The sequence below is a fragment of the Aquarana catesbeiana genome, linkage group LG02, assembly GCF_042186555.1.
Source record: "Aquarana catesbeiana isolate 2022-GZ linkage group LG02, ASM4218655v1, whole genome shotgun sequence".
Classification (NCBI taxonomy): domain Eukaryota; kingdom Metazoa; phylum Chordata; class Amphibia; order Anura; family Ranidae; genus Aquarana; species Aquarana catesbeiana.
Window position 1 is genome coordinate 770,484,333 of NC_133325.1, and position 61,391 is coordinate 770,545,723.

The 61,391-nt window shown below is 41.5% G+C and overlaps 1 protein-coding gene across 2 annotated transcripts; it reads right to left on the reverse strand.

Moving 5' to 3' along the window:
- Positions 1 to 18,857: 18,857 nt before the first annotated feature.
- Positions 18,858 to 56,442, reverse strand: LOC141129339 (CD226 antigen-like). 2 transcript variants are annotated; one of them, XM_073617313.1, is made up of 5 exons: positions 56,369 to 56,442; positions 38,576 to 38,636; positions 35,524 to 35,850; positions 25,797 to 26,111; positions 18,858 to 21,423 (listed from the first exon to the last, which is right to left on the reverse strand). In XM_073617313.1, exons 1-5 carry the CDS (start codon positions 56,378 to 56,380, stop codon positions 21,344 to 21,346), a joined length of 795 nt encoding a protein of 264 aa, XP_073473414.1. In that variant the 5' UTR covers positions 56,381 to 56,442; the 3' UTR covers positions 18,858 to 21,343. The 2 variants fall into 2 exon arrangements, with proteins under 2 accessions (XP_073473414.1, XP_073473415.1); XM_073617314.1 differs by lacking the exon at positions 56,369 to 56,442 and adding an exon at positions 56,201 to 56,221.
- Between the last annotated feature and the right edge of the window lie 4,949 nt (positions 56,443 to 61,391).

Below are 61,391 nucleotides of genomic sequence, written 5' to 3' on the forward strand. Positions count from 1 at the left end.
CGGTTTCTAAAAATCTAAAAATGACTATATCTACAGCTCATGATGATGCATTAGTATGATGGTCATTGGGAAGAATTCCCCCCTTAGATAACTAAAAAGATCAATGGTGTCAGTGGAAACTTATCAGTGGAAAGATATTTCTAAAAATAATTGTGAAAAAGTCAAGTATCCCCACTACATTCCTAACAAGGGATTAGACCATTGTGATATGCATGGAGATTGTATTATGTTTGGAGCGACTGGGAGTTTTTTTTGCAGCAAATGATGTATAGGATTGTATGTACACCAAAAAGGCTTCCCAAAATCTGGCAAAATGACCGGAGAAAATAAATTTAATATAATTAATATCAAATTTAATTTACTACATGTAATGGGGTGGATTTACTCATTTACTTATTTTTTACATTCTGCTATAAAACACATCTAAAAAAAAAAAAAACCTGTAAAAAATCGAATTTCTTCATCAATTTAGGCCGATATGTATTCTTCTACATATTTTTGGTAAAAAAAAATCCCAATAAGCGTATATTGATTGGTTTGCTCAAAAGTTATAGCGTCTTCAAACTATGGGATATTTTTATGGACTTTTAATTTTTTTAATTATTCTTACAAGTGGTGGCGATCAGCGATTTTTAGCGTGACTACGACATTGCGGCAGACAAATCTGACACTAAGTGACACTTTTTGGGGACCAGTGACACCAATACAGTGATCAGTGCTAAAAAAAAAAAAAAAAAAAGCACTGTCACTGTATAAATGACACTGGCAGGGAAGGGGTTAACCTCAGGGGTGATCAAAGGGTTAAGTGTGCTCCTAGTAAATACTTCCTAACTGTGGGGGGAATGCTGACACTGGAGGAAAAGAGAGATCCGGGTTTCTGCTTAGAAACACAAGATCTCCATTTTCCTCCCTCAAAGAACAGCGGTCTGCCTCGTTTACCTTGCCCCTCCTCTGAAAGATCGCGGATGGCCGGCGGCCATCGCGGCCCACCGGACCCGCTGATTGGCTCCTGCTGTGTCCAATCACAGCAGGAACGCTAGGATCGCCACCTGTCCAGGATTCACCCGGATAGTCCGGGTTTTGGATCATATGTCCAGGTTTCAGTCTGCCTGAAACCCAGACACATTATTTAAACTGGGCTGTGGCTCTGTCCACACGGAGCCGCGGACAGCTGTCTGTGGGCAGATTCGGCATCACTGGGGGGGGGAGCACTGGGTGATGATGTCAGCAAGAACAATTTGGCCACATCCACTGTTCACTACAGCGTGCATAGTGCGCCGCATTCCTATTCTCCTTGGGGCACCCAAAGGTGTAATCCTATAGTGTATACTGCAGGGAAAAAGAAGTGCCCTGTGCCGCTATGGTGTTCGGGTTTTGCTTGAAGAAAAGGTGGTAACCTTAGAGAGCATGGCTCCGGCGGTGCGTATGTGCGCCCCAGAGCCGACGAAGGTGATGACGTACTGGTATGTGATTATGCACTTAAGGGCTGCCCTGCCGCAGTACATCTACGTGGGGCGGTCCTTAACCACTTCCCACCTGGCCTATAGCAGATTGACAGCCGGGAAGTGGTTCTGTTATCCTGACTGGGCGTCATATGACGTCCAGCAGGATAACAAGCCGGTGCGCGCTCGCGGGGGTGCGCAGCACGGTGATCGCGAGTGCGGCGTGTCAGTCTGACACCCCGCATCTCCGATCGTGATAAGAAGCCTCTGTCAGAGGCTTCTTACCACGTGATCAGCTGTGACCAATCACAGCTGATCACAGCGTGAACCAGGAAGTGCCAGTAAACGCACACTGATTATCACCACAGCCCCCTCAGATGTGCAAAAAAACACTACCAATTAGTGCCCAGCATTCCCCCAATAAAAAACCCTTCAAGTGCCCACCACAGTGCCAATCAGTCCCCACCACAGTGCCAATCAGAGCCCACCACAATGCCAATCAGTACCCACCACAGTGCCAATCAGAGCCCACCACAGTGCCAATCAGTACCCACCACAGTGCCAATCAGTGCCCAGCAGTAACACCTGTAAGTAACACATCAGTACCTCATCATCCGTGCCACCTGTCAGTACCAATCAGTACCACCTATCAGTGCCAATCAGTGCCGCCTGTCAGTGCCCATCACAGCCACCTGTCAGTGCCCATCAGTGCCGCCTGTCAGTGCCCATCAGTGCCACCTATCAGTGCCCATGAGTGCTGCATATCAGTGCTGCCTATTGGTGCCCATCAGTGCTGCATATCAGTGCCCATCAATTCTACATATTAGTGCCTCCTCATCAGTGCCACCTTATCGCTGCCAACTCATCAGTGCCCATCAGTGCTGCCTCATCAGTGCCCGTCAGTGAAGGGGAAAACAAAATTTTATGACAAAAACTAAGAAAAACTTTTTTTCTCCAAAATTTTGGTCTTTTTTAGTTTGTTTATCAAAAAATAAAAAACGCAGAGGTGATCAAATACCACCAAAAGAAATTTCTATTTGTGAGAAGAAAATGATAAAAATTTAGTTTGGGTACAGCATTGCATGACCGCGCAATTGTTATTCAAAGTGTGAGAGCGCTGAAAGCTGAAAATTGTCCTGAGCAGGAAGGGGGGAAAGTGCCCGGTATTGAGGTGGTTAAAGTGGAAATTTAGTCAGGAAATGAAGTCCTGCTAGATGACCTCAGGCTGGCCCATTTTGCAGGTATAGCGATGTAATACATTAAAAATAGGTGTCTATTCTGTTTAAAATCCAGTAACACTCTGTCTCACCCTGCTCTGCACATGCTCAGTTGCTCTCCATTTTAGACATTTTTAGGCACTGCTGAGTTTGTAGAGGCCGATCTGCTGACAGCCTTAAAGCGGAATTAAATCCTCCTATCCTTTACAGTCAAAGAAGCTGCTTCTGTTTAACCACTCGCCCCCGCCATATAGCAAAATGACGTCAGCAAAGTGGTTGCGATATCCTGACCGGACGTCATGTGATGTTGCCAGGATACCAAGCCCCGGGGGCGCGCATCGCGGCGATCATTGTTGCGGTGTGTCAGTCTGACACACCACAACTCCGATCTAGGTAAAGAGTCTCTGACGGAGACTCTTTACCATATGATCAGCTGTGTCCAATCACGGCTGATCACGATGTAAACAGGAAGAGCCGGCTTTTCCTCACTCGCGTCTGACAGACAGGAGTAGAGGAGAGACGATCGGCTGCTCTCCTGACGGGGGGGGGGGTCTGTGCTGAATGTTTATCAGAGCAGCCCCCCCTCGGATGCCCGTTCAGGACCACCAGGGATGGCCACCACACTGGACCACCAGGTATGCCGGCCTAGACCACCAGGGAAATGCCAATCAGTGGCCAGGCAGCTGCCAATCAGTGCCAGAAAAAAATGCCTGCCAGTGCCACTAGTGATGCCTATCAGTGAAATCTATCAGTGCCGCCTATCGGTGCTCATCAGTGCCACCTCATCTGTGCCGCTTCATTGGTCCTGCCTTATCAGTGCCCATCAGTGCAGCTTATCAGTGCCCATCAGTGAAGGAGAAAACTTATTTACAAAATTTTATAACAAAAACAAAGAAAAACTTTTTTTTTTTCAAAATGTTCCGGCCTTTTTTTATTAGTTTAGCAAAAAATAAAAACCGCAGAGGTGATCAAATACCACCAAAAGAAAGTTCTATTTGTGGGAACAAAATTATAAAAATGTAGTTTGGGTACAGTGTAGCATGACCGCACAATTGTCATTTAATAAGTGACAGCTCTGAAAGCTGAAAATTGGCCTGGGCAGGAAGGTGCGAAAGTTTCCGGTATTGAAGTGGTTAAACTGCAACTGCCATGGTGCTGCACATGTAATCAGCCATTTGATGGTTTGACAGTTTGTTTGAGGTCACAAGCAAATATGACAATTAGCAATCCCGGCATTCCAGGAACGTAATTGTTTTTTGAAACTGTTAAATCAATAGGTTTAGTTCCACTTTATGATTTACTGCTTTTTGGTGGCTCTTGGGCTTCAGCAAAATGGCAGCCTCCAGCAAGAAGCAAGTTGTTCTGGGTAAAGTTCTGCTTTAAGGCCAATAGACTATGCAAGTGCAGTTGCTCCAGAGCTTTGTAAATGAGGTAAAGCTTCACTTTACAACGAATACCCAATCACATGAGGGATTGCACATGATTGGATGATGAAAGTTTGCAGAACTTCCCCTCATTTACTAATCTCTGGAGCGATAGCACTTGCACAGTCTGTATGCCTTTAGTAAATCAACCCCCATAATGTTATTTCTTTCAGAGTGATTACACGCAAAGGCCTTATCAGCAGCTGGTTTGGCATCAACATCAAACGTTTAAGATGGCAAATATCAAAAACATAGCCCTACGGGTCCAGCGCTATTTTTCCACGTTCCTCAACTAGCAAGGAAACCAGACAGGGGTTCTAACCTTTCCCTACTCTCTCCAAAACTTTTGGCTACTTAACTTATTTTGCAATGTATAGTATAAAATGCAGGCTAGTAGATTGGACATGACCACATTGTTGAATACAGTTTACAGATTTGGTGCTTATACAGGCATTGTCATTTCTTTCTTTTTTTTTTTTCTTTAATAGCAGATATGGTTCCAGTCACTGAATAACAGCTCCGATCTTTGTGGAATTTGGAGCAGTGAGAGGAAAAGGGTTCAGCCAAGAGTCATAGCTGGACAAGCAAGATGATGGACTTACAGCTTTCGGTGGAGTGATTTATGTACACACAGTAGCAATTGGGAGGTGTTATTTCTAGCAGACTGCACCGGCTGCACTGCCACTTCATGGGACGTTCTTCAGATAAACTCATTATTAAAAGACAAGGCCAACAAGAGCTGGACGCTGTGAACCTGCTCAGAGGTGTAAATGAGCAGTTCCTCTTCCTGGCTAAGGAAATCCTGTTCTCCGCATTGGGAAAAGGTGGGCCAACCAAACACAACCAAATACCCACACCTCTCCCTGATGAAAAACAAAGAGGCCTAAACACAAAGAGGAGAAAGGGATTGATATGTGTGAATTTCCCTGGGCCTCCCCCTTTCAGACAGTTACTAGGGGTTTTCAAACCGTACTCTCATCCGCTCGTTATCCAATAATCAATCCAGGGTGTTTGTGTTTTTTTTGGTATTCATTGGAACTTGGATGGGAGAAGGGAATAATGGGATACCCCAACTGGAACTATTTACAGATGAGGACAATTCGCCCTCACCTGTCCTCACCAGGTTGAATGTGGTAGCAGACTCTCTGCTATACCATACTGCACTTGTATGGGAGAAATAATTCCTTTGCTTGCTCTGGCAGCAGACTTGTTGTAACTGTTTTATCTGCAGGACACTCACTAGCATCCCCTTTGGTTGACACCCGTCCACTGACTCTACTAGCTGAAGGGATGACCCTCACAGGACAGGCCTCATGACACAGCTCTGTACTTACAGTAGGCAGAAACAGATCCTTCCTGGTGTGTCTCCCTTCCAGTCATCCCTGCAGGACCTCTGGGTTCAGCTTCTCTCTCTGACTTTCATGCCCTCAGGTCAACTACCCAAGGCCGCATGGCAACTTCTACAGAGGAGGGGCACCCGCCCCCTCCCTCCGGGACTCTGCTCTCCAGCCGAAGACCCTGAGTACATGTGCACTTTCCTCTGCCAATGGCTAGGGCTGTAACTATGCCTATGCTCTCACTTGTCAGGTTTCCACTCACTGTCCAATATGCCCCTCCATTGGACCAGGGTGACCATGAGCAGACCCTATCAATGGAACCCTGCTCCCTGGTAGGCAGAGAGCACCTAAATTTACCTGGCAGCCTTCCTGGTAAGCAGAAAGCAGACCCAAAAACTATACTCTATTCCAGCACCCACCTAGTAGGGTTCTACATAGGAAAGGTATGAAAACATTAGAGATACAATTACGAAAAAGAGAAAGAATCCTTACTTCTAGCACTCACTAACTAGAGGGTGCTACACGAGTCTTTCCAGGAACAGGTAAAAGCACTCTCTTGTGATTCATCTCCTTAAAGCAGAGCTCCACCCAAAAGAGGAAGCTCCGCTTGTCCCCCCCCCCCCTTCCCTCCACTGACACATTTTTGGGGGGGAAGGGGGAGTGGGTACCTGGTTTTGACAGGTGCCTGCTCCCACTTCTGGGTAAAATCGTCCATCTACGACATTTTCAGCCCTTTCTCCTTCCCATCGCTGCCTTTTGGGACACACAGAGCTCCCAGAAGACAGCAGGACCATTCAGAAAGTGCAGCGCTACTTGCACATGCACAGTAGGAAACAGGCTGTGAAGCTGCAAGGCTTCACTTCCTGTTTCCCTTACTACAGATGTACCCGAAGTCGATGGATGAATCAGCTTGGGGTGCCGACATTGCGGGATCCCTGGACAGATAAGTGTCCTTATAGTAAAAGTCAGCCGCTACAATATTTGTAGCGGCTGACTTTTAATTGTTTTTTACAGACTGGAGCTCCTCTTTAACCACTTCCCTTGAAACGACGTACCTGTACGAAGCTGCAGGCTTCATCCCAGTACCATTTTTTTAGAGCTGCTTCTCGGCTTTCTGGTGATAACAACCGAAGCGGCTCAGTAGCGCTTCACCCATTATCACAAGGAGCGGGAGGGGACGTCCCCCCCTCCCGCCGCTCCACCCAGGTTCCCCATCCCATCAGGAGACCTGAGCCATCAGCTGGCATGTCCGCCGGCTAGCTGGAGTCCTGAACAAAGCTGGAATCGGCGTTGATCGGGTCTCCGATGTAGTAACCCGGAAAAGACATCACAACAGCCAACGGCGCCAATTTTAAAAAATACCTAGTATTCAAAAATGCCGATTTGGGCGCTTTGAATACTTTTAAGTGCAAAGGAGGGATTTGGGGTCTTCTAGAGATGGGAATGAGGGACCTACCAGCAAATGTATGTAGGCAAAGGAAACGCCCCCTGCCACACCCCCTTAGAAGAAGAATTAACCAAAAAAAAAGGTTATTAAATCCACAAATGTTTTTTTTTTTACCTCTACTATTCCTTTATATCAGCTTTTAAAATGTACAAATGCAGCAGATTAGAATTTGGATGAAAGGTTTAGCTCTGAGAAACAATTTTTGAAAGATAAAAAGTGCATTTTATATACAACTATATGGATCAGACCAAAATGAGGGACAAATGAGGGGGAAAGAGGGACAGAGGGACATTGCTCCAAATCAGGGACAGTCCCTCAAAATCAGGGACAGTTGGGAGCTATGACTTAGCAACCGCCCACCCGCAATGAACTGTGGACAAGTGGCCGCTGTAGGTAAAGCGATGTACATATTTCGCTGCCTACTTCCTGGTTTAGGGCACTCCTCCCGCAAACACCCACTGTGATAGTACACAGTGGGAGCCTGCCAGCAGGTCCCTGCCAATGATTCACTGCCCGGACCTGCTGATCAGCTGTGTAAATTCACAACACAGAGCCCTGTATAGAGAGAACAATCTTTGTTACAGGGATGAGAAACTTAGAGATCAATTAGTAAAAGCAGCACACATTACACACATTGCACATAGTTGGGCACATATTTAAACCCTTGATCGCCTGGGGTGCTGGGGTGCTGACATCGCTGTTTTCCAGGACAGGTATCCAATGGCGACCCTAGGGGGGGGCCAGAGGGGGCCCTGACCCCCCTAACATTATGCTGTGCCCCACCATGTGCCCCCCCCCCCCAAAAAAAAATTTTTTTTTTTTTTTTACAAAAAAGGCAATGTCTAAGAGGGAGAGCGTCCCCAGTCAGCTCCTGCGGGTGATTCCTCCCCCCTCCCTCTGCTCGCTGACACTGCATAATGCGAGCGCTCACACAACAACGGCTGCCCGATCTGCTCCTTCCCCTGCATCCTCATTGGCAGGGAGAAGAGTTGTGGGAAGGACTCCACCAGGACTCTCAGTTACTGAAAAAACAGACTGATTTCTCCCGTCCTTAGGACAGGAGGACCAGCCTGTAAATTCCAAGAGATGCCAGACCAGCGCTGTCAATAGCAGGGGCAGGACAGCAAGAGGAGGCTGGGGAACCCCACAATGGCAGAACACCAGGGCCCGGTGGCAAGACAACATTTGCAACCCTGATAGTTCTCCCACTGCTTTGGACCCTTATATTTTCTTGGTATGCTGGTGACATATATCTCTTGTTTTCTGCCACCCTGGGGGCCCCAATACATTAGGAATGGAGCTCACTGCAGAACATGTGAAAGGGCCGTTGTGGGATCGTAGTAAAGGGCCCCAGGATATATATAATTGCATTTTATAGTTGCCCCCCTACTTTTGTCCCTGTCCCCCCATGTGCCCCCCCTAAATATGAAAGCTGGAGACGCCACTGCAGGTATCTGTCCTAATAATAAAAGCAGCTACAGTATGTGTCATTTTTCTGTGTGTGTGTGTGGGGGGGGGGGGGGGGGGGGGCTGGAGCACCGCTTTAACCCCTTCTCAACCAGTGTCAATAGTACAGTGACAGTGTATATCATCACTGTCACTGGCGATGTCAGTGGCAGTTAAGTCCGTTAAGTCCCCCCCCAGCTTCAGTTAGTGTAAGATTTCCCACCGCACTATCGTAGTCCCATTATAAGTCATTGATCGCCGCCATTAGTAGTATAAAAAAAAATAGAATAATTTAAATTCCAGTATATACAGTGTACCATAGTTTGTAGATGCTAAACCAATCAAGATACACTTTGGGATATATTGGGATTTTGTTTTGTTATCAAAGACATGTAGCAGAATACATTTTGGCCAAAACTTATGAAGAAATTCGATTTTACATTTTTTTTATTGGAAAGTAAAAAATATTGGTTTTTTTCCCAAAATTTTCTGTCTTTTCCGTTTATATTGCAAAAAAATAAAAAACCCAGTGGTGATCAAATACATAGCTCCCAACTGTCCGTGATTTCGAGAGACTGTCCCTGATTTAGAATAAAGTCCCTCTGTCCCTCTTTCCTCCTCATTTGTCCCTCATTTTGGTCTGATCTATATAGCTGTATAAAAAATGCACTATTTATCTTTCAAAACGTGTTTCCCAGTGCTAAACCTTTCATCAAGTTTCAAAATTTCTGCATTGGTCGATTTCAAAAGCCAGTATAAAGGAATAGCAGTGGTAAAAAAAAAGCACTTATGGGTTTAACTAATAATTTTTTTTGTTATAATTCTCCTTTCACCATTCTTTTCCTTGTGGAGTTTTTTTATTCTAATCTGGGACCACCAAGTGGTTTTCAACACAGTTACTCAACTGATGAATTAACAATTTATTTTTCTCCTCCAGCGTTTTGGAGCTTCGAGCTACAGAAAACACTGAGGTGTGAATGGGGCCTCAGGCAGTTTATAGATTATGCAATTTTCTTTCCTTCCACCACAGGTGGAATTAGAAAGTGGATAGAAAGGAGATCTCGGTATCCAGTAAATGGGAATTTAAAAAGACGTTTCATTGAGGGTAGCAACAAGTAAAATCAAACCAACACGTTTCGGGGGAACAGAGCTTCCCCCTTCTTCTTTTCAAACGTCTTTTCAAACTCACATTTACTGGATACCGGGCGCTCCTTTCTACCCACTTTCAGGGTCACATGTGGAATCGACCATAAGGCCGTACCTTGAGGCTGCAGCCCAGACCCCGATAGGGCTCACCACCACCTCCTTTCAATTTGGGGCAAATCTTTGGAAGGGAATTCTTCCTACCTGCCCGCATCTTCACCTACCTACAAACAGTGACTAATCGAGTCAGTCCTACACAATCTCCATCCCCAAAGAACCACAGGTGGAAAGAAGTAAAATGTCTTGATTCCCCCATCACCACAGTCAGTGTTGATGGAGGAATCCTTCCGCAGCGCTATTGTATTCAGCCGGCGGGAAGACTTCCCCGCTGGCAGAACGCAATGATTATTGTTGCCGGCGATAGCCGACGGTACTAATCATTCAGGAAAAACCCGACAGGCTGGTTGTACACAAGTTAATCAATAGGTTGACTTGTGTACAACTAGGGTGCCCATACATGGATCGAAATTTGTCCGGTCCCTAATGAACCGGCCATATTTTGATCCATGTATGGGCGACCTAAGACAGTCATTCTCAACTAGGGTTCTAAGAAACCCTAAGTTTCATCAAGAAGTTGCAAGGTTTTCCTTCCTTTGATTGTGTCTACATAATTTCAAATCCAATGCCACTTGGCAAAGCCACCAATATGACGATTATCTTTTTTAGCTGTCTGTAAGGGTGGCATCCTGACCACCACTGTAAAGGTTGCATTATTGCTATAATTTACTAAAACCGGAGAATGCAAAATCTGGTGCAGCTCTGCCTAGAAACCAATCGTCTTCCATTTTTTTTTTTGTCAAAGCTTAACCACTTCCGGACCGCCCACCGCACATATACTGTGGCAGGACGGCCTGACTGCGCAAAACGACGTACCTGTCGCACGATACTGCACGCCCGCTGCATGCCAGGGGAGCGCGCGTGCGGGTCCCACAGACTCAATGTCCGCTGGCCACCCGCGATCGCTCCACAGAGAGGCAGAATGGGGACCTGCCTATGTAAACAAGGCGGATCCCCATTCTGACAGGGAAGTACACTGAGATCTGCTGTTCCAAGTAATCAGGATTAGCGATCTCTGTGCAGTCCCAGTGAGCCCATCCCCCACACAGTTAGAACACACACACAGGGAACACCATTAACCCTTTGATCGCCCCCTAATGTTAACTCCTCCCTTGCCAATGTCATTTATACATTGATCAGTGCATTTTTTTAGCACTGATCACTGTATTGGTGTCACTGGTCCCCAAAAAGTGTCGATTAGGGTCAGATTTGTCTGCCGCAATCCCGCTAAAAATCGCAGATCGGCACCATTACCAGTAAACACAATAAAAAAAAAAGAAAAGTCCCTAAATCTATCCCGTAGTTTGTAGACGCGATAACTTTTGCACAAACCAATCAATATACGCTTATTGGTATTTTGTTTACCAAAAATATATAGCAGAATACATATTGCCCTAAACTGATGAATAAATTAGTTTTTTTTTCCATTTTTTTGGATATGTATTATAGCAAAAAGTTAAAAAAATTGTTTTTTTTTTTCAAAATTGTTGCTCTTTTTTTGTTTATAGCGCAAAAAATAAAAAGCGCAGAGGTGATCAAATACCACCAAAAGAAACCTCTATTTGTTGGAAAAAAAGCACATCAATTTTGTTTCGGTTCACATGGCACGACCGCGCAATTGTCAGTTAAAGTAACGCAGTGCCGTATAGCAAAAAATGGCCTGGTCATTAAGGGGGCAAAACCTTCCGGGGATGAAGTGGTTAATTAAACACGCTGAAGTGAGAAGCTGATTGGCTACCATCCACAGCTGCACCAGATTTTGCACTCACCAGTTTTAGTAAATCAACCCACTCAAGTCAAACACTTTTTTCTTAGTTTTGGATACAGTGGGGATGGATTATAACTGAAGTTGGGAATTTATTGCAGTCTGGGAGTCTGTTAGAGAGATTTACCCTCACTTCCTGTCCTACTGACAACAGTTTCACCAGACAGGAAGTGAGGGAAAAATCTGTAACGAGGACATAGATATAAAAATATGTGCTAATGCTAGTGACAGCCTGCATCATATTACGTATGCCATACATTTTACTTATAGTTCCACTTTACCAGGATAACTCCTATTGCCCAAACATTCTTATTGGGGGCAAATGAGGAACCTCATGCAGTTGGCTTTGGCTCCAATGTATGCTGTGGCAAAGGTTTTCTGATTTGACAACATCATGAGTTTTGCATTATAGATGTCATAAACATTTATAATAATGTTATACCCATATATCTATATATAGTGTTACCTGTGGGTTTATGGCAAATCCACAGGCCAATGATATAAAGGAATGGATAACTCAGCCCCCTCGGTATAAAATTGTGGGCTCACAACAAAGATTCTCCAAGTGCCACATATGTGGTCAACGGAGCAGAGGATGGGGTCAGCGAGACATCGGGGTCAGCAGGGCAGAGGATGTGTGGGCACTGATGAGGAGGCACCGATGAAGCTGCACTGATATGCAACACTGATGGGCACTAGAAGGCAGCACTGATGGGCAGTTATGTGCACTAATAGGTGGCACTAGTGGGCACTGATAGGTGGCACTGATGGGCACCAATAGGCGGCACTGAAGGGCAATGATAGGTGCAACTGAAAGGCACTAATAGACGGCACTGATAGGTGCCACTGATGGTCACTAATGGGGGCACTGATGGGCACTAATAGGCGGCACTGATGAGGCAGCACCGATTGGGAGTATTGATGGGCATGGCTTGGTAGCACTGATGGGGCACTGATTGACACTTATTGGCAGCACTGATAGACGGCACTGATTGGCACTGACAGGCAGCACTGATTGGCACTGGTTGACAGTACTGGTAGGCACTAGTTGGCAGCACTGGTGGATACTGATTGGCATCACTGGTGGGCACTATTGTGGCTCACTGATGATCAGTACCCTGAATATCAGTGCAGATGTCCCCTTTTACACTGGCCGGTTATCGGATCTTTCCTCTCCTCACGCTGTGACAGTGTGAGGAAAGGAATGTCGATACCCGGCAAGTGTATTTAGATCGTGATCAGACACAGCGGATCACATGATAAAGAGCCGCCGTGATCCGAAGGACACATCGATCACAGATTGCGCAGGGTGCACGCTGCAGCGGGTGCGCCGCGGGCACAGTTCTAGGGGGGCATTAATAGACACTCTCCCGGAACTGGACGACTGCGCTGTAGCTGTTATTTGGCTATAGAGCGGTCATCTGGGGGGCGGCTTCGCCTCCCTGAAAAATGCACCCCAACACCTTGTTTGCCTCGCGGCAGATATGACCCTGGATATAGGTATCAGTTACCTTGTTTTTAACTTTAATATGGACTAAAAGATGTATATTTTTTTTGGTCGTGTGATATAAATTTTTTGACGCCGCTCTAAAAGTTCCACGAGCATTCTTCATTTTTATAGAGGGCTCTCAAAAGTGTGGTGAAGATTGATTTTTTTTTTTCTCTTTATTTATTTTTATTTATATTTCAATGTTGGCATTGGTACATGTCCCCCATGGCATTGTCCTGCTTGCCTTTTGTTAGACAATTGCTTTGTTATTGGTCCTACAAATGCTAAAAATGTAATACCAAGATTTGCCCTCCAAAGGCTCCAATGGAGTTTGCCGTGAATTTCACAAACTTCGAGTGAGAATCACACTACTGTTCACCAAATAAGACCAGGCAGAGTCCCTCATCTCCAAGTTCTCTGGGTAACTTCTGGCCAAGATCCAGTACAAAGAATAACTCTGAGATATTACATTCCCTTCACTTCATTTCCCACCATTCTCTCAGCTCAATTGAAGACTGCCTTCCATTTTTCCTAAACTTATGTCATGTTTAAAATAATATACTCCTTATTTTCTACAAAAGTGACAATGACAAATGTTTTTCTCCCAAGTGGAAGAAAGTTAACTATCAAAGACAGGAAAATCTCTGGCCCGGGACCAATATCTATAAAGGGCAGTGTAGGAGTTCCTTCCTGTTGCTCAGGAATATGAAGAATCGGGAAGATAAAGATGACCTATCCCTGTGCAGCTCAGTGAGAGTCCCGGATGATTATTACTCAGTCCATGAGACATAAAAGAAATAGTATATTAGAGAAAAGGCAGTTCTGAATCATAACTAGGAGTGTTCACTAATTTTTAGGGAAAGTACCGTTATTTATTTATTTTTGGCCCTTGAAAAGTCCTTATGATAAGCACTGCTTCACAATGACTTTATAAAACACTCAATGGAAAAAAATGCTGACTTAATTCTGTACTGTGGTGGCTCTTGATTGTTCTGCCTATATTTAAAAATGAGTTTTCAAAAAATGATCTTTAAAAATAAAGTTGTAGTACATTTTAATATTAAAGATCGTTTTTCTAGTTTTGTAGCAGGTGGCAATTGTATATTATGGGTTTTTTTTTGTTTTTTTCTACATGTATTGCCAGGTATATACATGGAGGGCACCCAATGCGTTCTTTCCCAATGCTCCATTCAGTATTTAAAGTGGAACTGCAGTTGAACATATTTAGAAAATATATATATATATATATTCTTTAAAATATTGAAGAAAAATATTTTGAAATAGAGGTAGTTTCATTTGCCTGAAATCTATCAAAGTGTAACTATAGGCAACATTTTTTGTATTATTAAATACTAGTTTTCTGAACAGTTTCCAATAGACCCATTGTTTTTCCACTTCCTGCAACGGGCCAAGCTGTCCAGCGAAAGTTTCCGTTACAGGGCTGGGAGGAACCATATTACACTGTCAGGGTCCTTTCTATGGTCAGCGTCTATTCATATAGTTACAAAGTAGATAAGAATGAAAAAAAGAGGTCCAACAAAATGTAAAAAAATTAATACATATATATATATATATATATATATATATATATATATATATATATATATATATTTACACACATTTAATATTATTCTGTTGTCCTATCATGTCTCTGTTGTCCAGATGCAAAAGGGCAACAAGTGGGTGTTGTCACCCTAGGACAGGAAGTGTGTTGCTGGCAGGATTACCAGGTGAAAATAGCCTCAAAAAAGGTAACTAATGCAGCCACCACGTCTAAGGGCTAGTAATCTGAAACATATTATGTTTTTGTAATATGGTTTAGATGTACTTTAAAAGAAAAAAAAAAAAAAAAAAAAATATATATATATATATATATATATATATATATATATATATATATATATATATATATTCAAATTGATGTATTATATCTGTTTATTATTATTTCTAGATATATATTTAACCACTTGAACTCCAGAAGGTTTTACCCCCTTCATGACCAGGCCATTATTAGCTATTCAGTACTGCGCTACTTTAACTGGTAATTGTGCGGCCATGCAACACTATAAGCAAATTACATTTGTATCATTTTTTTCACACAAATAGAGATTTCTTTTGGTGTATTTGATCACCACTGGGTTTTTTTTATTTTATAAATGAAAAAATACTGAAAATTTTGAAAAAAACCCAATATTTTCTACTTTCTGTTATAAAAAAATATACACTAAAATAAAAATTCTTCACAAATTTAAGCCAACATGTATTCTGCTACATCTCTTTGGTAAAAACAAAAATCCCAATAAGTTTATATTAATTGGTTTGTGTGAAAGATCATCAGATCATTTCTGATGTACTGATGTTAAAATGCCACAACAGTAAAAAATTCCCCCCAAATGACCCCTTTTTGGAAAGTAGACAGTCCAAGGTATTTAGTAAGAGGCATGTCAGTTTTTTTTTGTCTCAATTTTTGGGAAAATATATACTTAAAAGAAAAGTATATATATATATATATATATATATATATATATATATATATATATATATATAATATACAGTATTATTTATTTATTTTTCAAATTGATGCATTATATCTGTTTATTATTATTTATAGATATATATTTAACCACTTGAACTCCAAAAGGTTTTACCCCCTTCATGACCAGGCCATTTTTAGCAATTCTGTACTGTGCTACTTTAACTGGTAATTGTGCGGTCATACTTGTTCAAACTTGTATAATTTTTTTCACACAAATAGAGATTTTTTTTTAGGTGTAATTTAATCACCACTGGGTTTTTTTTATATTTTTTATTACATAAATGAAAATACTGAAAATTTTGGGGAAAAAACCCCCCAATATTTTCTACTTTCTGTTATAAAAAAATATACACTAAAATCAAAATTCTTCACAAATTTAGGCCAACATGTATTCTGCTACATCTCTTTGGTAAAAACAAAAATCCCAATAAGTTTATATTAATTGGTTTGTGTGAAAGATCATCAGATCATTTCTGATGTACTGATGTTAAAATGCCACAACAGTAAAAAATTCCCCCCAAATGACCCCTTTTTGGAAAGTAGACAGTCCAAGGTATTTAGTAAGAGGCATGTCAGTTTTTTTTTGTCTCAATTTTTGGGAAAATATATACTTAAAAGAAAAGTATATATATATATATATATATATATATATATATATATATATATATATATATATAATATACAGTATTATTTATTTATTTTTCAAATTGATGCATTATATCTGTTTATTATTATTTATAGATATATATTTAACCACTTGAACTCCAAAAGGTTTTACCCCCTTCATGACCAGGCCATTTTTAGCAATTCTGTACTGTGCTACTTTAACTGGTAATTGTGCGGTCATACTTGTTCAAACTTGTATAATTTTTTTCACACAAATAGAGATTTTTTTTTAGGTGTAATTTAATCACCACTGGGTTTTTTTTATATTTTTTATTACATAAATGAAAATACTGAAAATTTTGGGGAAAAAACCCCCCAATATTTTCTACTTTCTGTTATAAAAAAATATACACTAAAATCAAAATTCTTCACAAATTTAGGCCAACATGTATTCTGCTACATCTCTTTGGTAAAAACAAAAATCCCAATAAGTTTATATTAATTGGTTTGTGTGAAAGATCATCAGATCATTTCTGATGTACTGATGTTAAAATGCCACGACAGTAAAAAATTCCCCCCAAATGACCCCTTTTTGGAAAGTAGACAGTCCAAGGTATTTAGTAAGAGGCATGGCACGTTTTTTTTTGTCTCAATTTTTGGGAAAATATATACTTTAAAGAAAAGTATATATATTATATATACAGTATTATATATATATATATATATATATTTATTTATTTTTCAAATTGATGCATTATATCTGTTTATTATTTATTGATATATTTTTAACCACTTGAACTCCAAAAGGTTTTACCCCCTTCATGACCAGGCCATTTTTAGCAATTCTGTACTGTGCTACTTTAACTGGTAATTGTGCGGTCATACTTGTTCAAACTTGTATAATTTTTTTTCACACAAATAGAGATTTTTTTTAGGTGTAATTTAATCACCACTGGGTTTTTTTTATATTTTTTATTACATAAATGAAAAAAATACTGAAAATTTTGGGGAAAAAACCCCCCAATATTTTCTACTTTCTGTTATAAAAAATATCCACTAAAATCAAATTTCTTCGCAAATTTATGCCAAATGTATTCTGCTACCTGTCTTTGGTAAAAAAAAAAAAAAAAATCACAAGTGTAATGAGCAGTGAAACCACGAGCAGTAGAGTCACGTTTGTCCTGGTAACAGAAAGTAAAGGGAAATCCAAAATGTTGTCCCAAGAGCAAAAATTGAGGGAAAATCCACCAAAGGGGACACCTGCTCCTATGGCAACTCTCTAAAATGAAAATTCCTTTCATTCTGGAGAGATCTCCTAATTTTTTTTTTTTTATGGGTTTAAACCTTTTTCCTACTTTACCTTCAACTAAAAAAGTTTTTGGTTTTAAATACACTTTTACTTGTTGCATACTTGCTCTAGGCTCTCACTCACCTGTGTAAGTAACAACCAAAAAATATATACAGAAGGTCCGGCAATACTGGTATGGGGAGGTCTTCTAGGACCCCTAGGCTCTGGGCAGCCACCTAAATCACCCCATTTGGGATGAACTACTGGTTACCTTAAATGTCTTATTAACAAGGGTCGATATTTGACTGTTATGCCGCGTACACACGATCGGACTTTCTGACGGGAAATGTTGGATGTAAACTTGTGGTCGGAAAGTCCGACCGCGTGTACGCTCCATCGAACATTTGCTGTCGGACTTTCCGCACACAAATGTTTGGGAGCAGGTTCTCAAATTTTCCGACAACAAAACTTGTTGTCGGAAAGTCTGATCGTGTGTACACAAGTCCATCGCACAAAAGTTCACGCATGCTCGGAATCAAGCAGAAGGAGCTGCACTGGCTATTGAGCTTCCTTTTTCTCGGCTCATCTTACGTGTTGTACGTCACCGCGTTCCCATGTTTGGAATTTTGGGCCAACATTTGTGCGACCGTGCATATGCAAGACAAGTTTGAGCCAACATCCACGGTTTTGTTGTCGGAAAGTCCGATCGTGTGTACGGGGCATAACACTTTCCATATATTTTATTCAATTCCGATTTCTATTTAGTTTACTCTATAAGTTTACTTCATTACCCCACAGCAGTTTGAATGTGTGTATCAAAGAACAGGCAATTACGCTTTTTTGCTAATCTTTTATTGAAAATAAATACTTCAGTACAGTGTTTAAAAAAAAAAAAGCAGTATTCAAAGAGGTTTGGTACAAGTTTACATTTTATTTCCTAACTGTAAAAAAATGTATTATTTTTTTTTTCACGTAAATGTGAAATATTGCATTTGAAGAATTTTTTTTTCTCATTTCCAGCCAGTAGGTGGAGCTCTAGGCTTCCCCTGTTTACCTCCACACAGAATTGAAAATACATTGTAGCGCGAACTCCACAGATCATATTTAGCACAAATGTATTCTGTGAAAGGACATATCCATCTCTTCTGTTTTGTAATCAGAAAATAGATTTGTGAGAACAAATTGTATTGCATGACACAAAATCAGTTTTACTGAGCAAAAAATACAGCATGTAGTGATGCACTTTAAAGGGAATGTTTAGGTATGCACCAAATATATATGATGTACTACATTCAGTACTAAAAAAAAAAAAAATGTTTTAATCAGCTAAATATTAAATATTCCATATTATTTGTTCAAATTTACCACCTGTAGCAAGCAATAAGTGAGCTGTATGCAGGTGTGATTACAGAAGCTTCTTCTTCTAGCTGTTATACTAAAAACAGACCTGGATTACCCCGTCCCTCTCTCCGAACAGAGGCAGGTGATCACGTCAAACGCAATTTTCTGACCTGCGTTTGACAGGAACACCCTGTTAAATTTTATTTTTCATTTCATTTTAATTTACTTTTAATTGAAAAAAGACATTTTTAAATGTTGAGAGAGAGGGAGAGAGAGAGAGAGAGAGAGAGAGAGAGAGAGAGAGAGAGAGAGAGAGAGAGAGAGAGAGAGAGAGAGGCTGAAAGTAAACACATTCTGCTGTGCTGTCTATTTAAAAACACACAGTGCTCTGTGAATTAACTGTCATGAGTGACAAGTCAAAACATTTTTTCTTTTTTTGGATCGAGTAAGGAAGAGCTATAACCCCTTTGTTTTTTGCCATCTGTGTCCCATTATAGAGATTTATCTTCACTTCCGATAGCCAAAACAGGAAATGAGAAAAACTCATCCAATTAGTGAGGGTCCCTGGTTGTTACCAGAAGTAGTGTCCCCATTAGAAGATTTTCCCTGTATTCCTGTTCTGGTGATAACCCAAAATTTTGGATTCTTTCACTCTTATGCCCTGTACACACGGTCGGATTTTCTGACGGAAAAAGTGCGATCAGATTGTGTTGTCGGAAATTCCGATCGTGTGTGGGCTCCATCAGACTTTTTCCATCGGAATTTCCGACACACAAAGTTTGAGAGCAGGCTATAAAATTTTCCGACAACAAAATCCGATCGGTTAAATTCCGATCGTGTGTACACAAATCCGACGCACAAAGTGCCACGCATGCTCAGAATAAATTAAGAGACAAAAGCTATTGGCTACTGCCCCGTTTATAGTCTCGACGTACGTGTTTTACGTCATCGCGTTCAGTACGATCGGATTTTCCCACAACTTTGTGCGACCGTGTGTATGCAAGACAAGTTTGAGCCAACATCCTTCGGAAAAAATCCATGGATTTTGTTGTTGGAATGTCCGATCAATGTCCGACCGTGTGTACAGGGCATAATGATCACCAGGACAAACAGAGAAAAAAACTCTCCCAAACGGGAGGGTGTTGCCAGGAGGACAAATAGCAATAAAAATCTGACAGGTGTTCTAAACCCTCTCCACACTATCCACAATTTAAAAAAAAAAAAAAACACTTTCTTCCATTTGCGAATAATTGTCCCAACAGCTGTCTCCTCACCAAGCTTCTTGCTGATGGTCTTGTAGCCCATTCCAGCCTTGTGCAGGTCTACAATCTTGTCCCTGACAGCCTTTGGCAGGTCTTTGGTCTTGCCCATGATGGTGATGTTTGAATGTAAGAAAGAGATTCTGTGGACAGGTGTCTTTTACAGGCAGTCCCCGAGTTACGAATGGGCTAGGGACTGTAGGTTTGTTCTTAAGTCGAATACGTTCGTAAGTCGGAACAGCATGGGCAGAACGGCAGATATGTCGTTTTCTGATGTTCCGTCGAATGTGGCCGCTGTCGAAAAAGGTTCCGTCGAATGTGGCCAACATCGAAAAGGTTCCGTCGAATGTGGCCAACATCAAAAAAGGTTCCGTCGAATGTGCCCGCCGTCCCATTCGTAAGTAGGAGTCGTTCGCAAGTCGGATGTATGTAACTCGTATACACAGAATACTGTATACACAGAACAAACTGTCGTTAGGAGCAATTTCTTACATTGACAGGACTAATCTGTGTACCACATGACCACATACTGTAGCCACAGTCTTTGGGAGCCAAAATGATTGATGGTTGGTAGGGAATCAAATACGTATCTTACTTACTGAACTGCAACTCAATTTATAACATTTGTATCATGTGGTTTTTTTTTTTCTGGATTTTTGGTTGATATCCTGTGTTTCTCATATAAAATACACCCATGATAAAAATGATAGACCCTTCATTTCTTTGTAAGTGGGCAAACTTATAAAATCTGCAGGGGATCAAAAAATGATTATCCCCACTGTATATATACTACCCTTGGGATAATGCACTGGTTGGTGCGCTTTCTGTATGTTTTTTTGCAGAGTTTGTCCCCCCATGGGAGGGAAGGGGGGGGGAGAGATTGGTGCTCATGTGGTCACTGTGATTGGCTTTTACAGTGGTTAAATGATTCGGAGTCGTTCTTGGCGGATACCGAAAACTGTCTTTCATAGCTCGATCACTGTGCTGTCCATTTTTGTGTGGCGTGTGAGCATTGAAGCCCACCCTTTTGCTGCCACACATATGTGGTACGTTGGTGGTAACGTTAAGTTAGATAAAGATAAGATTACATACATAATTTATAATAAACATTTACATTTTTAAGGCATTCTAAATCGAATACAATCAACAAAAAAAAACCATTACGGTTTCCCTTTTAAAGCAGATTTCCAGTGCATAGCATTTGGTTTTCAAACAATAGAAAATTTCCAAAACCACCACGCCCAATGTACGTACTACTTTATAAATGACACTCTTGGGAGGTCTAAGATAAAACACCATAGTCTCATTTCTTATTGTTATCTGCAGAATTGGGGCCATCTACTGCCGCTACTCTTTGGTAGCCCCATAGCACCTCGTCTGTCTAGCAGCATTTTCTAAGGCTATAAATGTCTCTGACGGGCAGCTTATTGGGTAATTAGTATTAGTGATTCCGCAAGCGTTTCCTCTTCACGCACAATGATGATTATCACCACCAAAGCCATAGAAGAGCCAATACAAGAGTGAGAGTCAGGGTGATGATTTCAGGCTGGAGGTGGTTTGCAAAACCTAAACAAAAGAAAGAATAGACATTTAGAGTTCGAAGAAAAGTATATTGGATTTCTTGACATTCATTCATTACCTACTGATATAACTTTGTTATGGGGACTTCACCATTAAAGCCTAACTTTAGACTTAACTTTAACTTCTTGCTGCCCAGTGTATATATACTGTATATAAGGCCTGGGCAGCAAGCAGGCATACCAGGATCATGGGCTGCATCCTTGATCCTGGTACAATTTTGTAGATAAATTTGTAAACTGGCTTTCCAGTTAACCTCCCTGGCGGTATGATTATTTCGGATTTTAGGTGCTGAAAGCGGTACCATTATTTTGCATGGAAATTTGGCGTTTTATATTGTAGGTCTGTAAATCTTAACAATAACACACTTAAATCTGTCCAAACCAGAGTCTAGTAGATATCCCGGGTATGATAAAGTTTGAAACACAAAAACATAAATTATAATATAATAAATAAAAATAAATAATTAAAAAAAATTTTAAAAAATAGTAATAAAATAAATTTCCCCACAATTCACTATCGCTCAATTCTGCAAGTGTTCTAATTTACTATCGCTGTTTTCTAGCTGGTCTAAAGCCACTTTTGACGTAAAGGGACACTTTTTGGTTGCTATGGACAATCTCCAGTTTCCAGGCAGAAAGAACAGTGTATATCATATAAAACTGCATGCAGGGCATGGGCCAGAGCACTGGGGACAAATGGGATGTGAAATCATTTCATACAGTACTGTAATCTGTAAGATTACAGTACTGTATGTGTTATGTTTTTGACTTTTTTTTTAATTTGCCGCCAGGCTCCGCCCCCGTGCGTCGCGCCGCTCGCAGGGAACGGAGCCTGGCACAGAGAGGCTTCGGAGGAGGACGGAGCCCGCAGACACAGCGGGGGACATCGCAGGATCCCGGGGACAAGGTAAGTAACGCCGCCCCAGGATCCTGCAATGCGATCCCGAGTGTGGCTTGGGGTTACCGCTAATGGTACTGAATTTTAACCCCGAGCCACACTCGAGAAAACCGCCAGGGAGGCTACAGTGCTCTAAATGGCTTTACAGTTTTTACAGCGCTCGGAAGGGCCCCAACCCAGCCGCCCCCTGCAGTTCCTGAGCTCTCCCGTTCCACTAGGGAGCCCGGCACTGCTGTGAATGGTAGGGTCAGCTGCCCACAGTGGAGATGGAGGAATTATCCACCCCCCGCTCTGCGACTATTTAAGCCAGAAGTGACGAGGATTAGTCACTTCTGGTTCCAGTGCCGTTATTCCCTGGCTGGTACACGCCGTGTTTGATCAGATGCTTTGAAAGGCAAGGTAGACATCAGGGGCCTAATAGATCTCTGATGTCTCCATAAACAGTACTGTCACTGCCCAAAGCCATCACAATGGGGGGCTTGTTAACCTCCTTGTGATAGCAATAAAGTTACATTTAAAAAAAAAATTATAATAAAAAGTGTAAAATAAATTTGAACAAAATAAATAAAAATAGTAAATAAATAAATAATGATAAAAAAAAAGTTAAAAAATAAATAAAACAAGCGCCCCTCCCGCAAACACACATGTAGGTCCTGCACACATATGTAAACAGCAACTGCACCACATATGTGAGGTATCACCTTGACTGTCACAGTGAGATTAAGAATTCTAGGGTCATCAGTCACGATTATCTCTACATTCATCAACTGTAAAGGCTTTTAAAATGTCACTTGTGAAAAATTTTAACTTGTGCACGCAATTATGAGTCTTGGCACTTTTGGCATCTATTCACTCAACGCAAACTCATCTTTTATATTTGACAAAGAATTTGGTATAATACTGTGCGTGTGTGTATTAAAGTGATTGTAAAGTCTCATTTTTTTTTTTTTTTTAATAACAAACATTTTATACTTACCTCCTCTGTGCAGTTGGTGTTGCACAGAGCAGCCCGGATCCTCCTCTTCTCGGGTCCCTCTTTGCTACTCCTGGCCCCTCCCTCCTGTCAAGCAGCTTCCTATGGGGGTTCCTGAGCCCAGTCACAGCTCTGTGTGTCCATTCATTCATAATAGTAAAAGTACACTCAACACTGTGGGACTGTGTGATCGATTTGCTGGGCCTGTGTATGTTTACAGCAGCCACAGATAGTTCACAAAGTCCATGGGGCTGATTGCTCATTCATAACAGTATAAGAACAGTCATCTTAGATGGAGGGTGGGGGGTTCAATGCTAGCTGTATCTCCCCTTACAGGAGCACCCATAAATTGGTCTCCAGACTGGGGTGGAGCTAAAGCCAGCAGAAAAGGTGCTTTTAACCTTCAACAGGGCCAATGATCAGAACATGACCAAGGGCTACAGGCTCTTGGTCCCCTAGGACAGGGGCTGGGTTGCTGCTGACTGAGCCGCACAGCTGAGGGTGTGTGGCGACCGCGGACTGCACAGGGCTGTTACAGACTGCGATTGCCGCTCACCAGCTGCTGTGCGGCCATGCCTGTGTGTCCTCTCCTGGTTCCTCCGCCCGCCTGATGATGTCATTCTATCAGCAGGGCAGGGAGCAGGAGGAGCTGCAGATCGGAATTAAGTGCTCCTCCCTCTCCCTGCCCTGCTGGGAGAGGACAAGGACTGAGCACAGCCTGGAGTCCTGTACAGGGGAGGCAGAGGTTAGAATGGGGGGAGAGGAAAGGGGGGCCAGACTGCAGGGGCAATATAAAGGGGTTCACTGAAATGTAAAGGGGGCACTGTAATATAAAGGGGTCTGCACTATAAAGGGGTACTGTAATCATGACAGTACAGTCTCTTTCATATCACAGTGTCCCCTTTACATTACAGTGCCCCCTTTACAGTGCAGTCCCCTTTACATCACAGCCCCCCCTTTACATTACAGAGCCGCCTTTACAGAGCAGTCCCTGTTACATTAATGTAAAGGGGCACTGTATTATAAAGGGGACTGCACTGTAACTGGGACACTGTAATCATTACAGTACACTCCTCTTTACATCACGGTGCCCCCTTTACAGTGCAGTCCGTTACAATAATGTAAAGGGGACTGCACTGTAAATATAAAGGGGGGCTGTGATGTGAAGGGGGGTTGTGATGTGAAGGGGGGCTGAGGACAGAGACTCAGTGAATATCCCACCACCGACCTGTACACCAAACACCAACCCCAGACCCCCACCCCCCCCCCCCCCCGATCCCTAGGGAAATTGGCTGCCATGAAACTGGGCCCTGGGGCCAGAAAGCAGGGCTGTCTTAATGCACGGGCACCCCTGGGTACTGCCCAGGGGCCCCAGGTGCATGGGGGGCCCCATGATAATCTTACATTACATCATACTTGCCAACTGTTCCAGATTTGCTGGGACAGTCACGCTTTTTAATAAGCTGTCCCGGGATGGCTGTGTCCCAGAACCTGTACTGTGCCCTTCTGCCTCCCCCCATACTATGTTCTTTGTGTTGATTAGTCTTTGCTTTATGACATGTTTTCTTATTGTTTAAAATCGATTTTATTGAAAGTACTAATAAACATATGCTTAATTCTATCAACTATTTATACTTTAATTCTTGAAAGTTGGTGTGTAAATTGGGGCAAGCTGATAGGGGGCCCCAGAGTATTACTTTGCCCAGGGATCCATGATGCTATTAAGACGGCCCTACCAGAAAGGTTGTGGAATGCTGTCCTAGGGGATTCCATTTAAACATTTTGGTTCCTTAATTGCATTTTTTTCTCATTCAATTCTTACCCCACCCTTATGCCCCGTACACACGATCAGAATTTTGGCCCGCAAAAGACAGATGAGAGTTTTTCGTCGGAAAATGCGACCGTGTGTATGCTCCATCGGACTTTTGCTGGCCGAATTCCAGCCAGCAAAAGATTGAGAGCAGGTTCTCAATTTTTCGGTCGGAAAAAGTTCCTATCCGCAAAATGCGATCATCTGTGGCAATTCCGACGCGCAAAAGTCCTACGCTATGCTTGGAAACGATTCGACGCATGCTCGGAAGCATTGAACTTTATTTTCTCGGCTTGTCGTAGTGTTGTACGTCACCGCGTTCTTGACAGTTGTAAGTTCAGCGAACGTTTGTGTGACCGTGTGTATGCAAGGCAAGCTTGAGCGGAATCCCGTCGGAAAAGCCGCCATATCTTTTTCCGACGAGAAGTCCGATCGTGTGTACACGACATTACAGATCATGTTTGCTCTTTGGATTTAGTAAATACCTTATTATAGGTGACTGGGCTAGGCTCAGAGAAAAATGTTCAAAACACACACAATTAAAAAAAAAGGACAAACTAATTCACTGAAAATGGGCTTTTCCTTTTTTTGCCACCAATCTACGTTCCTGTGCATTTCAAACTGTATATTTATCGGTTTAGTCCAGAGTTCCTCTTAAAAGGGCGTGGCTGTACTTACTGTGGACATGTAGTTTGGTTGTCCCCTGTGTGGAGCCGATTGGGAAACTGTTGAACAAACATTTGTATTCTCCTTCATCACTAACAGCGGCTTTCAATATGGTGAGGGCAGACACATGCGGAGACTCCCGACATAAATGCACTGTCTTCCGAAACTTCTCTTCAATCTTCGGTGGTCCAGCTCTGTATATCCCGATGTTCTCTTTATTCTTCTCCCAGGAAACTTGTGTGACGTTTTCTGGGCTCCGCAGGTAGCATCTCATTGTTACAGCATCACCAACCTTGACTTTATGGTTCTTTTCTATCAGAGCCTCACCTGAAAAATTAAAAAAAAATAAATAAATAAATAAAACTTAATAAATAAAAAAAAGCACATAAACTCAAAGCTGATCTACAGCTTGTGACTGGACAGTGAAAGGAGAAGCAGCACACTAAAGCATTCATCTCTCTGTCACTATGCTCCAGGGTTAATTTTCTCGACTAAAATGACTTATGCCACGTACACACGAGCGGACTTCTCCTCGGACTGAACTCCGGAGGACTTTTCGACGGAGTTCCGACGAAGCGGACTTGCCTACACATGATCCCATCAAAGTCCGATCGTTTCGAAATGTGATGACGTACGACTGGACTAGAAAAGGTAGTTCGATAGCCAGTAGCCAATAGCTGCCCTTGCGTCGTTTTCGGTCCGTCGGACTAGCATACAGACGAACGTTTTCTTTTTCGATAGGAATCGAGTCCATCGGAAAGATTTGAAACATGTTCTATTTCTAAGGTCCGTCAGATTTTTTGACAGAAAAGGTCCAATGAAGGCCCACACACGATCGGAATGTCCGACGGATTCGTTCCGTCGGACCTTTTCTGCCGGAAAAGTCCGGTCGTGTGTACGCTGCATAAAACATTTTAGTCGACTAAAATACGACTAAAACTAAAACAATTGAGATGACTAAAAATACGACTAAAACTAAAATGGCATTTTAGTCAAAAGATTAAGACTAAAACTAAATTGAAATTTGACTTCAAAATGAACACTGGTCTGTAGTGCATGTTCATACCGCAATACCATAAATAATAACATACAAGATTTTTCACTCCAGCAGTATATAATGAGTTTGGAAATTGTAGAGAAATGTTAACTAATGCATTACAATTTAATTACACCCATTAGATTTCAGACGACTAAATTGAGTTTTAGTCGACTAAAATGTACTGGAGATTTAGTTGACTAAATACGACTAAAACTAAAACAATTGCAGAAGACTAAAATGGGACTAAAACTAAAATGCCATTTTAGTCCTAAGACTAAGACTAAAACTAAATTAAAATTTGCTGCCAAAATTAACACTGCTATGCTCTCTCCTTCTATCAGCATGTTTTAGACATGTGCACTGCCAAAAAATGTGTTTGTTTTCGTTTCATTGTTTGTTTGGTTTTTTTTGGGGTTTTTTTTTCGTTTTTCTGACCATTCGTTATGATCGTAATTAGTAAATTCGTACATTCGTAAATTAAAAATTTGTATATTCGTAAATTAGAAGATTCAGAAATTTGGAAATTCGAAATTCCGAAAACTTGAAAATTAGAAAATCTGAAATAGTAACGAACTATTACATGATAGGTATTGGAATTTCCTTTCAAATTTGGCTGTTAGTGATTGTAACAAATACAAATTCATCCGAAGTTACGAATTATCCAAAAAATAACGAATGACGCATCTAAACAAATGGAACTGAACAAATTAATAATAGATAATAACAATATAACATTTTTTATTATTATTATTGTTATTTATTATTAATTCATTACGTTCCATTCGTTTGGATGCGGCATTCGTTATTTCGGATAATTCGTATTTGTTACGTTCACAAACAGCCAAATTTGAAAGGAAATTACAATACCTATAATTTAATAGTTAGTAATAGTTAAGTTATTATCAGTTAATTATTATTTCAGATTTCCGAATTTCTGAATTGACTAATTTACGAATGTACGAATTTACCAATTTTTGAATATTCAAATTACGAATATTAGGAAAAATTCGCTAAACGGGTTTTCGTTCATTTGGATATTTCCAAATTAACTAATTTTTTGAAATTCGTTAAAAAACAAATTCGGAACGAACCGAATTGCACATGTCTAGCATGCCTCAGGTCAGCACATGAACTGATCGGCTTCATGTGTTGCTTCTCCCTTCCCCTGTACAAAGGATTATAAGGCTGGTATCAGGTCATATTCAGGTATTTACACTACTTGCACTTGCAAAATGCATTTGATGATGTACAGTTATTGGTGGGCGCAACCCATTGCATTAGAGTGTGCGCCCCAGAGCACAAACACACGTGCGTGTATATCAGCAGATCAGTGGACCGTATCAATTTTTTAAAATTCGTTTTTACAATATTATTTTTATTACATTTATTTTTATTTTTTTTAGGAGCCCCGTTGGGGGGGGGCTTTTGTGAAATATCAGGGAGTCGGCACCGCACAGGTTGTTTAGGGTGTGCCCAGAACAGAACTGTATTACCTTGTGTCTTTTGTATCTCTACCTGTGTATTTATAATACCTGTGTATTACTGTGTAAAAATCTTTCTGCCTATGTATCAATTATTCAATTATATTTAAAAAAAGGAAAAAGACATATTTGTTTAACAGATTCAGGTTCTGCTTCCTTCTTTGTAATTTGTGGTGCCTCACTTCCTGTTCTGTCTATATAGACAGGAAGTACAAGAAAATCTATCAGAAGGGGTGCAAAAAAAAAAAAAAAAAAGCTTACATATTAAATACATATACAAAATAAAACTGAATACAATATATCTGTGGTCTCCAAACTGTGGTCAGTTGACCTTTATCCAGCTCTTGGGGCACTATTCCTCCAACTGATATGTGCACTATTCCTACCACTGGCACCAACAATGGGGCACTATTCCTCCTACTGACACAAGCAACGGGCCACAACATCCACAACAATGGGACACTATTCCCATACCTCCCAACATTTTGAGATGGGAATGAGGGACACCTTCTAACAAACATATGTAGGCATAGGACACGCCCCCTGCCACACCCCCTTAAAGGAGAATTAACCAAAAAAAAGGTTAATTAAATCCACAAGGGCTTTTTTTTACCACTACTATTTCTTTATATTGGCTTTTAAAATGTACAAATGCAGCAATTTACAAATCGGATGAAAGGTTTAGCTCTGGGAAACACTTTTTGACAGATAAAAAATGCGTTTTATATACAACTATATAGATCAGACCAAAATGAGGGACAAATCAGGTGGGATGAGGGACAGAGGGATATTGCTCCAAATCAGGGACAGTCCCTCTAAATCAGGGACAGTTGGGAGGTATGCTATTCCTCCTACTGACACCAATGATAGGGCGCTATTTCTTCCACTGACACCAACAATGGGGCACTATTCCTCCTACTGACACCAACAATGGGGCACTATTCCTCCTACTGACACCAACAATGGGGCACTATTCCTCCTACTGACACCAACAATGGGGCACTATTCCTCCTACTGACACCAACAATGGGGCACTATTCCTCCTACTGGCCCCAATGATGGGGCACTATTTCTACCACTGACACCAACAATGGGGCACTATTCCTCCTACTGACACCAACAATGGGGCACTATTCCTCCTACTGGCCCCAATGATGGGGCACTATTTCTACCACTGACACCAACAATGGGGCACTATTCCTCCTACTGACACCAACAATGGGGCACTATTCCTCCTACTGACACCAACAATGGGGCACTATTCCTCCTACTGACACCAACAATGGGGCACTATTCCTCCTACTGACACCAACAATGGGGCACTATTCCTCCTACTGACACCAACAATGGGGCACTATTCCTCCTACTGGCCCCAATGATGGGGCACTATTTCTACCATTGACACCAACGATGGGGCACTATTCCTCCTTCTAATGACCACCAGGTGCTATAAACATTTTTTTAAATCCAACTGACCATCAAGCCTGAGACACTGTTTAGTTTCATTGATGACGGGACATTTCCTATTCCCACTGAACACAGTCCAGCCCCACTAAAGGCTGATGGATAGTAAACTGGCCCTTTGTTTTGAAAATTTGGAGATCCCTGCAATGTGAATATGGAACATTTAATATTTATCTAGAAATAAAAAATATTTATTTTTATTTTTATCCTAATCTTATAATACAGGACTTGTTTTCTGTACTATAATATTTTGTAACTGATATCTTATTAGATGTTCTGTCATCTCAGCAGTGCCTGTGTTTGAGGCTCCATGCACACTGGAGCTGATAAACTGCAGTTTATTGGAGTTTTGGCGTTTTTTTTTAAAAGCCCATAAACTCCACTCTATGTTATCCTATGTGTCCATGCACACATGGACGTTTTTTTAGCTTTAATGAGCAGTGGAGTTTATGGGCTTTTTTCTGAACGTCAGAAATTTGCGTTCAAAGTGCCGTTTTTCCCCCGCCATAAAAACGCCAAACGCTGATAAACGCTCATAAATGCTCATAAACGCGTGTTAATTAGCGCTCGGCGTTCTATTTTTTAAATGCATTGTGGGAGTTTGGAATGCATTGTAGGATTTTTGGAGTGTCCTCTGTGTATTTTTATTAAAAACGGCCATAAACGCTAGAAAACGCTCATAAACGCTAGTACAAAACGCTGTTAAAAGCACGTTTTTCAACCAGAGTTTTCTGCCAGCAATCTGGCATCCAGAAAAAGCTTTTTTGAGCTTCAGTGTGCATGGAGCCTGAAGGCTTCTCTTGCAACCATAAAATTATACAAAAACCCCTGTGGTTCCTCTGAAGTTACTATGGTGTAAATTGGCACTAAGGACTTTGTTTACACTCACCTGCAAGGTAAATCACAACTGCTATTTCATTTACTTACCGTATATACTCGAGTATAAGCCGTGTTTTTCAGCACATTTTTTTGTGCTGAACGTGCCCCCCTCGGCTTATACTCGAGTCAAGCACTTTTCTGGTGCAAAAAATGACATTTTCGAAACCAACTTTGGGGCCTCGTATCTCGGGGCCACTTAGTGCTAGGAACCCCAAATTTGGTGTGCAAACCTCGTGGAACTAGCACTACTACAACATATCCAAAGCTAGGGTTCCTAGCACCAAGTGACCCTGAGATATGGGGCCCCAAAATCGGTTCGGAAAATGTCATTCTCTGCTGCAAAAAAAGTGCTAGACATTTTCTGAACCGAATTTGGGGCCCCGTTTCTCAGGGTCACTTTACGCTAAGAACCCCAGCTTTGGATATGTTGTAGTGCTCATTCCACTGGGTTTGCACACCATATTTGGGGTTCCTAGCACCAAGTGGCCCCGAGATACGGGGCCCCAAATCAGTCAACTGTGTCCATCTGCAGCAATGTCATTTCAGGACCCTTTGGGTTCAGAGACCCCAAATTTTGGCTGCAGCTAGGGGGCATTTAGGAACCCTTAACTACCAAGTTTGAAGTTTGGGGGACCTATGACTGCAAATGGGCACAGTGAGGCTGTAAATGGGCATTGTTGACCCTCTTTTCCACTTACACATTTCTCACCCATGGCTTATACTCGAGTCAATACGTTTTCCCAGTTTTATGTGGTAAAATTAGGTGCCTCGGCTTATATTCGGGTCGGCTTATACTCAAGTATATACGGTATTTACTATATTACATGCTTAAAACAACAAAACAGTATCTTAAAAAAAAGTGAGAAAAGATAAAGTACAGTTGCAAAAACATACAACCTTCCTTACAAAACAAAAATAATTGGTACAGTCACACGTCCTTACATACATGACAACAAATCATAGTTCATGTACAGTGGTGGTATTTCATACATTTGATATCTTCATATATGAAGCTATAGTATGAAGAAAGAGAGATTAGAAATTGTGGTGTCCTGAGAACAGTAGTGGGGTTAGGTCAGTGGTCTTCAAAATGCAGCCCGTGGGCCAGATGTGGCCCTTTGCTTGCCTTTTTCCAGCCCTTGACACCATCCACTACCACACCAATGACGGGGCACTATTCCTTCCACTGACACCAGTGTTGGGGCATTATTCCTCCCACTGACACCAACAATAGGGTACTATATCTCCTCCACTAAATACCAACAATTAGTCACTATTCCTCCCACTGATACCAACAATGGGGCACTATTCCTACCACTGATGCCAACAATAGGGCGCTATTCCTCCCACTAAAATCAATGATAGGACATTGTTTACTCCTCCTGACGTCCAGGGTGTTTTCTAATCCCACTGGCCACAGTCTGGCCCCCTGAAGGACACTTAATTGGCCCTTTGTTTACAAAGTTTGGAGACCCTTGGTGGTAAGAGTGGATTAAGTCCAAAGGCCCCAGATTTTGCAAAAGTTTTAGGGGGATCCTCCGGTAATGTAGATGAGTACAAAGGAAGAACAGAATTCATTTCTTTCTTCCATGATAGAGTTGGAGGAAGGGGTCTTTTTCGGGTCATTAAAATTATTTTTTTGGCATAGAAGTTTTGTGTCCTTAAAAGTTTCATGGTATGAAGGTTAATAGAGATATTCTTCACCAGCCCTAGTAGACATGTCTTGGAGCATTTTAAATTTGGAGGGACCAAAGCTGATTCAATAAAGCCTACACCTGGTCCAGAATGCTCGTATCTTGGGGCATAACCACATGACATAATAAAAAGTCAGCTGCGTGACCAAAGAGGTGGAAAAAAGTGGAGTGCATCTCATTTTTTATTTATATAACCTCATAGATGTTCAGTACGCTTGATGGTAGACTTTGAGTTGGATGAGTTTATCTTAGAAGGAGATGACGAGGGCATGTAGGTTTCCTCAACACCATCCTTTCTCAAGTTTATTTGAAGTGTTGCATAGTTTCGTTAGTAGCACAGCCACATTATGCATGGCTTTATTCTATATTATCTATTACTATGGATTTTTACTTGTTAATATGAAGAAAGAGAGATTAGAAATTGTGGTTTCCTGAGAACTGTATTGGGGTTAGGTGGCAAGAATGGATTGAGCCCAAAGGCCCCAGATTTTGCAAAAAAAATTTAGGGGATCCTCTGTTAGTGTAGATGAGTATAAAGGAAGAACAGAATTAATTTCCTTCTTCCATGATAAAGTTGGAGAGAGGGGTTTTTTTTCTAGGTCATTAAAATTATTTTTTTGGCATAGAAGTATTGTGTCCTTAAAAGTGTCATGGTATGGAGGTTAATAGGGAGATTCTTCACCATATTGTATGGCTTTATTTTTGCAGTCCCTGATCGCCGCCATTACTAGTAAAAAAAAAAAAAACATAAAAATTTCAATAAATCTGTCCCATAGTTTGTACACACTATAACTTTTGCGCAAACAAATCAATATATGCTTATTGGGGTTTTTTTACCACAACTAAGTAGTGGAATACATATTGGCCTAAATTGATGAATACATTTGATTTTTTTCACATTTTTTTTATTGGGTATGTTTTATAGCATGAAGTAAAAAATATTGTTTTTTTTTTTTTCAAAATTGTCGGTCTTTTTTTTTTGTTTAAAGAGCAAAAAATAAAAACCGCAGAGGTGATCAAATACCACCAGAAGAAAGCTCTATTTGTGGGAAAGAAAAGGGCATCATTTTTATTTGGGTACAGCGTCGAACGACTGTGCAATTGTCAAAGTAACGCAGTGCCGTATCGCAAAAAATGGCCTGGTCATGAAGGGGGTAAATCTTCCGGGGCTGAAGTGGTTAATTGACCAAAGGCAATTATCAAAAAGGAAAAAACGGCTGCAATACATGCTAGGTGGTCCAGTGGTGTGTATGCCACTAGCTTTCCTAAGACCTTGTAGTAATAGTATATAAAAAATAAATAAACAAATAAAATCAGAAACAGATAACAAAAAATGAAAAATAAAAATAGGTGAAAATACCTGAATGAAGGCCACACTTAACCCCTGAAATGCACTTGCTTTGTATTCATTATTATAAATAAAACTGATATTTCTTGAAGATTTATTAGCTGAACGAAAAGATCTCACAATCAAGGACAGAGATAATGTAACCAAACCAAATGACTGTAATTCAGAACTGGGTATAATAACCAATTGGGTTCTAAAATTGCAGTTGAGTTATACTATATATTCTATACTCTATATATGTATGGCGGACTGCTGACCTCACCTTCTGAAAATGCTATTTGCCTGGCCCATACATTTTAAATCACTGACCCCAAAGTATGCCAAATGAGCTCTGCTGAGCCAAGCAACTAGCATTTTCAGAAGGAGGTCAGTAATGTTAACCACTTGCCAACCAGCCGCCGTCATTATACTGCGGCAAGGTGGCACGATCCCGCAAATCGCTGTAGGTGTACGTCGGCTCGGGAACTTGCTTTTGTCAGTGCTCCCATTGGCCAGCAGGGGGAGCCAATCAGTGATCGTTCCCCTCAGTGACAGACTGGGGATCTGCCTGTGTAAACAAAGCAGATCTCCGTTCTGACAGGGGAGATCACACAGATCCATAGCTCCCAACTGTCCCGGATTTCGAGGGACTGTCCCTGATTTGGAGCAATGTCCCTCTGTTCCTCTTTCCTCCTCATTTGTCCCTCATTTTGGTCAGATCTATATAGTTGTATATAAAACGCACTTTTTATCTTTCAAAAAGAGTTTCCCAGTGCTAAACCTTTCATCTGATTCCTAAATTGCTGCATTTGTACATTTTAAAAGCCAATATGAAGGAATAGTAGTGGTAAAAAAAGTCCTTGTGGATTTAATTAACCTTTTTTTTAGTTAATTCTCCTTTAAGGGGCGTGGCAGGGGCGTGTCCTATGCCTACCTACATTTGTTAGAAGGTGTCCCTCGTTCCCATCTCAAAATGTTGGGAGGTGTGCAGATCCTGTCTCTCTGCTATGCAGGAAGATGGATCTGTGCGTTTCCCCAAGCAGCCCATCCCCCATACAGTTAGAACAAACCTGCAGGGTACACATTTAACCCTTTGATCGCCCCTGATGTTAACCCCTTCCCTGCCAGTGTCATTAGTACAATAACAGTGCATATTTTTAGCACTGATCACTGTAATAATGTCACTGGTTCCCAAAAAGTGTCAAAAATGGCAGTTAGGTGTCCAATCTGTCCGCCGCAATGTTGCAGTCCCGCCAAAAATCGCCGATCGCCGCCATTACTAGTAAAAAAAAATAAATAAATAAATAAAAATGCTATAAAACTATCCCCTATTTTGTAGACTCTATAACTTTTGCACAAACCAATCAATATACGCTTATTGGGATTTTGTTTTGCCAAAAATATGTAGCAGAATACATCGGCTAGGATTGGCCTTAAACTGAGGAAGAAATCTGTTTTTTTTACATTTTTTTTAAAATGTTTTATAGCAGAAAGTAAAAAATTATTCTTTTTTTTTTTTCAAAAATGTCGCTCTTTTTTTGTTTATAGGGCAAAAAAAAAACGCAGAGTTGATCAAATACCACCAAAAACCTCTATTTGTAGGGAAAAAAGGACGTCAATTTTGTTGACGACCATCGTCGTCAACGCATCGCACGACCGCGCAATTGTCAGCTAAAGCGGCCCAGTGCCGTATCGCAAAAACAAAATGGCCTGGTCAGGAAGGGGGTAAATCCTTCCGGGGCTGAAGTGGTTAAATGAGGCCACACCTACCAATGTAGATGGAGATGGGAAGGGCAAGGTAGAAATATGATGGATTGGATTTCTCCTGGAGTATTAATGGGTTGGGATCTCTTACCAGAAATCTTCAGACAGACGCGCCCCTCTTCGGCTCCTGTCGGGAAGATGTTGAAAACACAGACGTAGCATCCTTCGTCCTCCAAACCGGCTTTATAAATGGTGATGGCGGTCCTGTTCAGCCCCAGCATGCTGACATTCAGCCGATCGTCATACGGTTTGTCTACCTTGGCTCCTTTCTCTTTTGTGTAGGTGGCCAGTTTCGTTTCGCTGTCCTTCCCAATCCTCTTCCAAGTCACTTGGAGCACTTCATTTGATGCCTGTAAAAGGCACGTCAGCGTGGCGCTCTCCCCAAATTCTGCCCTTACATTTTCAGTCTGGACTCTCTCTGCCAAAGGCAACCAAAATGAATCAGTAAGTGAAGGGTCTTAAAGTAGAACTCAAAGGCACATTTTTTTTTTATATTTTGGATAGAGAGGTTTACAGCCACTGTCATTTTTTTTTTGTCATCTGTGTCCCATTGGGGAGATTTTCCTTCACTTCCTTTCCCATAGCCAAACAGGAAGTGAGCAGAAATCCCTCCAAAGTGAGGGAATCCCTGGTTGTCACCAGGACTAGTGTCCCCATTGGAGGATTTCCCTTTTTATTTCCCCTTTATTACTGTTCAGGGGACAACCCTAATTTGGGGATGTCCTTTCACTTTCGATGATAATGGTTAGAGAGCATTAATCTCCCTAACGGGGACACAGCAATAAAAACTGACAGGGGTTCTAATCCCTCCGCACTCTATCCTTTAGTTATACTTTAACAAACGTTGAATCACAGAGAAGATAAGCTAATTCTTAACCCATTCCTGCCTGTGTCTGCATCCCTTTAAAAGATTCTGAATACCCAGGGGGTGAGAAGGATCGGCAATCATGTGACCACAGTGTTTACATGGTCAGAAGTCAGCCCTGCCAGCTAACGATCATTAGTGGGGACTGATAGGTGGGGGGGCTTTCTCTGTCCCGTGCTCTGTCCCTGGGCGTGGGAGGGGGGGTGGTGGGGTGATGGAGGGGGGAAATCAACAGTCACGCGTCACGGGCAGGGGGGGGGGGTGTCAGCTGCCACTGCAGATTATCTTGCCCAGATCGACACTATGGATTATCTTGCCCAGATCTGTCAGCAAGATAATCCATACCAGGGGACCCTGGCAGCAGGCAAGTGCCAAGTTAAGGTACATTTCATCCCCCACCAAGGAGCATGCCAGCTGTCTGTGGATGCCTTGTGCCGACTGTAGATGGCCAGAGCTGACTATAGATAGATGCCAAGATTTGTGCATGCCCAGGGCTGACTGTGAATATATACCCTGATCTGTAATGCTGAGCTGTGTACCATGATCTGTGAGACTGAGCTATATACCCTGATCTGTGAGGCTGAGCTGTATACCCTGATCTGTGAGGCTGAGCTGTATACCCTGATCTGTGAGGCTGAGCTGTAAACCCTGATCTGTGAGGCTGAGCTGTATACCCTGATCTGTGAGGCTGAGCTGTATACCCTGATCTGTGAGGCTGAGCTGTATACCCTGATCTGTGAGGCTGAGCTATATACCCTGATCTGTGCGGCTGAGCTATATACCCTGATCTATGCTGCTGAGCTGTATACCCTGATCTGTGAGGCTGAGCTATATACCCTGATCTGTGAGGCTGAGCTGTATACCCTGATCTGTGAGGCTGAGCTGTATACCCAGATCTGTGAGGCTGAGCTATATACCCTGATCTGTGCGGCTGAGCTATATACCCTGATCTATGCTGCTGAGCTGTATACCCTGATCTGTGAGGCTGAGCTATATACCCTGATCTGTGAGGCTGAGCTATATACCCTGATCTGTGAGGCTGAGCTGTATACCCAGATCTGTGAGGCTGAGCTATATACCCTGATCTGTGCTGCTGAGCTGTATACCCTGATCTGTGAGGCTGAGCTGTATACCCTGATCTGTGCTGCTGAGCTGTATACCCTGATCTGTGAGGCTGAGCTGTATACCCTGATCTGTGAGGCTGAGCTGTATACCTTGATCTGTGAGGCTGAGCTATATACCCTGATCTGTGCGGCTGAGCTATATACCCTGATCTGTAATGCTGAGCTATATACCCTGATCTGTGAGGCTAAGCTATATACCCTGATCTGTGAGGCTGAGCTATATACCCCGATCTGTGAGGCTGAGCTGTATACCCTGATCTGTGAGGCTGAGCTGTATACCCTGATCTGTGAGGCTGAGCTGTATACCCTGATCTGTGAGGCTGAGCTATATACCCTGATCTGTGCGGCTGAGCTATATACCCTGATCTGTGCGGCTGAGCTATATACCCTGATCTGTAATGCTGAGCTATATACCCTGATCTGTGAGGCTAAGCTATATACCCTGATCTGTGAGGCTGAGCTATATACCCCGATCTGTGAGGCTGAGCTGTATACCCTGATCTGTAATGCTGAGCTACATACCCTGATCTGTAAGGAAAATTCTTCCCACTGATCACCAATGTAAGGAACATTCTAACCACTGATCACCAGTGTAAGGAACATTCTTCCCACTGACCACCAATGTAAGGGACATTCTTCCCACTGACCACCAGTGTAAGGACCATTCTTCCGACTGACCACCAGTGTAAGGAACATTCTTCCCACTGACCACCAATTTAAGGGACATTCTTCTAACTGACCACCAATGTAAGGAACATTCTTCCCACTGACCACCAATTTAAGGGACATTCTTCCTACTGATCACCAATGTAATGATCATTATTCCCACTGACCACCAATGTAAGAAGCATTCTTCATACTGATCACCAATGTAAGGGACATTCTTCTCACTGACTCCTATTCATTTATTTGAGAAAGGTTGCTCTGGATGGAAGAGCAAAAGCATCATTCAATCATATTAGTAATAGAAACCTGATCACCGTTTGGGTGTCCCCTGGACCAAAAGGTGACAGGTCTATAACTAGTGGACAGTGGTGGTTTATTCTGTACCCTGCCCCACCAACATATGTGGCATTGCCTTCATTGCCAAGCGCCCCTTGCCCAAGACTGAATTAAAGTTCCCTATATAAGATCTTAGCCCTTATAAATCTTACCATCAACTGCCGCTGTCATACAGATATAACTCAGAAAACATGCAAAGATAACACGCCCCTCCTGTAAGAGAAAACACAATGTAAAGACAGCATTACTTAAAGAAGCACTCTGATCTCAATAAATAAGCGGAATGTTCAGCTCCGGAAGATTTTACCCCCTTCGTGACCAGGCCATTTTTTGCTATTCGGCACTGCGCTATTTTAACTTGTAATTGTACGGTCATGCAACACTGGACCCAAGTAAAATTAATATAATCGTTTTCCCACAAATAGAGCTTTCTTTTGGTGGTATTTGATCACCACCAATTATTATTATTATTATTATTTTTTACTTTCTGTTATAAAATATATCCAATTAAAAAAATGTTAAAAATCAAATGTATTCATACTTTTAGGCCTTGAGTCTTGAGTAAAAAAAAATCCCAATAAGCATATATTGATTGGTTTGCATGAAAGTTATAATGTCCACAAACTATGGGATATATACTGGAATTTTTATTTATTTATTTATACTATTAATGGTGGAGATCAGCAACTTTTTAGAGGGACGGCGGGCAATCTGACACTAACTGACACTTTGTGGGAACTTCGCAGGGAAACAAAGACCGGCACATCGCCGCTGTCAGAAGAGAGCTTTGTGTTGTTTACATACACAGAGCTCTCTCCTGTCACTCAATCATTGGTCGGGAACCGGTGAACAGCATGTGCTGGAGCCAGTGTCAGCGCACCCGGGTGGGTGGGAGCGCACGCCCCCTACCCAGAGATGCAGAATCACATATACACTTTCCTGGTGCCTTCACCATAATAACTCTATAATAAAAGAGAGCGACGCCCCCCCCCCCCCACGCCCTTCGCCCCCACCCTCATTCTCATAACTAGTCAATTAAAAATTCAGTTTTCTTCAGCATTCCCTCCCTGGTAGTGAGTTATTTACTATGCGTATGCTTCCATTCCTCGTGCCTTCACGCTGCCATGAAGGCACCAGGAAAATGGAAAATTGAATACTTACCTTTCCGTAATTTTCCTTTCCTGATGTCTATCCATGGCAGCATATTACCCTCCCTTGTTCTTATTCTTGTGGCTGAATTGAGTGTAGTTACTGTACGAGAATGGGGGGCAGAGGGGGCATCACTCTCTTTTACAGAGTTATAATGGTCCTGTGGGTTGGCCAGGGGTGGAGCAACCAACCATGCATATGCTGCCAAGGATAGGCACCAGGAAAGAAAAATTACGGAAAGATAAGTATTCAATTTTCCATTATATTACCAAAAGTATTGGGACGCCTGCCTTTACACGCACATGAACTTTAATGGCATCCCAGTCTCAGTCCGTAGGATTCAATATTGAGTTGGCGCATCCATTGCAGCTATAACAGCTTCAACTTTTCTGGGAAGGCCGTCCACAAGGTTTAGGAGTGTGTCTATGGGAATGTTTGACCATTCTTCTAGAAAGGCATTTGTGAGGTCAGGCACTGATGTTGAACGAGAAGGCCTGGCTCGCAGTCTGCGCTCTAATTCATCCCAAAGTTGTTCTGTCGGGTTGAGGTCAGGACTCTGTGCAGGCCAGTCAGGTTCCTCCACTCCAAACTCGCTCATCCATGTCTTTATGGACGTTGCTTTGTGCACTGGTGTGCAGTCATGTTGGAACAGGAAGGGGTCATCCCCAAACTGTTCCCACAAAGTTGGGAGCATGAAATTGTCTAAAATGTCTTGGTATGCTGATCCCTTAATGCCCCGTACACACGGCCGGACATTGATCGGACATTCCGACAACAAAATCCATGGATTTTTTCCGACGGATGTTGGCTCAAACTTGTCTTGCATACACACGGTCACACAAAGTTGTCGGAAAATCCGATCGTTCTAAACGCGGTGACGTAAAACACGTACGTCGGGTCTATAAACGGGGCAGTGGCCAATAGCTTTCATCTCTTTATTTATTCTGAGCATGCGTGGCACTTTGTCTGTCAGATTTGTGTACACACGATCGGAAATTCCGACAACGGATTTTGTTGTCGGAAAATTTTATAGCCTGCTCTCAAACTTTGTGTGTCGGAAAATCAGATGGAAAATGTGTGATGGAGCCTACACACGGTCGGAATTTCCGACAACAAGGTCCTATCACACATTTTCCATCGGAAAATCCGACCGTGTGTACGGGGCATAAGAGTTCCCTTCACTGGAACTAAGGGGGCCAAGCCCCCTTAGTTGCAAAAACAACCCCCACACCATAATCCCCCCTCCACCAAATGATTTGGACCAGTTTTTTAGTATTAAAAAAAAAAATTCCACTATATATCTGTTTTTGTGCAAACCAATCAATATACACTCATTGGAATTTTTTGTCTACCAAAAATATGTAGCAGAATAGATATTGGCCTAAATGTATAAAGGTGTGTTTTTGTTTTATAGCCAAAAGTAAAAAAAGATATATTTTTTTTTGTTTTTTTTTGTTTTATTAATTGTCAGACTTTTTTTGTTGATAGAGAAAAAAAAAACACACAGAGTTGATCAAATACCATCTAAAGAAAGCTCTATTTGTGGGGAAAAAAAGGACATACATTTTTTGCGAAAACCAATCAATATAAGCTTATTGGAGTTTTTTTTTTTTTTTTTTTTTACAAAAATATGTAGCAGAATACATATTGGCCTAAATTTATAAAGAAATTAGATTTTTATTTGTATTATTGGATATGTTTTATAGCAGACAGTAAAAAAATTTTTTTTCCAAATTGACAGTCTTTTTTCATTTATAGCGCAAAAATAAAAAAACTCAGTGGTGATCAAATACCACTAAAAGAAAGCTCTATTTTGTAGGGAAAAAATGACATCAATTTTCAATTGTCAGTTGTCAGTTAAAGTAACGCAGTGCCGTATCGCGAAAAAAATTTCCTGGTCATATGAAAAGGGGGGGGGGGGTAAATCTTCCGGAGTCAAGTGGTTAATAAACATTTTTACTAATTTTCAGAAGCTAAAGAATAACAAGCCAATTTTACACTATTACCATTAGAACATTTTTCTGCATGTTACTGCATTTCCCAACCTCTCTACTTTGATATTATCTGTGTTTTGTTTCTCTTTAAAAAAAAAAAACCAACAGCAAAAAAAAAAAGTAAATAAAGAAATGAAATCTTAAAAAAAAAATCTTGTGATTTCCTTTCATTTCCTCAAAATAGATAAAGCTCTGATTTTCCCACGACTGCAAAATGCATAGTAAGATATTACAGTTCAGTAATAGAGAGTGTTGTGATGCGTTTGTTCCTAAAATGTCACTAATAATCTCACCAGTGGCCAGTTCACACTGGAGTGTGGTGTGGGAAAGGTACGTTCACTGCGTGTTTCCCATGCCGCATGCGAGTGCACTGCCCTTCCGAGATGCATGCAGGTGCCTTTTATTGTTAATGGCACCTAGAGCTGCACGCTTTAATCATTAAAATCGTGATCTCGATTCAACCTCCCTCGCGATCTCTATGCAGAATTTCCCGATTCATTCGTGTAACAAGTGTAGAAAGTTCTCTGCTCACTAAGCTGTCAAAAGAAAAAAAACGGGGCAGCCTGACAAGTTTTTCACAACATTGTCCACGCTGGTAGATAACTATAAACATTGTAACTTTTTGTTCTTAGATCAAAGGAATGAACTTCGGTCTGTAAATGAGGGAAGTTTAACCACTTAAAGACTAAGCCTTTTTCTGACACTTGTTTCTTACAAAGTTAAAGTCAGAATTTCTTGCTAGAAAATTACTTGGAACCGCCAAACTTTATATATATATATATATATATATATATATACTTTTTTTTTAGCGGAGACCCTAGGGAATAAAATGGCGATTGTTGCAATATGTCACACTGTATTTGCGCAGCGGTCTTTCAAACGCAATTTTTTGGCAAAAAATACATTTCAATGAATTAACTATGGTACTTGCCGACCAGCCGCCGTAGTTGTACTGTGGCAGGTTGGCACGGATGCATAAATCGCCGTCACTGTAGGTCGGCCGCTTTAAGAAGCTATAGGGGGCTGGAGCCGATGTGCATGGCCGGCGGCCGCGATGTCCGCTGGCCACCCACGATCGCTCCTCAGAGAGCCAGAACGGGGATCTGTCTATGTAAACAAAGAGACAGGGGAGGAGAGAGAGATCTGCTGTTCCTAGTGATCAGGAACAGTGATAGTCAGTCCCATCCCCCCACGGTTAGAAAGCACCTCCCAGGGAACACATCTAACCCCTTGATCGTCCCCCCCAGTGTTAACCCCTTCTCTGCCAGTGACATTTATACAGTAATCAGTGGCTATTTTTAGCTCTGATCACTGTATAAATGTCACTGGTCCCAAAAAAAGTGTCAAAAATGTCCGATCTGTCTGCTGTAATGTTGCTGTCCCGCTAAAAATCACAGATCGCCGCCATTACTAGTAAAAAAAAAAAAATATATAATAAAAATGCAATAAATCTATCCCCTATTTTGTAGACCCTATAACTTTTGCGCAAACCAATGAATATACGCTTACAGGAGGTCCCCGAGTTACGAACCTTCGACTTGCGAACGACTCCTACTTACGAACGGGAGGCGGCGTAACGTTCTGCGCATGCATGGCCACTTTTCGACGGCGGGCACATCGGAAAACACCGGAGAACGACGTCTGCGCATGCGCGGCTACTTGACAGAACATCGGAAAACTACGTCTCTGCCGTTCTGCGCATGCGCTTGCGAACAAGTCCGACTTAAGAAAAACAGGCAGTCCCTAATCCGTTCGTAACTCGGGGACTGCCTGTATTGCAATTTTTTAACCAAAAATATGTAGAAGAATACATATTGGCCTAAACTGAGGAAGAAATTTATTATAGCAAAAAGTAAAAAATATGTTTTTTTTTTTTTAAATGTTGGTCTTTTTTTGTTTATAAATAAAACCACGCAGAGGTCCGCCATAATGTCGCAGTCATGATAAAAAAATCGCTGATCGCCGCCATTACTAGTAAAAAAAAAAATTACCTATAAAAATGCCATAAAACTATTCCCTATTTTGTAAACGCTATAACTTTTGCGCAAACCAATCAATAATTGCTTATGCGATTTTTGTTTACCAAAAATATGTAGAAGAATACAATCGGCCTAAACTGAGGAAAAACATTTTTTTAAAATATTTTTTGGGGATATTTATTATAGCAAAAAGTAAAAAATAATGCGTTTTTTTTCTCAAAATTGTCGCTATTTTTTTTTGTTTATAGCGCAAAAAATAAAAAAAACGCAGAGGTGATCAAATACCACCAAAAGAAAGCTCTGTTTGTGGGAAAAAAAAGGACATCAATTTTGTTTGTGTACAACGTCGCACGACCGCGCAATTGTCAGTTAAAGCGACGCAGTGCCGTATAGCAAAAAAAATGGCCTGGTCATTAAGGGGGTAAATCCTTCATGGGCTGTAAGAGGTTAAAAAAAAAAACTAAAAAGTACAGTTAGCTCAATTTTTTTGTATAATGTGAAAGATGATGTTACGCCGTGAGAATCGTGATCTTTATTCTAAGCAAAAAAACTGTGATTCTCATTTTAGCCAGAATCGTGCCGCTCTAATGGCACCCCAATGCATCTGGCAAACACGCCCCATTTGTGATCACCAAATCGCATAGTACCGCAGTACCTTGCAGTTTGGTGCATTTTTTTGCAAAAGTGGCGCCTCCCCTATTGTTTGTGTGTTCCCATGTGATTGGCAGTCCATTGAAATTAATGGGCTGCCAAAACCGGAACCCATTCAAATGCGTGCGTTTTAGTGTGAACCGAGGGGAAAGAAGGAAGTGTGGACAGCTGGATTCTCTACAGACCTAAGAAAATATACATCAAGGCAAACCTTGTTCAAAAAGACTATCAAATGGAACCTATTTTATAGATATCAAAGGGAGATAAATAAAGGATATCCGTCACAAGTAAAAGAAAAAGAATAAATAAAAATGATACTGCGTTTATTTCTGAAAATGCTATTTAACCACTTCCATGGTGGGCCTATTCTGACACTCCTCTCCTACCTATAAAAATAATCATTTGTTTTGCTAGAAAATTACTCAGAACCCCCAAACATTTTATATATATATATATATATATATATATATATATATATATATAGCAGACGCCCTAGGGAAAAAATGGCGGTCGTTTTCATGAATTTTAAAAATTTCATGAATTTAAAAAATAACAAAACAGTAAAGTTAGCCCAATTTTATAATGTGAAAGATGATATTACTGCAAGTAAATAGATACCTAACATGTCACACTTTAAAATTGCGCACACTTGTGGAATGGCGCCAAAGGAGACGCTTTAAATTTTTTTACAGGTTACCAGTTTGTATTTACAGAGGAGGTCTGGTGCTAGAATTGTTGCTCTCGCTCTAACGCATGCGGCGATACCTCACATTAGAGCTGCGCGATTCTGGCTAAAATGAGAATCACGATTTTCTTGCTTAGAAGATAGATCACGATTCTTTCGCGATTTTCGCGGCGTAACATCATCTTTCACATTAAAACAAAAAAAAAAATTGGGCTAACTTTACTGTTTCGTTTTTTTTTTATTCATTGAAGTGTATTTTTTTTTAAAAAAATTGCGTTTGAAGGACGCACAAACACAGCGCCTATACTCCCCCGATCCTTCAATCCTCGGAAAATGACGCTCCCCCCACGACCAGCGGTGGACTGTTCCTGATGTCCTCACATCCAGAGCGGGTCTATGGGCATGATGATGTCAGGAGCAGTCCATTGCACAAAGACCACTAGACCGTAGGGGGGAGGAGCCGAAGGGAGCGGTCTTGCGCTGGGAGGATCGGAGGATTAGGTGATTATATCTCAGCTCTCCGAACCTCTAGGCCAAAACAAGCAGGTAACCCATGTAGTGCAGGCACAGTTCCACTGCATGGTAACCCCCCCCCCCCCCCCCCCCAAGTTCTGTTTTAAAGCAGGGGTCTCCAAACGAGGGCCTGTGGGCCAAATCTGGCCCACTGCAAGTTTTTATCCTGCCCTCTGATGAAAAAGGGGACTCTGATAGGGACCTTAAAGTGTTACTAAACCCACAACAGTAAAATCAGTCTGTATATGCAGTAAAGCATGCTTGTTATACTCACTGTGGAACCTAAGGAGTTAGAGAGAGAGAGAGTTTTTTTTTTTCTCTTGGGAGAGTGCATGTGATCAGAACAGGGCCAATCAGCACTGTCCAGACAGAGGGTCAGAGGACATGCAGCCTCATGGGACAATCAGGGCAGAAAGAAAATTCCTCCTACAAGCTTTAACCAGACACTGATAGAAGTCACAAGACTGCTATATGCAGCTGATGAGGAAAGGTATTTAGCAGTTTATACTTACTAAAACTATTGCATTTCCATGTTCTGTGTACTGTGGGAGAGCAGATATAGAGAATGCAGGGTCCTGGGTAGGGATGAGCTTCAAGTTACGTTTGACTCGAACATCGGCTGTTCGCCGAACAGCGAATTTTATGGGGCGGCAAATTCGAGCACCCCATAATGCACTGCAAGACCGCAGTGCATTGCTGTATGATGACTGTCCAAAGCATACACCTGACCTGCATGCTTTGGCCAATCACAGCACCCCCCTTAGCGAGAACCATAATTGGCAGGGTGCCTTTGGCCAATCATGGCTCAGGGGCACTAAGTCCACGCTTATGCAGCACCCGTAGTGGACGGAGATAGGGAGATTGAGCGAGATTAGGCAGGCAGGTTAGTGGCAGTGTATTTGATTTTATATACATATTTATATATATATATGTACATTCTCACTCTGCATTCAGTGCATTCAGTGTAGCCTATATATATATATATATATATATATATATATACAGTGCATTCAGCGGTGTACAGTTTCAAATACACTTCAGGCAGTGTACACAGTATATAATACAGTGTAGTGCAGTGTTAAAAAAAATACCCATCATGTCCGGAAGGCCTCCAAGGAGAGGCAGAAGCTCACAGGCCACTAAAAGAGGGCAAGCAGCCTCTGAAATAATATTTAACAGCTGGGACCGTTCCTGCACCCAACAAGAGTAACTGTGAGGGGTTACAGTGTTCTGGCACCACCAACACCTAAGGCCCAATTTTTCAGCAGAATATATAGTGAAAGTCCGTATAGTATATATATTGCAGTTCAGAGTATATAGTGCAGTCCGTATAGTATATATACTGCACTTCAGAGTATATAGTGCAGTCAGTGTAGTATATATAATACAGTGCAGGGTATATAGTGCAGTCTACAATATCTCATCAAGTGTATTGAAGTGGTTAGGGGGAGCCCTATGACAGAATTAAGAAAAAAACGTCCTGGGTTTCCCCTGTCCATACCAGGCCCTTTGGGTCTGGTATGGATCTTCGGCGGGACCCCCATGCCATTTTTTTTGGAGTTCACCTTAATATCCATACCAGACCCGAAGGGCCTGGTATGGACTGGGGGGGGGACCCACACTGTTTTTTTAAATGATTTTTTATGTATATTGCCGGGATCTGGCAATACATTATAGCCGTGAGCAATTTTAAATGACATTTTTTCCTTTAGAAATGTCATTTTGCTGCGGTACTTTTCTGAACATGGGAAAAATGCACCACTTTACAGGCAGACTAAGGACACCCCCCAGGCACGATATTTAAAGGAATATTTCATTTTTATTGTTTCACGTTAAGCATTATTAAAATCCTTTAAAAACTTTTGATTGCACTGATACATGTCCCCTGGGGTAGGACCCGGGTCCCCAAACACTTTTTATGGCAATAACTTGCATATAAGCCTTTAAAATTAGCACTTTTAAATTTTTCGTGTTCGTGTCCCATAGACTTTAAGGGTGTTAGCACAAATTTTTTTGTCTGTTCACAAGTTCTGGTGCGAACCAAACGGGGGGGGGGGGGGGGTTGGTGTTCGGCCCATCCCTATTCCTGGGTTTAGTAACACTTTAACGCAAGAAGGGACTCTGATGTAAAGGGGACTTTGATTTAAGGAGGACTTTGATGGAGACTTGGATGTATTATGAGGGTCAAATTTCTTTACTTTGTTTTACTGAAGCTTTTTCTGTCGTTCTAAATCATATGTACTATGACACTGTGATATATGTGACTAATTTATAATCAAAAACCAACAGATTAAGCTAAAACTTTAATTAATGTAAGCAGTGAGGTGTGGTGTGTCCTTGGTGAGAGACTCCCTTTAGTTAGGGTAGAAAATATCTCATAAATTTAAAAAAATCAAAAAAAAATCATATAGTAGACAAAATAGTCAATAGGGGCCGAGGTTTACTCCAGCTGTTAATAGTTAATGAATTTCCTGCAGGAAACAGGTCATTGTAAGCGAGTTCCCTGACTTCTCTACGGCTCCGTCGCATTTTATATTGTGTTCAGAAATTATATACGAGGATATTTCTTTTACTATATACAGATTCTGTAGCTCTTCCTTACATGAATATCCTACAATCTTGTAGGAAGGAAGAAGAGGTATGGCTATTATTATACCAGCCGAGCTCCTCATACAACAATCCAAATACAGCATGTTGGAAAATTTATTGTGAACAGTTCAGCTCTGTAGTTATTGTTAATAATAATAATAATGATTTATTGTTTATTATTGTTGTTGTTAATAATAATTTATTGGTTGTTGTTGTTAATAATAAAAATAATAATACTAATTTATTGTGTATTGTTGTTAATAATAAATAATTTATTGGTTGTTGCCATTGTTAATAATAATAATAATAATAATTATAATAATAATTTATTGGTTGTTGTTGTTAATAATAATAATAATTTATTATAAGAGGTTAAAGAGCCCCAAAAGACAGCACGAGAGACAGATCACAGCTGTTTAAAGTGCTTTATGCTCCAACCTGAAAAAGTGGCCAGTGTAGTGCCACGAAACGCGTTGTATGGTGCTTTATATTATTCCGTGAGCAATAAAGTCAAATCAATAAGGAAACTGTTCGTCAGCTTCTCCTTCACATTCGGGTGCCTCTGCTCACACCATTGTTATTATTAATAATAATAGTAATAATAATAATTTATTGGTTGCTGTTATTTATTTTTTATATAATAATAATAATAATAATTTATTGGTTGTTGCTGCTAATAATAATTCATTGTAAGAGGTTAAGATGCCCCAAAAGACAGCACGAGAGACAGATCACAGCTGGTTAAAGTGTTTTATGCACCAACCTGAAGAAGTGGCCAGTGTAGTGCCACGAAACGCGTTGTACGGTGCTTTATACTATGCTGTGAGTAATAAAGTAAAATCAATGAAAAATCTATTCCTCAGCTTCTCCTTTACATTTGGGTTCCCCTGCTGACACCATTTTCCTATCTTTTGGGGCTCTTTAACCTCCTTTTGTGAACACACCGAAATCCTGAGACCGCAGTTTGTTGGATTCTCCGGATCACCCCACGAGCATCGAGAGCGACCTTACTCTGTGCGGGGACAGTCATATTCCCTGCTGGTTTCCACGCCAGGTTGTCTGACATTCCATTAGGGAGCTCAGCCACCTCCCAGATGTGAGGACACCATGGAAATCTACCTTTTCATCATATATTTCATCCAATCATCTGTCAAACCACTACACCGTAAGGGACTCCCCCGCGGCCTCTGTCCCTTTTTCTCTTTTTTTGTCCTTATCTTTGGAGTTATCACAGTTATATAAGAATAATTTATTGGTTGTTGTATATTTATTATGTATATAATAATAATAATAACAACAATAATAATAATAATGTATTGGTTGTTGATTTTTTATTTATATGATACTAATAATAATAATTTATTGGCTGTTGTTAATAAATAATAATATCAGTAATAATAATTTATTGGTTGTTGTTGTTGATTTGTTATTTAAATAACACTAATAATAATAATTTATTGGTTGTTGTTAATAATAATAATAATAATAATTTATTGGTTGTTGTTAATCATAATAATATATTGGTTGTTGAATAATATTATTATTATTATTATTATTATTATTATTATTATTATTCAACAACCAATATATTATTATGATTAAAAACAACCAATAAATTATTATTATTATTATTAACAACAACCAATAAATTATTATTATTATTATTATTATTAATAATAATAATAATTTATTGGTCATTGTCAATAATAATAATAATAATAATTTATTGGTTGTTTTTAATCATAATAATATATTAGTTGTTGAATAATAATAATAATAATAATAATAATAATAATAATAATAATATTATTATTATTCAACAACCAATATATTATTATGATTAAAAACAACCAATAAATTATTATTATTATTATTATTATTAACAACAACCAATAAATTATTATTATTATTAACAACAACCAATAAATTATTATTATTATTATTAATAATAAGTTGTTGGTTGCTGTTGTTTATTATTTGTATAATAACAATAATCATTTATACAAATGCTCCATAAACTCTTTCTGGCACGTTACAGAGTATAATGTAATAACAGCACAACAATAAATCTATAAATTTTATTTGACGATAATTGTGATTTGGATACTCTGAGCTATGATCCTGTAAATTCTTGCTCTGAAACCCTGACTGCCAGTGATATTAAAGGTAGATGTTTTTATTTTATTTTTTTTAGTTTATGTTATACTTACCTGCTCTGTGTAATGCTCTGTAAACAAAGCAGCCCCGATCCTCCTCTTCTCGGGTCCCCCCGACTGGAGCTCCTGGCCCCTCCCTCTTGCCAACTGCCCCCATAGCAAGCGGACTCGATCGCCACGGGAATACCCGCGATCGACTCACGGAGAGGACGAAAGGGGAGATGCTGATGTAAACAAGCATCTCCCCGTTCTGCCTAGTGACACTGTCACTGATCTCTGCTCCCTGTCATCGTGAGCAGAGATCAGTGACGTGTCACACGTAGCCCCTCCCCCCACAGTTAGAAACACTCCCTAGGACACACTTAACCCCTCCCCAGCCCCCTAGTGGTTAACCCCTTCACTGCCAGTGTCATTTACACAGGAATTAGTGCATTTGTATAGCACTGATTGCTGTATAAATGACAATGGTCCCAAAAATGTGTCAAAAATGTCCGATGTGTCCGCCATAATGTCGCAGTCATGATAAAAAAAATCGCTGATCGCCGCCATTACTAGTAAAAAAAAAAATTAACAATAAAAATGCCATAAAACTATTCCCTATTTTGTAAACGCTATAACTTTTGCGCAAACCAATCAATAAACACTTATTGCGATTTTTTTACCAAAAATATGTAGAAGAATCCGTATCGGCCTAAACTGAGGAAAAACATTTTTTTTTAATATTTTTTGGGGATATTTATTATGGCAAAAAGTAAAAAATAATGCGTTTTTTTCAAAATTGTCGCTATTTTTTTGTTTATAGCGCAAAAAAAGAGGTGATCAAATACCACCAAAAGAAAGCTCTCTTTGTGGGAAAAAAGGACGTCAATTTTGTTTGGGTGCAACGTCGCACGACCGCGCAACTATCAGTTAAAGCGACCCAGTGCCGCATCGCAAAAAAACGCACTGGTGAGGAAGGGGGTAAATTATTCCGGGGCTGAAGTGGTTAAAAACGCACCAAAAACGCGCATGCAGAAAAGCATCTGGAACGCATCTGGACTGCATTTCTAGGGTGTGGACTGACCCTTAGGGCTGAACAAGAGAAGGACTCTATGCTAGATTTATACACTTCCTGTGCTAGGGTGACAACTGAGGCTTGTCCAATGTCCAGCACAGGAAGGTGTTGTCACTCTAGTGTGTTTGGCTGCACACGGCAGCGTTTTGAGTCGCGGGCAAACCTGCTGTGGATCTGCCCGCGATTTCACAGCGCCAAGGTGTGAATGACAAAACGCGGGACTCGCATTTGAGGTGCTATTCATTTGAATGGTACCCCAAATCGCAGTGCGGGTCTGTCGCGATTGTCGCGCGATAAAACGTGCTGCAGTCACGGCAACTCGCATCGTGGGACCCATGTCCCCCCTAAAGTAGCTCCTGAAATATTTTTGGGCGGCATGCGGGTTGCCGCGATTGCAGCGCGTTTCTATCGCGCCACAATCGCGGCAGACCCGCACTGCGATTTGAGGTGTCGTTCAAATGAATGGCATCTCAAATGCGAGTTCCGCGTTTTGTCATTCATACCTCGGCGCTGTCAAATCACAGGCAGAAACGCGGCAGGTCTGTCCGCGATTCAAAACCCTGTAGTGTGAATGAAGCCTTACTGGCAGAATACAACATGAAAATAAAGGGGGAAAAAAAAAGGAAAATAAAGATAAAAAAAATGGAAAAAGAAAACTAATGCAGATGCTATAATGTATTTTATTTATGGCTTCAGATAAGCTCTGAGCCTCATGCCCGCAGGTGGCAAGAGACTGAAAATATGTTGGGTATAAAGTTCTCAGTGTTTTCCCGCACCCAGGGTGCTGCAGGTGCTGTGTATAGCCTGCCATACAAGTGAATGGATGTATGTGACCATACTCCTGTAAAAGCCGATACTTTTGTGCATCTGCGTTTACCTGTGTATACGTGTTCAACATATTTCCTGCGTTTTATGCCCCGTAAATGCGTTTTATGCCTTTTATTCATTTGCTCCATTGCCATGAATTGGCAATCCATTCTAAATGAGCGGGCAGCAACTCGGTATTGCATCAAATATCGCGCCCCAACGGAACTAGCGGGTGTGACGGGACCCCAGATCTCTTGTCAATTGCCTACTGACAGTATTCTCGTTCCCACCATGGTGAAATTATTGTTGTGAGATGATGGGCAACAAGTCGTTAAATCTTTCAAATTGAATCACTGGTGTATCCCTAGAGATTTCCTGATTGGGAGCACAGAGATGTGATATATCCAATTGGGAGGAAAAAATAGATGGAAATAGTATAAATACAATACAACCAAAACAATAAATAAGACAAATAAAGGATTTTTAAGGACTCGCAGTCAAGTTTGCAGCCCAACAATTTACAGGAGCAGAGTTCAGAGTTATATTTCTGTATCCAAATCACAATTATCGTCAAATGAAATTTATAAATGTATTCTTATGCTGTTATTAATTTGTACAAAGGACGTTATGGAGCATTAGGGAAAATGATTATATTAATAGTAACACTTTTAAATAACGAACAAAACAATAATAAATAACACAAACATGAAAAAAATAATAATGATAAATAAAATATTAGTAGTAGTAGCATTTTCATGTTTTTCAATAACATAATATTAATAGATAATAAAATAATAATCAAAATAGCAACAATAATACTAATATTATATTTATTTTTAGTTATGTATTATTCTTCTTCTTATTATATTCATTTTATAAAAATAATAATATTAATATCATCATCATTACTAGTATCATTTAAAAAAAAATGATAATATATAGTTACATAGCTAGGTTCAAAAGAGATACAAGTCCATCTAGTTCAACCAACAAAAGAAAAAAAAAAAAAAAACAACCATACAATCCCATATACACAATCCTATACCCGCAGTCCCATATACACAATCCTATACCCGCAGTGTCCCATATACACAATCCTGTACCCGCAGTGTCCCATATACACAATCCTATACCCGCAGTGTCCCATATACACAATCCTATACCCGCAGTTGATCCAGAGGAAGGCGAAAAAGCCCAGCAAAGCATGATCCAATTTGCTACAGCAGGGGAAAAAATTCCTTCCTGATCCCCCGAGAGGCAATTGGATTTTCCCTGGATCAACTTTTTCTATAAATGTCAGTACCCAGTTATAATATGTACATTTAGGAAAGAATCCAGACCTTTTTTAAAGCAATCTACTGAGCTGGCCAGAACCACCTCTGGAGGGAATCTATTCCACATTTTCACAGCTCTTATGCCGCGTACACACGATCGGAAATTCGGCCAGCAAAAGACCAATGAGAGCTTTTGGTCGGAAAATGCGACCGTGTGTATGCTCCATCGGACTTTTGCTGGCCGAACTCCAGCCAGCAAAAGATTGAGAGCATGTTCTCAATTTTTCGGTCAGAAAAAGTTCCTCTCCGAAAATGCGATCGTCTGTAGCAATTCCGACGCACAAAATTCCTACGCATGCTCGGAAACATTTTGACGCATATTCGGAAGCATTGAACTTCATTTTCTCGGCTCGTCGTAGTGTTGTACGTCACCGTGTTCTTGGCGGTCGAAAGTTCAGTGAACTTTTGTGTGACCGTGTGTATGGAAGGCAAGCTTGAGCGGAATTCCGTTGGAAAAACCATCCAAGATTTTTCTGACGGAAAATCTGCTCGTGTGTACGGGGCATTAAGCTACTTTCCCAATGGGGCGGGGGGGGGGGGGGGGCTTAGCGGTAAAGGGCCACTTTACGGCCCTTTACTCCTGTTATAGCGGTGCTTTTCGGCCGATAGCAGGGCGCTTTTAACCCCCGCTAGCGGCCGAATAAAGGGTTAAAAGCGTCGCTGCCAAAGCGCTTTGCATGCGCTTCGGCAGCGCTGCCCATTGATTTCAATAGCAGGGGAGGTTTAAGAGCGCTCCTGCACCGCCCCAAAAAAAAGATGACTTTTTTTCCCGTCCTGAAAGCGCACCGCTCCAGTGTAAAAGCCCTCGGGCTTTCACACTGGGGAGGCTTGAGAGGCGCTTTTCAGACGCCTAAGAGGTGCTATTTTTAGCACTAAAATGCTTGAAAAGTGCTCTGTGTGAAAGGGGTCTTACTGTGAAGAAACCTTTCCGTATTTGGAGATGAAATCTCTTTTCCTCTAGACATAAAGAGTGCCCCCTTGTCCTCTGTGATGACCTTAAAGTGAATAACTCAACACCAAGTTCACTATATGGACCCCGTATATATTTATACATGGTGATCATATCCCCCCTTAATCTCCTCTTCTCAAGAGAGAATAAATTCAGTTCCTCTAATCTTTCCTCATAGCTGATCTCCTCCATGCCTCTTATCAGTTTGGTTGCCCTTCTCTGCACTTTCTCCAGTTCCCTGATAACCTTTTTGAGAACTGGAGCCCAAAACTGAACTGCATATTCCAGATGAGGTCTTACTAATGATTTGTACAGGGGGGCAAAATGATATCTCTCTCTCTGGAGTCCATACCTCTCCTAATACAAGAATGGACTTGGCTATAACAAAAATGGATAATAAAATATTAACCATGATAAAAACATTCTTTTTTATCATGTTATGTTATGTATTATTATTATATTCATTTTTAAAAATAATATAATAATAATAGATAATAGTAATAAAATCATAATACCTGCAGAACTGAACTGTTCACAATTAAAGCATAAATCCTGCTAAATCACACCTTTTCAGCATGGATAGATCATTATCATAGATAATATGATAGATAGATAGATAGATAGATTATCATAGATAGTGCATTAAATCACCCATCACATTCTTCAGTGGTGATACTATAAGAAAAAAAAAAACCAATACACACACCACCACCACTGTCATTTAGTCTCAGTCCTCTTGCTGCAATCTACCGAATGTAAGAGTAATGCCCCGTACACACGGTCGGACTTTGTTCGGACATTCCGACAACAAAATCCTAGGATTTTTTCCGACGGATGTTGGCTCAAACTTGTCTTGCATACACACGGTCACACAAAGTTGTCGGAAAATCCGATCGTTCTAAACGCGGTGACGTAAAACACGTACGTCGGGACTATAAACGGGGCAGTGGCCAATAGCTTTCATCTCTTTATTTATTCTGAGCATGCGTGGCACTTTGTCCGTCGGATTTGTGTACACACGATCGGAATTTCCGACAACGGATTTTGTTGTCGGAAAATTTTATCTCCTGCTCTCCAACTTTGTGTGTCGGAAAATCCGATGGAAAATGTCCGATGGAGCCCACACATGGTCGGAATTTCCGACAACACGCTCCGATCGGACATTTTCCATCGGAAAATCCGACCGTGTGTACGGGGCATAAGAAGATCCTAGCCAATTAAAGTGGATGGATCTGGCAGGGTTCTCTCCACCTGTAGTTGGCTGGACACTCCGCTTGCTAGCATCCATTAGCACTGTGCAGGCTTGCTTTTATGTACTAACATGTAAAGTTGTATTAGTATATAAAGGGCGTATTTATCATTATTTTCAGAACTTATAACAAGGAAGGCATATTACCTTCTCTGTATTTATAAAGCTGTTGCCTACTCTTCTTAACACATACATATTATGCTATAGATTCCATTGCAGTGTGGGAATCCATGTACTTGAAATTCTTGCCTGGGTCTTGGGGTATCAAACTAGGGAAAAAATTACACAACAAAGCCACTTACCCATCAGTACTGACTGTTATTAAATATTCATCTTCATTTCACCAAAAAAAAAAAAAAAATTAATATTTCAAATTTTGTCATTTTTAATATTCACTCAATATTATTTTTCACTAAATTCACCCGGTAGAGGATTTGCATCTTAAAATCTCAAATCCTAAATGTGATAAAAAATGTAGAAATCACAAAATAACAATTTTGATGGTGAAAATGCCGGAATGCGGATTAATGGGTTTATTAGAGTTGCAGCAGATTTCAAACCTCGGGATATCGAATTGGATGGCGAACGAAATCAATAAATCCTAGAGACGCTCACACTAAACTCTGTTGCAAAGTCACAGATGAGTAAATGGTAAATAATAATAGTACCAGTGATTGTGCCGACTCTCCCCAGTAAATCCCAGCACTATGATCTCAGTGTTAAGCACAGGGACTGTTTTCATCTGCTCTTTATAAGAAAGTCATTTTCAAAAATAAGAACAAATGCATTAAAAAAAAAGGAAGACAATCAGAGGAAACACAGACAGCTCGCCTTACCGTCCAGTCCATGGTCAGCTCAGCAGACTTCTAAAAGCCATTTCCTCTGTCCTCTACATATAAGTCCACGGCTTTACCACAGTGGACTGCCACCTAGTGACAAGTTAACAAATTGAATTTTAACTTTGCATCTAAAATTTAGGAAACCCCCACTCTATGTTTGTTATGTATTCCCATTATTATTATTATTATAGAGCGTTTATATAGCACCAACAGTTTGCGCAGAGCTTTACAACATGAGGGCAGACCGTACAGTTACAATACAAATCAATACAGGAGGGATCAGAGGGTCCTGCTCATTAGGGCTTAAAATCTAGAAGGGAGGGTCAAGTGGAACAACAGGTATTAGCTGTGGGAGATGATCAGATGTGGAAAATGAAAATACAGTTGTTAGGTGTGGGTAGGATAGGCTTCTCCGAAGAGAAGGGTTTTCAGGGATTGTCTAAAAGCTAATAGAGTAGGAGATAATTGGACAGATTGGGGTAAGGAGTTCCATAGGATTGGAGAGGCTCTGGAAAAGTCCTGGAGGCGAGCATGGGAGGAGGTGATGAGGGAGCTAGAGAGCAGGGGGTCTTGAGAGGAATGATGAGAACCATTAGACCCCTTTCACATGGGCACCGTCAGTTTAGCCACGTTAAAAACGTATCAGTTCTTATCCGTCTTCATCCGTCATCCGTTCTGTTAATCTCTGTTTTCATCCGTCTTCCATTCCGTTAATATCCATTTTCATCCGTTAATGTACACGTTTACATCCGTTTTTATATCCGTTTTTGTATCCGTTTTCATCCGTTTACAGCAGTTTATTTGCATTTAAGGAAATTACCCAGAAAGCCTTGCTCCACCCATCCTACATTTCCATGCGTGAACAATTTGCCGACTACTTTCTATCTCCATCAGGAGAAGTTTCATGGCAGTATATATATATATATATATATATATATATATACACATAGGCGTGTGCCAGGTGTGCCTGGGCACACCCTAATCGCCTTGTGTGGTGCATATTCCCCCCTGTTTAGACCACTGATATTTCATCCCCCAAAAAAATGTTACAAAATAAAATAATTTTTTTTTTAAATCAAATAAAACTACTGACACTGTCCACTGCCCTACTGACACCATCAGTACATATACACATGCATATGTATTTGAGCTTTGGGGTGCACACCCTAATGCAAGAGGCTGCGCACACCTATGTATATATATATAAATAATGCAGTGCAAATTTAAATTTATTAATTCATTAATTTGGGTATTTCATTGTGTTTTGATAGCATAAAAAGACACAAAAGCAGATGATATGTTCAAAACAGTTTTAGTTTTATTATTCTGCATAACCCTTTTAAAATAAAGGTTTTTTCACTTTGTTTTTTTATTTGTCAAAGTATGAACTTTGAATTATTTCTTCAAAACGGATCTTAACTGATCGGACGTTGACGGACACTGTCAGTTAACGTCAGTTAATATCCGTTTTGACGGATCTGGACGTAGCTTTGTACGTTAAAAAAAAACGGATAAAAACGGAAGCAGAGGTTAACTGATGGTAACGGATGGTCATCCGTTTGCCCATAGGAATGCATTGTCATCCGTCGACAGATAGAAGAAAAACGGATAGACGGTCCGTCCGTGTGAAAGGGGCCTTAGGTTAGTATTTTGAGACTAGGTTAGTGATGTAGTTGGGGGCGGAGTTGTGGATGACTTTGTACGTAGTTGTTAGTATTTTGAATTTAATTCGTTGGGTGAGTGGCAGCCAGTGGAGGGATTGGTAAGGTGGGTGAGTCTGGCAGCAGCATTCATGATGGACTGAAGGGGGGATAGACTATTTAAAGCCAATGAGGAGGGAGTTGCAGTAGTCGAGGTGAGAGATGACCAGGGAGTGAATTAGGAGCTTTGTGCTTTCATTGGTTAGAAAGGGGCGTATTTTGGAGATGTTGCGGAGGTTGAGGTGGCAGGAATTGGGCAGTGATTGGACGTGGGGCTTAAAGGTGAGTTCAGAGTCCAGGACTACTCCTAGGACCTTGGCATGCAGGGATTGGCTTATAGTTGTGCCATCAATTTTGACAGAGCGATCAGGGGAAGGGGCACACGGGGGAGGAAAAATTATAAGTTCGGGTTCCATCCACATTGGGAAAAAATTCAGTGATTTAAAGGGGAAATAGTTGGAAACCCCCCTACACATTGCATCTCCTCCAACACTTTTCACTTTCATTTGGTTGCCTCTTTACTTTATTTTATATTAATGCACCCCTGACAAAGCTCTTGTCTTTAGAGCGAAACATGTTTATGATTTATTTTTGGTGCAGGCATGGTTTTTATTGGTAAGGGGGCTAGAGACTCCGTTGAATTTGTGGTGGTCTTCCAGTAAGGTCCAGATTAATATGGTTGGAGGAGATGCAGTGTTACATCCAGTGCCCGGCACCCGCAGATTGGCTTCTACTGTGAGTAATACCAGCAGAAGAGGTGCGCCCCCTAGGCGGAAGTGCAGAATCACGTATATATACATGATTCTGCACAGGGGGGCCACCCTGTAGCAGTAAATCTGCTATAGGGTGGTCCTTAACTGGTTAAAGTGTATTTTAAGCATACCTCCCAGTCGCCCCGGATTTGCTGGGATCATTCCGAGATTTCAAATAAATCCCGATGTCCAGCGAAATCGGAACTGAATCTCACAGCGGAGCCCAGGGCCAGAACAAGTCCTAGCACTAGACTCCACTAGTCCACCTTTGAGGCGTGCAGCTGTCAAGGCTGAGACTCAGTGACATGCTCAATGCCCACCCAGCCCAGCCCCCCACCCTCGCCTGCCTGCTCACTTGCTACACAGCCTGCACGAATGGAAGAGAAGGGATGCTAGGTCTGCTCCACCTCCTCCTCATGTCCCCCTGTTTCCACCTACACTCAAACCCCCAGTGTGCCGCTAGTGCTGTGCCTGTGAAGGGGTTATGTGAGTGGGAAATTTTGAAGCATTGAACATGATGTCGCTGCCTGAGCCTCTGGAGAACAGTCAGCCTTGGGTGAGTGAACACAATCTATGACTGATCTCTCCCCTCTCTCTCTCTCTTCCTACCATATAACATAATGACTGATCCTTCCTTCCACATGTAACACTGTGCATAGTTACTGTAAATGCAGATTTATATTTAACCACAAGATGGCAGTGCTTAGCATTTCTATTCATCACAGCCTTGATACAGGTGCTCAGAGACTGATGAAAGTTGTATGCTGGAAGCAGAATTTTCACTACACAGTAAAGCTGAAACTAAACTACATAGCCCAGTATTAATCACTGGGGGGGGGGGGGGCAGGATCATATAAAAGAAAAAGCCCAGGAAGGCAGCGAGAGTTGGACAGAGACTTTGTAAGAGGAAGGAGTATATGAGAGTTCATACTGAGCCCGCTGTCCCGGACAAAACCGGATTGGGCTGAAGCATACAGAGCTGTTGGGGAAGCCGAAGAGATCACTGTTAAGCTGAGCATCAAGTGTAAGAGGCCACCCTGTGGAGACCCATCAGCTGAGAAGTGCAGAAGTCGCTGCCATCAGAGCCGCATCTCCAAAGAAGAAGGGGGCCCCCCATTGAAGGGGGCCCCCCATCGCCAGAGGCTCATTGCTTCGCTGATTGCTACATAAGGACCGGTTAAGAGGGTCCCTGACCCACACATCGTCATATTCAGTCACAAACAGTTGCTGCCATTCAGGTTCAAATACATTATTGTCACATTACTAGTGACACATTTGTCAGTGCCTTTTATTGTTGCAGACTTAGAATCCTTCATCTACCATTATGCTCACTGTTTGCAGGTTACTGAACTGAATTAACCCCTCTGCTCCCTGCTAGGCAGAACCATGTCTCTGTAGCTGCATCCATTTTTGTTCAAGTCATCTAAGAAGGGTGTTTTGCCGCTTAGAGAAGTATGGCCAAAGCTATTTTGGCTATACTTCTTGTATGGATCACAGGAGTGCAGTTCGTTCTGCAGTCCTGTGACCCATTTTCAGCCAGCAGTGAGCTGAAGCCGTTGGCTGACGTCACAGAGCCTAGATCGGCACCTGGCTCAGCCTCTCAGTAATCCTCAAGCCCTTCTAGTCCCCTCCACAGCCCAGCATTCCAGTGAGCGCTGGATGGCATACTTGCCAACTGTTCCGAATTTCCCGGGTCATTCCCGGGATTTAGACGCTTTTCCAAATTTTATTGTGTCCCGGGAAATACGTTTTTTCCTGATTTTTCGTCGCCGCCACTAGAGGTCCGCGGCCGCCTATTTTAAGAAGACCAGAAGAAGAACATGGGTGGCTACAATAGAAATTAAGCTGCAGTGCCGCCCACCCCCCGCCCCGCTGCCGGTCCGTCTCTGACCTGTTATGGAAAGGGGCGGGGGTGGGTGGCGCCGCAGCTTAATTTCTATTGTAGCCACGTGGCCCGGCTCTGCCTCTATTTTGTTCCCCCTCAGGGAACGGGGAAACCGTAATGGCGACGGAGACACCGCTATACCTGATGTAAGGGGGCTCCAATGGGGGGGTGATTGATGTAAAGGGGCTCCAATGGGGGGACGACTGATGTAAGGGGGGCTCCAATGGGGGGGACAACTAATGTAAGGGGGGCTCCAATGGGGGGAAGCCTGATTAAGGGGGGCTCCAATGGGGGGGCACCTGATGTAAGGGGGCTCCAATAGAGGGACGCCTGATTAAGGGGGGCTCCAATGCGGGGACACCTGATGTAAGGGGGCTCCAATGGGGGGACATCTGATGTAAGGAGGGACTCCTCAGGGGACGCCTGATGTAAGGAGGGACTCCGCTGGGGACACCTGATGTATGGAGGGACTCCGCTGGGGACACCTGATGTAAGGAGGGACTCCGCTGGGGACACCTGATGTAAGGAGAGACTCTGCTGGGGACGCCTGATGTAAGGAGGGACTCCGCTGGGGACACCTGATGTAAGGAGGGACTCCGCTGGGGACGCCTGATGTAAGGAGGGACTCCGCTGGGAATGCCTGATGTAAGGAGGGACTCCGCTGGGAATGCCTGATGTAAGGA

Bases quoted from the DNA above. Each gene is read 5' to 3' on its own strand.
- LOC141129339 (XM_073617313.1), bottom strand. The intron at 35,851-38,575 runs GTAAGATTTATA...TGCCTTTGGCAG, and splicing joins TATGACAGCGGCAGTTGATG to AGAGAGTCCAGACTGAAAAT. The intron at 21,424-25,796 runs GTAAGTACAGCC...TCTTTTGTTTAG, and splicing joins AACCAAACTACATGTCCACA to GTTTTGCAAACCACCTCCAG.